The sequence below is a fragment of the Rhinolophus sinicus genome, chromosome 1 (genome assembly GCF_057876585.1).
Source record: "Rhinolophus sinicus isolate RSI-liver-muscle chromosome 1, RSI-T2T, whole genome shotgun sequence".
NCBI classification, from domain to species: domain Eukaryota; kingdom Metazoa; phylum Chordata; class Mammalia; order Chiroptera; family Rhinolophidae; genus Rhinolophus; species Rhinolophus sinicus.
In genome coordinates, this window is record NC_142501.1 from 25,630,520 (window position 1) to 25,684,492 (window position 53,973).

General features: G+C 47.2%; 4 protein-coding genes across 18 annotated transcripts; all 4 read right to left on the minus strand.

Moving 5' to 3' along the window:
- Positions 1 to 1,927: 1,927 nt before the first annotated feature.
- LPAR5 (lysophosphatidic acid receptor 5) lies at positions 1,928 to 5,417 on the minus strand. The gene has a single exon (XM_019754456.3). The coding sequence runs from the start codon at positions 5,415 to 5,417 to the stop codon at positions 4,302 to 4,304; it is 1,116 nt and encodes a 371-aa protein (XP_019610015.2). The 3' UTR covers positions 1,928 to 4,301.
- Positions 5,418 to 14,872: 9,455 nt separating this feature from the next.
- Positions 14,873 to 23,031, minus strand: ACRBP (acrosin binding protein). The gene is made up of 10 exons (XM_088797595.1): positions 22,362 to 23,031; positions 21,846 to 22,064; positions 21,577 to 21,671; positions 20,962 to 21,079; positions 19,883 to 20,327; positions 19,265 to 19,397; positions 17,071 to 17,250; positions 16,760 to 16,927; positions 15,609 to 15,692; positions 14,873 to 15,009 (listed from the first exon to the last, which is right to left on the minus strand). The coding sequence occupies exons 1-10, from the start codon at positions 22,402 to 22,404 to the stop codon at positions 14,887 to 14,889; spliced, it is 1,608 nt and encodes a 535-aa protein (XP_088653721.1). The 5' UTR covers positions 22,405 to 23,031; the 3' UTR covers positions 14,873 to 14,886.
- Positions 23,032 to 23,320: 289 nt separating this feature from the next.
- Positions 23,321 to 30,135, minus strand: ING4 (inhibitor of growth family member 4). Of its 5 annotated transcripts, none has more exons than XM_019754460.3 (8): positions 30,012 to 30,135; positions 27,213 to 27,284; positions 25,361 to 25,527; positions 25,079 to 25,184; positions 24,796 to 24,904; positions 24,416 to 24,563; positions 24,092 to 24,153; positions 23,321 to 23,977 (listed from the first exon to the last, which is right to left on the minus strand). In XM_019754460.3, exons 1-8 carry the CDS (start codon positions 30,046 to 30,048, stop codon positions 23,938 to 23,940), a joined length of 741 nt encoding a protein of 246 aa, XP_019610019.1. In that variant the 5' UTR covers positions 30,049 to 30,135; the 3' UTR covers positions 23,321 to 23,937. The 5 variants fall into 5 exon arrangements, with proteins under 5 accessions (XP_019610019.1, XP_019610017.1, XP_019610020.1 ...); XM_019754458.3 differs by having other exon boundaries at positions 25,070 to 25,184; XM_019754461.3 differs by having other exon boundaries at positions 24,796 to 24,901; positions 30,012 to 30,134.
- A 2,074-nt stretch (positions 30,136 to 32,209) lies between these two features.
- On the minus strand, positions 32,210 to 51,771 carry ZNF384 (zinc finger protein 384). Of its 11 annotated transcripts, XM_074326137.2 has the most exons (13): positions 51,577 to 51,771; positions 51,319 to 51,368; positions 50,386 to 50,445; positions 44,799 to 44,869; positions 43,955 to 44,192; positions 43,672 to 43,719; positions 43,137 to 43,470; positions 42,190 to 42,282; positions 38,108 to 38,332; positions 37,233 to 37,415; positions 35,630 to 35,708; positions 34,463 to 34,621; positions 32,210 to 33,868 (listed from the first exon to the last, which is right to left on the minus strand). In XM_074326137.2, the coding sequence occupies exons 4-13, from the start codon at positions 44,862 to 44,864 to the stop codon at positions 33,452 to 33,454; spliced, it is 1,842 nt and encodes a 613-aa protein (XP_074182238.2). In that variant the 5' UTR covers positions 44,865 to 44,869; positions 50,386 to 50,445; positions 51,319 to 51,368; positions 51,577 to 51,771; the 3' UTR covers positions 32,210 to 33,451. The 11 variants fall into 11 exon arrangements, with proteins under 11 accessions (XP_074182238.2, XP_074182240.2, XP_074182232.2 ...); XM_074326139.2 differs by lacking the exon at positions 51,319 to 51,368 and having other exon boundaries at positions 51,577 to 51,755; XM_074326131.2 differs by lacking the exons at positions 51,319 to 51,368; positions 51,577 to 51,771 and adding an exon at positions 50,927 to 51,107.
- Positions 51,772 to 53,973: the final 2,202 nt, after the last annotated feature.

Here is a 53,973-nt window from a genome sequence, read left to right on the forward strand (position 1 = left end):
GCAGCTACCCTTGTCTCCAGGGTCTCCCAAAAGAATGGAGAAAGAAGGCCCAGTGTGAGATTAACCTCTCCTCTTCATTTCTTCCATAGGACCCCACGTAGCAACCTGCGAGGATTTTCCTCAAGATTGTTCAGGGCTAACAGAAAAGCATCTCTGCCCCTTTGGGATTCCTTACCTCTGACCTGGTTCTCCTGAATTTATTTCAAGACCAATGATTGTTACTCTTCCCCCAACTCATCTCACCGTGTGGCGGGACCATCCTACAGAGGAGACAGACTTTGAGGAGAACCCAGGGGAGATCTCCTCTTCAGTTCAGTTGGTGGACAATCAATAGTGCTGCTTGGAGATGTTGGGTATATCCCCGCTGGGGGAGGGGAGTCTTGGCCAACTGCAAAGGCTGAACCATCCTACCTGTGTGTGCCACAGCCACACCGTGTTCTGCACAAGGGCCTGAGGCAAAGTGGAGAGGGAAGGGACAGGTGTGCTATAGAGTTGAGTGGGTTAGAGTACAGAGGAAGAACTGGGAAAAGGGGCAGAGATGGTACAGCAGATCTAAGGTGAGAGGGGCAGTGGAGAGAGCTGACATACATAAGGAGGGAAGGAGTAGAAAAGAAAGCAGGGATGGGGAGGATGGGATGAGAAGTTGGGAAGTACATGGAAGGGGAGATACAGTACAATGTACTGCAAATAGCAGGAGTTTGGAAGCCAAAGAGACACTGTGCTACTTCCTGGTTTTGTGACCTTAAGACCTCAGCTTCTCCAGGGTGTTTCATCTGTAACATGGAGATAATACTCATTGCTAACTCGGAGGGTTATTGTGATAAATAAGATAATGCATTTTAAGCACTAAACTCAGATCCTGGCATACATTTATTTTAAAGAAATGTTAATGCTCCTCTTTCTCCACCTATGATTTTCTCATTTTCCTCCTTTGGATTTTCCTAAACCTCAACTGGGGTAACTCCAGAGCATGGGTTGGGGAGCTCTGGATTCTCCACATTTTTCATCCATCTTATTACCCACTCAGTAATTGGGGAATCCTGTGAAAATCCCATGCCCCCTCTCCTCTCGCTTTCACGCACTTTCCACCTACTCCTCTGTCTGTGAAAAAAGCAGGGGCTACAGGTTTTCTTAACCTTCCCCAGCCAATTGCTTGTCAGGGTCTGTTCATTCCTCCTTTGCCTGCTATGTCTCCTTAACACGTTGCGTACGGCGGGGTTTAAATCCCTCGTGAAGATTCTCGTGATCCGTACGCAACGTGTTAATCTATTCTTGCCTCTCTATTCTCAAAGTGGAAACCCTTGGGATATACTGAATGTGGGGAAACAGTCCACCAGAGCTTAAATACCAGAGATTTCACACTGGATTCCATCCACCTCCACAGGCGACAGTCACACTTCTCCTGGACTCTTTTAATAGATCCCCGATCAGTACTTTTTTCCCTTTAGACTCTCCCCACCTGATTCGCTGCAGTTTATCCACTGACAGTATGTCAGGATGAGCAAAACCTAACTCAGGAACTTTCAGAGGCCGGCCCAGTGGCTCAGGCATTTGGAGCTCTGTGCTCCTAACGCCGAAGGCTGCTGGTTCGACTCCCGCAAGGGATGGTGGGCTGCGCCCCCTGCAACCTACAACAGTGACTGGACCTGGAGCTGAGCTACTCCCTCCACAACTACGATTGAAAGGACAACAACTTGACTTGGAAAAAATCCTGAAAGTATACACTGTTCCCCAATAAAGTCCTGTTCCCCTTCCCCAATAAAATCTTTTTTAAAAAAAGAACTTTTAGGAGCTTCCCATTGCCCACTCAATTAATTGCCAACACCTTACCCTGCATTCTTGCATCTTGTCTTGAATGGTAGTAATTATTGTTGACTTGTTCTATGGTCCCCACTAGAGAGTAAACTGCTGCACAGCAAGATCCAACTGTTCATCATTCAACAAATATTTATTGAGCACTTCTTTTGTGACAAGTGCCATTCTAGATGCTGTGGATACATCAGAGAGCCAACCAAATGAAAATCCTTGCCCCAGGGAGCTTACATTCTACCTGGGGGCGGGGGAGGGGGGAGACAGACAATAAACTATAAAAATCATAATAAATAAATAAATTATATAGTATGTAGGATATACTTGCTATGTGAGTTTTAATTACTTTGGAATTCATTCACAGGTGTGCAATATAAAAACACTCAAGTAATTTTTAAAAATTGCATTCAGTTCAGTTTGGATAGGGCAAAGTACTGAGACTTTAAACTAGGAGGATGTCTAATGTCCCCAGGGCTGGAAGGGTACCGGTCTTGAACCCTTAGGAAGAAGCAGGATGGAGCAGGTGCTAACCACCAGGCCTCTTCTAGAGCAGCAGGAGGTAAGGGCCTGGCCCAGGGCTCTAACCTCCAGCCAGGTGGTGGAAGGCCAGACTTCAAGGCTATCGCTGAAGAATTTGGGTCAGTTCTCTGGTTTGGCCACCAGGGGTCATTTTACCACTGTAAATCACCATCTGGACCGATCGCAGGGAGGCACACACAAAAGGCTTGCTCCAAACTAAAACTCACACACAGGAAAACTCTCTCTCTCTCTCTCTCTCTCTCTCTCTCTCTCTCTCTCTCTCTCTCTCTCTCTCACACACACACACACACACACACACACACACAGAAACATACAGCATTGAGAGACATAGGGACAGAAATACACACAGGATATATGCATGGCAACACCTCCCTCACTAATGTGAGGGTCTCAAGATGTCATAGTGCCAACTCTGCAATCCTTCCCAGCCCCAGATTCCAGTAAAGAGGGAAAGAAACATTAGTGGCCCCTAAACCAGTCTTCCACTTCCCTTGCCTCCAGCTTGACGAGAACAGCCAGCCTATCTATTCTTGTCCTCCCATCACTCTCAAACGTCCCTGTAAACTCTTCTTCCTGGGCTGTGGCACAGTTTAGTTCCTTTTCCCTCCCAGAGAAGCCCCACCCTCGCCTCCTGTGTGTGTGACTAGTTCCACCCCCACCTTAGGGCTGCTGCTCCAGGAAGCCTAAAGCAGTGCTCATTTGGTGTGCAGCTCTTACTGCCTCCCCACCCCCCACCCCACCCCCCAAAAAAAGACTCCAAGCCTTCAAGACTACAATTAGCAATTGATTTCTTGAGCATTGCTCTCTCCCACAGTACTAAAAAACAATGTACATAATGCCCTGGGAAGAAGTTACACACGAATTCTAAAATGGTTCTCAAAGTGTGATCTGGGGACCCACTCTGAGGAGTCCACCAGGTCAAAACAATTTTCATAGTAATACTACTAAGATGTCTTTTGTCCTTTTCCCTCTCATCCTCTCACACATATATGGTGGATTTTTCCAGAGGCGTCATGAAATGTGTTACCATTGCTCTCACAGCTAATAGAATGTGTGCTTATGTATTTCTGTTTTAAAAACTTAGTTTTAATTTCTAATATGGTAAGAACTAAAAGAACAAAGTATAAGCAAAAGCTCTTTGGAATCCTCAGTTTTTAAGAGTGTAAAAGAAGGGTCTGAGACCAAAAAGTTTGAGAACTGCTACTTTAGTACAAAGAATCTTTTCCTTATTGTAGATGAAGGGGGCGTGCGGGGGAGCTAGGATTTAGGACCTGGAATGGAGGAGGTCTTGAAAGGAGTTTGGATGGAAGGAGAAGAAAAGACCTAAAAAGGGGAACAGAGACAAAGATTTTTTGGGGAAAAAAACTAATTCACTGTTTTGCCCAGCCCCCAAACACCCCATGCTGGGTGTCAGGTCTAAATTGTTACAAGTCTCTAATCGAGAAGGAAACCAGTTCTGCTTGTATCCAATAAACTTTTGTATCATGCCTCAATGCTGGGCAGGGGAAGCCCAGGTAGAAATGAAAGCAGGTGACATCTATGGCCTTAAGACTAAATCCAGGACACCCATTTTTCCGCTCCATCTACCAGCTCTCCGCAGTGTTTCAACTCCTCCTGCCCTTGCCGAGAGCATTTCATCCAGTCCTCTGCCTCTACACTGGCAGGCTCACAGCAGCACTTCCTATGGATTAGGGAAGGGGTCATCCCTATGCTTACCATCACTACCAATTTAAAGAAAACATTTCCACCAGCACTCTTCCTTCCCTGTATCCCTTGCTCCCACACTTTGTTCTTTTCTGCATTTATGAGCTGGAGTCGCCACCCAAAAGTCCAAGTGTCCCATCCACCTAATTCATGTGTGCCCCCTGAAAGTCTGCAAGTGAGAAGCGAGGGGACGGGGGTGGGGGTGGGGGGGTGGAGGTGATCCAGCTAGGGCCTTATGTGCCTGCGGTTCAGATGGCAGAGTCCTCGGAGCACTGGGTGAAGGGTGTCCTGGGATCGGAGTGCCTGAGCAGCTCCCGGCTGGCAGCTGCCGTCGTGGTGTTACGGGTGCTCTCAGCTAGCCTTTGGGAGAGGGCCTCCCCATCCCTGTCGGTGGTCAAGGTCCTGGGCCAGAGCGGAGAGCCCAGGCGGCGCAAGGTGTTGCGGAAGCCCTCTGCGCTGAAATAGTACACAAGCGGGTCCAGCACACAGTTGGCGCCTGCCAGGAGCACCATCACCATCAGCACCCCGCGCACCTTATCGCGGGCCTCGTGGCTCGCCACCACCAAGTTGCCCCGCAGCAGCCCGTAGACCGCTAGCGTGGCGTTGTAGGGTACGAAGCACAGCAGGAAGATGACCAGGTTGACCAGCAGGAGCCGCACCGTCTTCCGCCGCCGCTGGCTCTGCGTGGCGTCGGGCCGCGCCAGAGTCCAGAAGACCCGGCCGGACGAGTAGAGCACGGCCACCAGGGGCAGCAGGAAGCCCAGCGCCTCCGCCAGCAGCACCAGCGGCAGCAGCCTGCCTTTCCACAGCTCGTCGCTGAAGCTCTCGAAGCACAGGCGCACCTGGAGGCCGCGGTAACTGCAGGGCGAGGGCCTGTGCACGAGCATGGTGGGCACGGCGAACATCAGGATGAGCGCCCACACGCCCAGGCAGAGCAGTCGTGCCACACGGGGCCGCCGCAGGTGACGCAGCCGCAGCGGGTGCACGACGGCGGCGTAGCGGTCCAAGTTGATGAGGGTGAGGAAGATGCAGCTTCCATACATATTCATCTGGAAGATGGCTCCGGCCGTCTGGCACAGGAGGTCCGGGAAGGGCCAATAGTGCAGCGAGTAGTAGGAGAGGCGCACGGGCAAAGACAGGGTGAAGAGCAGGTCGCTGGCCGCCAGGTTGCACATGTACACGCTGACTACCGAGTGCGCGCGCAGCGCACGCAGGAAGACCCAAAGGGCCAGCCCGTTGAGCGGGAGCCCTGTGGCCAGCACGAGGCTGTAGACCACCATGTGCAGGTGGTGGGTATTCCGGTAGTCGGGGCACGGGAGAGCAGAGCTGTTGGCAGAAGTGTTGACGGAGGAGTTGGCTAACATTGTGCCAAAGTGTGTGGAGTAACTAGGCTGGGGGCATCATGGGGCATACCAGGGTCCTGGCATCGCGTTCATCTCCAGGGCAGGGCCTGGAGGCTGCACCGACAGTCTGAAAGCAAGCAGAGGCAGGGCATGGGATTGTGGGCTATGGCTGCAGGGCAGATGGCTGCCTGGAGTGGATGCTTTTGGTCATAGCTTCATCATCTGGAGACCTGGAATAGAAAGGCAAGCCAAAAGTCAAGATTATGCAAGGACAGGGCTGAAGACACAAATGTTTATCTAGCTAAACTGGCTGCCTTCTTGAATCTTTTCTCAGCTTCAAGTATTTTCCCCACCTTCCGACCCACCAGAATAGCTTTCTGCAGCAGGGCTAGATAGCACAGTGTAAGACTGCCTAGGTTTAAATCCTGGCTTTGCCAAGTTGCCTAGCTTTCATCCTCAGAAGAGCGACTTAATCTCTCTGACCCTCATTTTCCCTTACCTGGGGGAAAAAAAGGAGGGGCGTTTCTTACTTCATGAGTTTGTTAAATGAGATATGTAAAGTGTTTAGGCTGCCATTATTATCTAATAATCTCTCTTCCTTTCTTCTACAAATGCTTACTGAGCCTTTAGAAGGTTCCAGGCATGTTCACAATAGTAAACAAAACAAAGGTCTTGCCCCCACCTACTTTCATTTCATTGGAGGGAGACAGGTAATAAAGTACAAGTAAACAGGTATGTCAGGTGGTGATGCGTGCTATGGAGCACCTCCCGGGAACAGGTGCTCTGCTGGCCCCCCATTATCTAAAGAATAAAGTTCAAGGGCCCAAGTACAGTACAAAATCCCAGCCTCACTCATCACATCCACTGTTGCTTCTGTGTGGGCTGGGTTCCTGCTCAGACCACCCAGGGTTCAACTTGATTGTTTGACCTCTCCAACTCTATTTCTTCATCTGTAAAGTAGGGATAATAATATAATGGGGCTCTTATAGGCTGACTGCATACCACCACAGTCCTGCCTGTGGGTTAAGCTTTTCCAGGTGCTCCCCTGGAGGGTCTGACTAGGGAGCTTCCCAAACGGGGTTCTGGGATAGAAGGGAGATGGTGGTTTGGTAGTGAAGGCTCGAAGGGAACCCTAAGCTCAGGGAGCAGGGTGGTGAGGTGAGGAAGTTCATGGGTGCTGATGAGGCTGCTAGAGAGAGTAGACCACAGCAGCTGCAGTCCTCAGGCAACAACTGGCAGACAAGGATATGGCTAGGAGGTAGAGGAGCCAGAGGATCCCACCTTCCTTAATGCCACAAGGCCACACAAGCTAACCAGATGGCATCTACGAGGTCGGACAATGAAGTTTGTGAACTCATCCTAGAAAAACTGCTACATACCTCATTGCTGAATATCACTACAGTCACCTTTGAAGTACTCCCCTTGGGAAGCTATTCACCAATGCCAGCGCCTAGTCCACCCTTCAAAGCAATTTTGGAACTTTCTCTGGAATGGCCTCAGAGCCATTTTCATATTACCCTTGATGTCCTGAATGTCATCAAAATGTCTTCCTTTCAATATTTCCTTTATCTTTAGGTAAAGAAAGAAGTCATTGGGGGCCAGATCAGGTGAGTAGGGAGGGTGTTCCAATAGTTATTTGTTTACTGGCTAAAAACTCCCTCGCAGAGAGTGCCATGTGAGCTGGTGCACTGTTGTGATGCAAGAGCCATGAATTGTTGGTGAAAAGTTCAGGTCATCTAACTTTTTCACGCAGCCTTTTCAGCACTTCCAAATAGTAAACTTGGTTAACTGTTTGTCCAGTTGGTACAAATTCACAATGAATCATCCCTCTGATATCAAAAAAGGTTAGCACAGCATTGCAACAAGTTCACGAACTTAATTGTCATACCTTGTATTTTGTGTATGTGTAGTAAAATATGCATAACTTGATATTTATAATTTTAACCATCTTCAGGTGTACAATTTAGTGGCATTAAATACATTCACAATGTTGTGTAACCATCATCACTATTTCCAGAACTTTGTCAGCATCCTAAACAACTCTATACACATTAAACAACAACTGCCCATCACACCTCCACCACCACTCCTGTCCTCCAGCCACTGGTAACCTCTATTCTACTTTCTGTCTCTGTGAATTTGCCTATTCCAGATACCTCAGATGAGTGGAGTCATATAATATCCGTCCTTTTGTGTCTGGCTTATTTCACTTAGCATAAAGTTTTTAAGGTCCATCTATGTTGTAGCATGAATCAGAACTGCATTCTTTTTTTATGGCTGAATAATATATTCCAATATATATATATATATATATATATATATATATATATATATATATATATATATATTACATTTTTCTTTATACGTTCACCTGTCGATGGCTCCATGGGTTTTTCCACCTTTTGGCTCTGGTGAATAGTGCCGTGAACATGCCATGCACTTGCCGTCATGGGCAGAGAAGTTGTCCGGAGACCCTGAGCAATTATCCTAAGATACTGGAATTGCTCCTTTCAATAGGAACCGCTTAAATTCGTACATGGAACCAAGTTGTAAACCTGACTAAACAAGTTTTCTTGTGGAGTTTTTGTTTGTTTGTTCTCCCTCCAACCACAACTACCAGCCGTTTAACACTTGGGAGAGATATAGTGGAACAGTTAAAGGGAGTAAAGAAACATTTTCTCAACAACAATACAGAATAGGGCTTAAACATGCTGAAAAGCAAACAAAACCAGGTGTTTTTCCTGACATGTGCTTCACCTCCCATGCTCCTTTGCTCTGGTCACACCAAACTAATACTTTTGCACATACCTTATGTTTTCAGGGCTCTGCCTTTGCACATACTGGTTCAGCAGCTTGGAATGGACTTCCTCCCATTCTCCAACGGGCAAACTCAGTTGTGTCTTAGGACTCTCTGAAGCCTTTCCTGACTGCCTCCCTCCCCACAGAGAGATGTGGTCCCCTCACTTTGTGCACAGGTTTGCCATAGCTGTTCCTCTCTGTACTTAGTCATTAGTTGATCTTGGTTTGCACCTCCCACTAGACTGTGAGCTCCTTGAGGGAGGGGCTGTGGACTGTGAGTTATTCATCTTTGTATCCCCAGCACCAAGGTCAATAAATGTTGAGTGAAATAGCTGTTGTTTACTGATCATTCACCATATCCCAGGATATTTTATATGCACAATCTCTAATTCTCCCAACAGTCTTTTGAGGTTGATGTTTATGCTCATTTTTACAGGAAAGGAAACAGAAGCTCAAAAGCTCAGTCAGTAAGGAGTGAAGTCAGGATTCAAACCCAGGACCACCCAGCTCCAAAGTCCAAGTTGTCTGGCATTGTTTCCCACAGGAATGGATGGTTGGAGACGAGGATGGATGGTGCACAGAGCACCTGGTCTTTTACAGCTGCCCATATGAAATCTGTGCCCATAGGTAAATTGTTTTACCTCCTCGTTTGTCAGATTGCAATATATACTTTTTAATAACCCACTTCTTTCGTTCTCTCACTGCAAACCCTGGTAACACAGGCTCGTCTCTCTTCCCCTCCTTATGCCCCTCCTTATGGTTTCCCCTTACCTACTTCAGCACTTAGCTTGCTGCTCTGAATTCCTCAGTTGTTTCATGCCTATTCCCTTTCCCCAACTAGATGGTAAGGCCCTGGGGTGGGGACCACGTCGTCCACTGCTTTTGTTCCCAAGCTCACTCATACTCCAGTCTCTCTACCTAGCAGGCTTGGTAGGATATCTGCCCCCACCCACCATGTACACCCATCCTGTAATTCTGCTACAACATCTCTTGTATTCATCTAGTCACACTCCTGACTAGCTTGCCCACATCTATAACTCATTTAGTAAAAGACCGTGTCTCTTAAAAGGCCTGTTTGGAAACAGCTTGCATTAAAATTTCAATAACAGTTTACACTCACAGTAACACTTTATCATTCTTAACCATTACTTGGAAAATCAATAGCCCCTTACAACTAGCAATCACGTACTAGACACTGAATAGTGAATGAATAATTATTTTCCAAGAATTCCAAGTCTTTCTGTCAACAAAGTTACAATGTTAAACAGACCAAAATGTATTTGGTGAACTGCTACTTCAAGGTAAAGTTAAGAATCCTTTAGTAAAGCAGATGACAATGCTCTCATTCCAAAAGAAAGAAGTCCTTGGTTTCTCCATAATGGAGCCTATTTGTAATAAATAACTAAGGTAAGTCCCCCCTTTCTGACAGACTCACAGAATGGCCTGGCGTTGAGAGCTGCCAGACCCCTGCGCTTGTCCCCACCCCATCTGCCTGCTTCCCTGGGGTTTCTGTCAGTGGAACTGAATGGGCACAGTGCCAGGCCAGATGGCAAAGATGAGAAAAACTGCCAAAAAGGAGGCAAACAGGAAATGGAAGGAAGGTTTTAGACGTGGGGAAGGGCCAGCCCAGCCCTCTCCTCAATCCTGCCTGGAGGAAGATGTCAGGTCATGTGGGAAATGTAGGAAGTACAGAAACAGCAGCCACCCAGGAAAGGACGGCCATCCACCAGGGAGAAGGTGGGACATAACATGGAGGCCCGCATAGGCTTAGTCACCTCCACACACACAGATGTGGTAATACAAGCATACCACAACACCAGGACACACAGCGGTATACACTAAGAGACGTGCACACAGGATTCCCAGTAACAAAGCGATCAGCACCTCTCCACCCCTGTAACACATAAGGATGTGTACGCACGGAGCTATGGACAAGTGGCCCCAGGAGGAAGCCTCTGCCTTCGGGTCCATGTCCTTACACATACCGACATAGTCTGGCAGCATCAGGAGCACGTACCCATGCAGAGACGTACACAAACAGAGATACCAGCCCCCAGGCGCTGAGGAGCAAAGAAAGCACCAAACACACGAAGGCAGCAGGGACTGCACCAGCGCACATCACCTGCCTGTCACACCACTCACATATCAGAGCACGTGCAGCCATTTTCCTCCTCCCTGCACCTCTGCCCACGTGCACATCAGGTCCAGTTCCTTACGGCCTCAGGGCCTCTCACACCTGTCCCATTGCCCTCTGAGCTGGGCTGGGCACCGCTATTTGCTGAGATAAGCTAGAGGGACAGGGCTATTTTCTGCCACAGGCAGGAAGTAAGAATGAGTGAGTAAAAGTGTGCAGGAAGCTAGATTATGATCATACTTTTTCTCTGCTCCACACAACCTGCCCACAGTATCCACCCTTCTGGCATCTGACCAGCAGGGTAGATGGGAGCTGAAGATAAAGGAATACACGATTTGGGACCGTGTTGGGGGCAGGAGGGGAGACATATACCTCCTCCGTGTCCAGCTTTCCCATCTGCCACCCTCCTCAGGCACATCCTCTCTTTCCCCTTCCACATATTCACCAAATACCTTGCTCTCTCGTCACCTCCTCTTTTTAGTAATTCATATCTTTCAGAAGTTTAAAAAGAAGGAATCTCATATCTCCCCATGCCCCAGAAGATCAGCTCCAGAATAGCCCCAACTTCATTTTATTTTGTTTATATATACATATATGAAGTGGTGAAAGAACAGTTTATTAGAAGCGATAATACACTCCAAAGAAATAGGAGCAGACCCAAGAAGCAGAGAATGGCTCAAGGGCTCATTATTAAAAGACAAAGTATACTCCAAAGGGTTTGGAGTGGTCCCTGAGCAAAAGCAAGGCTCAAAAGGCTCAAAGGGCTTGGACTGGTGAGCACTTGGAGTTTTTATTCTTTTTTTCTCTAGAATGGGCTGTTCCCTTCCGGACATGGGACCACTTGATTGACACCCAACTTCATTTTAGATTCTGGAGTTGCGGCCAATTCCACGTCCCACCGCCCCACTGTGTGCACTCCGTGCCTTCTTTGTTAGCTAAGCCCATTTCCTCTGCTGCTGTGTTCAGGCCACACAGGGACATGTACCCTGTACACACAGATGGGCTTAATTATAAAGACCTCTTGATATCTGTATATTCAGACTCCCAAACAGATCCAAACTGTGCTGAGCCTCCAGTAAAAATTTAACGCAGTTTAAAGATTTGGTGAAAAGCTCTGTCCCAGAGCTGCTTTGGGGACACAGATGAATCCTGCTCATTAGCTTGTCCAGAATCTGAGGGCTCTGTGGTGTGGAGATAGTGCAAGGTCACCAAGGTCAGTGGACGCCTTCCTCCTGCCCCAGGGACCATGTTCTTCCCGAGGAGAGGCACCTGTCTGGTGCAAGCTCCAGGAGGTCGTTGTGTTCTATCTCGTCCTACCTCCTCCCTCCTCCCTGGTCCAGGCCTGCTCTGCTTGCCCCAGGCAAAATTCCTGCTCCAGCCTCTTCTCCTCTCCCCATCTGAGCCTGTTTCCTCCTGCCTTTCCAACATCACCCTTAGTCAGGTCTCCCACCGCGGGTATTCTGATCTCCTCTCTTACATGTTTTTCTGGGTAAAGGCAGAAAGAAAAAGTGGCCTACAGCTCAATAATTAGTTTCCCCAATGTGGGGATGTCACCTCCCCACTTGCACATCTCCCTCCACCCTACTTCAAGAGCTGGAAAAACAGGAAATAAAGTCCCAAATCAGGAGAAGTCATTCAGATGAGATCAGCTGCACCAAGTTGGTTGGCCGGCCGGCATGCATCTTGCCCTGCTTTGGTGCCTGGCTGGGGCCCGCCTCTGAGCCTCCTGCTTTTCACCCCATTGACCTAGCCCTGAAATCTGGCAGCACTGTGTGCACACCACTGGCTCCTCCTTTCTGACTTTTCCCTCCCCATGGGCCTGGGCACACACGGTTTCTGTGTTGGGATATCCGCTAGGGGCGGCAGGGTGGGGACAGCTGATGGCATCAGAGGCAGACGGACCTGAGCTCTAGAGTCTCTGAGCAGCGAGGAGGTGAGGCTTCAAGGTATACATTTCTATTTTCCCCTCAATTCTTGCCTCCATCTCCCCTCAGGGCCACGATTCCAGCTCACATTAAAAGGAGCTGGAGATACAATTTAGTGGGAGATCCCTTCTTGTCAGAGAGGCCCCTGTAAACATAGGTAATAGGTAGGCAGCTGCCCTCATTGACATGATACAAAGGTATAAAAAGGCCTTGCCCACCCTCAAATATTTCCCCCACCTGTGCTCAATATCTGAAATTTCACCCACTTCATGTCACTCATGAGCCATATTCTATCAGAGCTATAGAGACATTAAAGACCATCTTGGTCTAATCCTCTTATACAGATGAGTGCACTGGGTTAAGGCAGTGTTTCTCGAAGGTCCTATTAGAATATCCCTTGGTTAGCTGGGAAAGGTAACAATAAAAACACATTTGTGTCAGTGAACCCATTCATTGAATTTAATCAGATAAGTTCATTGTCATCTAGCAGAGGGCCTGGCCCGGGGAGGTGAGCAGGTATGGGGAGTTAAGTCTTAACTGAGAGCGGGAAAAGTTTGGAAATTGTCCCCAGAGGACCCTGCTTGGTGGCCTTAGGAAGCCCAGGGTTCAGTATGACAGTAGGGCCTAAAGCGTGAAGGGGAGAACACAGCCTCCCCAAGAGGTCCAAGTGTGGGCTTTAAGTTTCAGGGGGCACTCCAGGGTGTGTTCTGTCTGACAAGGTCTTTATGCCTTAGGCAGACCCTTTTAGCTTTTTACGTGATTCAGAAAGGTTTCCCAGGGCCCAGGGCCCACACTCACCTCCATCCCACCCAGGTGTTCCAATTACTAAAGGAGGGTGCTGCCCCTTACCCCCCCATGAGGTTCAAACCCACCTGGGACCCCCCTCCCCATACCTGTGTTCCCTGTGGAGCTCTGCCGTTGCCCGAAGCTGACTTCCTCTGCCTGCTCTGGGCTGGGTTGGGTTGGGCTGGAAGGACCTGCTCCTGGGGCTGGTGGGGACACACCCACCTGGGCAGATCTCAGCAGATTCCAGCTTCCTGCACTCACCCAACCCCACACACGCAGGGAGAGAGAGAGAGGAAGCTGTGTTTTCAGCTGTCTTCACAGACTGGCCGGAGAAGCAACTCCAACAGATAATGGCACTTCATTCAGCTCCAACTCTGCCAACTAATGACTCCCCCACCCACCACGCACACCCTCCCCACAGTTTCCGGGAAGCCTAACTGGTACACACACCCACTGATGTGATGACTAACCTACCAGCCTCTCGCCGTTCTCACCAGTTCCCTTGGGTGTTTCTTTCTCTTTTGGATCCCCGCAGGTGGTTTTGCTCTTGCCACTCGTGGCTTATACCTCACCCTGTCCAGGGCTCCTCTGCGTGCCAGCTGCAGCTGCTAGACCAACTCTCACTGCAGAGCGCACATCGCCCCTCCGTCCCAGCAGTTCCCGGGCTGGGTGGTTCCTCCTTGCTTCTGTCTCTTTCCTAGGCTGTGAGCTGGGCCAGGGGGCTGGGCAGAACTCAGATGACAGCCCCTCTTCTCTGTACCCTCAGGCCAAGCCCCTTGCTTTCTGTATCAATAGGAGTGAGCAAGTCGTCCCATCTCAATACACAAAAACAACTTCAAGTTTTTGAGTGGTAGGTGAAAAAGGATATTATGGTCAAATGAGTTTGGGAAACACTGGCTTAAACAGGCTTCTCTATTATTAACATGCCATTAAAAGACTGACCACGTGTTGATAATCCAAGCTGGGTGAAGGGTACATGCGGATGTGTTATACTATTCTATTTTTGTGCATTTGAACTTTTCCATCATTTTTTTTACTATTGTTAATCACTGAACCTATAGAAGAGAGGGAGAGACTATACAGTTTCCCAAACATGTGTGTCTTCAGGACACATTCTGGGAGATCCCAAGTAATTAAAGGCCAATGTTGGAATCACATCTCAATGCATGTTGCCAAGACGCAACCACCTCAACATTCAGACCATTTGGCCCATTACTGGATGTCAACTCAACGGTTTCCTGAGCTCCAGGCCCCAGCTGTTTCCACCCTTCTGATAAAATCCAAGTCCTGCCCTCCTTCCCTGGAGGGGGGTCCCTACCCCTCCCCTACATGATCTCGGTCAGGCTCTGGCCTTCGTCCTCCAAAGGGACAATTCTACACTCACATCTGAGCTCCTGAGGCCCAGTGCTTTTCAGGTGAGGACACACACACCCTCATGGCCCACAGGACCCCTTAGCCCCCGCTGTGGCCTTCTGCAATCCAACTTCTCGATTTTTTAGAGCTTCTTCTCCTGGCAGGTGGCTGCTTCCCTGAGCACAATTACCAGCAGATGGATCCACAAGCCTCGAGGGGTGGAGGGTTATTCCCACGGGGCACTGTGCTGAGGATGGCATCATAACCAAAATAGGCCACACAGGTTGAAAATAAACACTTTATGCAAAAACGTCCTTTAAGTTCCCATCATGGACCTCTCTGGGACTGCTGCCCCAACCCACGGACAACGTAAGTAGGGGCCAGGTTGAAAAACCCAAAAGGGGCAGCCTGGAAGCAAATTGACAAATGGAGTCTGAAAACAATGGAGAATGTGGAAAGGTCAGGCTGGGGTGGGGACAGGACGAACCCCAGCTCATCCAGCTTGGCTCAGAGTCGACGTGCTAAACTCCTGGCTCCATCGAAGCACAAGTTCCTCGCTTTTGGCTGGGGACAAGATACTGTAAGTCTCGTTCTGCAGACATCTCATACGGGACACCTACATGGGGATTGGGTACACACAGTCTGGGTCACAGAGCTAGGAGCCAGAGGTATAGAGGTGGGGAGGTGTCAGGAGTCCCCAAAGAACCAGAGGCAGGTGAGCATGGGCACAGGGCAGTAGAGAGAAGGAGAAAACTCAGATGTGGATTTTTCAAGCTGCCAGAGACACCAAGAGGCCCAGTCCCGTTTTTAGAAATGAGGCTGAGGCTGGGGGAAGAAGTGACTTACCCCAGACTACTTGCTGAGTAAGAGCAGGAGTTGAGGGTGACACCTCAACAATAATTCTCAACCCAGCTGGGGATCTTCCTGTGCTGCCTTCAGAACCCTCATCTCTCATAGGCAGCCTCCCTCCCAGACCCTTCCAGCCTAGGGGGACCTTGCTTACACCAAGGCTAGAAGAGTGGAGGAGAGGAAGCATTTTGATGGAGGCCTCTGCCCTGAGAGGCAAGGAAGGGAACTGCTTTCCACATCCCTGCGGCTGGGAGCTGGGGGGTGGAGTGGGGGGTGAGGGGATGGGGGTTGGCTCAGAACAGACCCAACCAAGGTGACCGATTGAGGGGCTGATGGGAGAAGGAGGGGGCAGGGTGAGGGGCTCACCTTCCTATCCCGGTTTCTCATCAGACACTGTTGGCTTTTGAAGGAACAGTAGTTTGGGTACTGCACATAGTCTGTGTCACAAATCTAAGCCAAGAGCCAGAGAAGGGGCAGTGGGGACATATCAGAAGCCTTACAAAACCCCAGCTCTCTAGAGTGTTCACAGTACCAGCACTAGGGTCAGGAATGTGGCCCTTCAGAACCAGACCTTCTATACTTAGGGTGCCCTCTCTCTGAGGAATAGGCCTTTGTCCCCTCTGCCTTTCCCGTCCCACTCTCAGTCATAGTTCAGTTAGTGGGAAGAAGCCAGGAGCCAGAGAGTGGCAAGTGGCTGTTCTGCCAGTCAGCTTGCTGAGAAAATGGTTGAGGAAGGGGGAACTGAGAAGGGGGGCACCAAGGGTGCAGAACATGGGAAGGGGGCCCAATTGGTGGTCCAATCTCAGGGAGCCTTCTAATGATGGGTAAATGAGGGAGAGGGTAGAACAATCTCTAATGTGTGGTCTTGGGTGAATCACTTCCCTCTGTGGACCTCACCTTCCCACCTATAAATCCAGGGGAGCAGCAGAGATGATCTCTGAGATCCCTTCCAGATAGGGTCCCAGGGATTGGATCTGGGCAGGCGTCCCTCTGCTAAACCACAGAAGGGAGTGGCCTGGTCTCAGGCACAACAGATAGTTCCAAACGGGAGGTAGCTTTGGGGAAGTAAACAGCAAAGTTGATGCAATAAGGAAAGCACAGGAAGAGTCCAAGAAAGAAACTGTCAAACTGAGACAGTGAAATACTGGGTCACGGTATTTGGTGGCCCCTCAGGCATCACCTAGTCATTTGTTACAGGGATGAATATAACTTTGGCCTAGAGTGGGAAGTGACTCTACCAAAGCCCCTCAGCAGGTAACTGGCAGAACTGGGACCAGAACCTCTGTCTCCTGCCTCCCAGTCCCCCGCGCCACCACCCCTCCTAATTCCTACTCCTTTGTCAAATGCACTCCTGCTCTACTGTGTGTGTAGGGTCTATTGAAGAAAGGCAGGAGGCTCAGTGAGGACTGGTTCTCAGAAGCCAGGGGCCCAAGCCCCAGAATGGGCTGCCTAGAGCAAGTAGCCAGAAAGAACTGGGGTGAGTGGGGTTGGGCTGAACTTTGGGAAAAGGTGCTGACCTTGGTAGGAAAATCCCCATCCTGGAAGCTAAGGAACTCAGTCTGGAGCCAGCTGGCAACTCGATTATCTTCACAGCCCTTTGTGGCTAGCCGGGTACACCAAAAGTCCATGCGGAGACCGCCGTAAAAATCCATCCCATAAAAGCGGCCCGATTGTACAGTCCCTATCTGTGGCACATGGGACAGGGACAGGGGAGGCATGCACGTTCCTGGCCCCTGCAGGCCTCCCTTCCCACTGCCCAGATCTGCCTGGAGACTGAGCACCCCGCTGCCACCCCCCGCCACTGCAGGCTGCCCAGCTAGTTACGTACCTGAATACCAACGGACAAGCTCTGAGATGTAAGCAAGGGGCTCAGGAAGGACGTTTTGTGGGAGTTGTCACACTGCTGCCGCTGTAGGTTGGCCTCTGAGTGGCACTGCTCCAGCTTCAGGGAGCAGAAGTCACAGAGGGGACAGGTAGCTATATGCTGCCGTCCAAGGCTGTCACAGACCTGGGGCAAGAGTGTGGCTAAGAGGCTGAGGCTGAGACTTTCCAGTCCTCAGCCCTCCAGAGCCATCCCCACAAAGTCTTCGCATTTAGGTTCTTCAGAAAGCTTCTCTGGCTTTTCTGCCTCCCCCACCCTCCCCAAGGGTTCCTCAAGGACCTCGCCTCCGCTCTCTATTTGTTCACCCTCCTCCTGGATGATTTATCTACTCCCAGGTAATCGTCATCTCTCTGCAAGTGACACCCAGATCTTTAGCATCAGCTCTGATCTCTTTCCCAAACTCCAAATCCTCAATTGCCAAGTGCCTGACAAATGTCTACCATCGTGTGACCTACACTCACACCTAACTTATCTGAATAGGACTCCTAACCATCTCTCTCTCCTTCTCTGCCCCCTCCCCAATGATAATGCTATTTACAAAGAGTTGACACAGGGCTAGGCACCATGGCTCTAAACCCTATCATCTCATTAGCCCTCACAGGAACGCTACACTAGCACAGGTACTAATAATGTCTCCATTGTCATGAGGAAACAGGCTCAGTGAGGCTAACTTGCTCAAAACCACACGTCTCAGAAAGGGTGGAAATGGGACAAAGATTCACAGCCTTTCTAACTTCAAGACCTATACTCTAAGCACCTAGGTTCAAAACCTCCAAGTTCTTGGAAGACATTCTTCAGAGGGGAGCTACTCACCTCCTAGCTGGACTCTCCACCCTGAGCCCCTCCAAATTCCCAGGAGGATCTCCAGTCAATGCGTCCTCCTCCTCCTGCACCCATGGGTACCGCACGCCACAGTGACAAAATCTCCCACATCACCTTGTTTACTCTGCACAACAGCTCATAGGGAGGCATGGTCATGTCCCTGACCAAAAATGCTTACTAAATTCCTCTTTCCTACCAAATTAAAAACAAATGCTTCAGACTACCATTCGAGGTTTTCCACATTGTAACCCTTACTATTATCTCTGACTCCTACTGCTTTGCTCCCGGCAAAATGGGCTCCTTACTGTTCCCTTAACCAAAACCCTGAAATCCAGTGGGCTCTCCATGACTCCTGAACTTGCCACACTTAAAACACTCTCTCAACACCTACCACACCCTTTCGTAATGCTGCTGAATCTCTCCTGGGCTCTAGGCCCTTTAAGGGCAGGAGCAATATGCTCATTCTTAGTTCCTCATGAAATCTCTTCTCTTTCTTGCACATAAGTACTATTCCCTCTAGCAGGAACCTTCTACTGAGCTCCTTCTTTTGCCTGGTTAACGTCTTTCCTCCTCAGGTTTCAGTTTAAACATTAGTTCCTCTAAGACGCATTCTCCGATCCTCCCGCAGACAGTCGTGCTCCCCTTCCGCTCTCTCTGCACTTTGTACTTATCTATCACAGCGTTTATCCCAGCACGCTGTTCTGCCTGTTTCCTTGTCTGTCTCTCCCACTAGACTCCAGAGCTCCAAGACAGTTGGATCTACTGTATTCATTGCCAACATCTCAAATACCTAGCACAGAGTTGGAGCCCAATCAATAGTTGTTGCACAAATGGATGAATGGATGGCATACCAGCTCTCAACAAATGTTTGCTAACTTGTATTATTTGAAAACCTAAAGGATATTTTTCTGGGAGTAGGACTGGCTGGGTGCTGAGGACACATTGACACTGAAATCTCTCTACAGATCCTTGGAATGGGTTCTATGACCCCTGTGGAAAGGAGAGCTGCACCTGAGGCAAAGCCAAGTATTGAAGATGGTGAACTGGATCAGGAGATGACTCAAACCTAACAACTCAGAGAGCTGAAGAATGAATTTTGGATTGGAATAGATTCCAGACTAGGTCTTGAGCCTTCCTCCTTTAAGCTGAGCTGGAGATGTCCTTGCAGAGAAGGATTCCCACTTGAAGAGAACCTCTCCAGTGATGCCTCATGTTTGCTGTTTCCCTGCTCATCCCACCATTCCCATGGCCTAGTCCACTGCCAGGCCCAGAGGATGCCCAGTGAGCATGTATCCATTAAACAGCATGGTGGGCATACCGTCTTCCCGAAACCAAGGATCTCATCCTCCAAGTGCCGCCAGGCCCTGGCTGTAGGGGTCATGGTGCAACTGTTCTCCATAATGGAATAGCACATCACCAGCAAGGCCTCCACGTGGGGCAGCTGCAGGAGGCTGCAAGGAGACAGCACTGACTGGTGGGGGTGGGCCAGAGGGCTGGGGCAGAAAGCCACATCCACTCTCTTCCCCTCCCCTCAGCCTCTGTTCTTGGGTCACACACATTCAGTGAGCTCGATGGAGCCTCAGAGGCATCTGGACCAACTACCTCCTTTTAAAAATGAGGAACTGAGATCCAGAAAGGGGAAGGAGCTTTCTCAAAGTTGCGATGTTAATTAAGACCAGAGACAAGACCGGAACTCAAGTCTAGTAGCTCCAGGTACAGGGCTCATTCCATTACACCGTATAGAAAACAGGCACTCGAGGGCGGTGCTTAAACCAATGATGGCCAAGAACAGGTGAGGTAGGTAATTGCTACGTGCGCCTGAAGCCCAACCAAGTCTGAGTGGGTCTGGAAGTTGAAGCTGGGAAAGTCGGCTTCTCATGGCCAAAGAAGGCAGCAGGAAGGGTAGGGCTGGTGGGGGAGTCAGAATTTCCTATACCTGCCAGAGTTTTGGCTTTTCCACGTGGAGTCCTCATCATATACATCATTTCTTTCATCCATTTCCTGGGCAGATCGAATGAGCTCCTGAATATTCTCCATCATCATAGGTGTAGTGTCCACTTCCCGCACCCGGGGAGTGAAGGAGAAAGGGTTGGGAGATAAAACTTCAGCCTGGAACTTGGGCTGTGGGTCTGTCTGCAGCCCAGATATGGCCTCCAGTCCCTCCTCTGTCCCCTCTCCTTCCTCCTGCTTCCCCTCCTCCTCCTGCTCCTCCTCCTCCTGCTCGTCTTGCTCCTGCCCTTCCTCCTGCTCGTGTTCCTGCCCTGGATTTTGCTTGTGATCTGGCCCTGGCTCCTGGCCTCCCAGGGACAGGGAGGACTGCAGCAGCTCTTCGACATTGCTCTTGAGCCGCTCGGGCCAGGCCTGCTGCTCTGTGGCTGCAGCTGGGTTTGGGAGGGACCAAGAAAGAGAAGGAAGGGAATGGTTAGCTTTCTGGACGCCCGAGTGCCTTTGTTCACAAAGAGACACACACATAAACACCAAGACAGAAGAAAGCAGCCTAAATCATACTTATTCACACAGCCAAGTATAAAAGACACAGAAAGAGTATGAATATCAAAACAGATTACCATGGTGATTGTGGTGTTGGTTGTTATGTCACCTTTCTGCCTCTCTCACAAGTGCTTCTCTTCCTTAACTCCCACCTCAAATACCACCTGTTGTCATTTTCACTTAGGAAACACCAATACTCTGAATAGCTAATCCTTTCCAGACTGAAGATGTTAGCTTATAAAAGTCCCAGAGGACATCCAAACACGGGAATGTTTTTGAGCATTAGGAAAAATGGATTCAGGGCAGACTTGTGGTAAGTAATGTCAGAAGATATTCTGGAATAGGAAAGCTCTAACTTGTATTCATAAAAAGCAGGCTCTCCCATATGTAAAGAGAGGCCTTTCCCCATCTCCCACCCTCACTCAGCTTTCTTCCCATTTCCCTACCACTGATGCCTTAAATCCTGGGCTCTGGGATTTGTGGAAGGAGTTGCTGGTAGTCTTCCAGGTGCTGGGAGGGTCTCACCTGTGAAGTGTGATGACATGGGGGAGGTCATGGTGGTGGGTGGGATTTCAGCAGAAGAGTCTATCCTCTTGGGAGTGTTAGGTGAGAGAACTGAGACTGGCTGGGAGCATCGGACTCTCTGCAAGAAGAGAAGGAATGTGGGAATGCCTTTCCCAAAGGGTGGACTTCTACTCCAGCTTACTCTTCAGTCCCTTTTCTAGCATGCCTTCTGTCTCACAGTTCCTGGGTAGGGATGAAGGGACATGGTCCCTGGTAGAACCCTCCAGACCGGAGAAAGGGTTCCCCTGCAAGGTAAAATCCCATGTCTAGGCCACACCCCTGCCTTCAGTCTCTTGTGTTTGACTTGAATGAAATCACTGCCCATTAGAAGAAATGGAAGGGCTTATCTCTTTGCCTCTTCCCATCCCTCTCTCCTCCTTTTCTTGCAGTAACAGGAGTGACAGTCTGAACGCCCAACGTGAGGCTGTATTCGTACACAATCTGGGTGAATAATAGGCAAAGTAGCATGAGGGAGAATCTAAGGATGGCCCTGCTAGAGCCCTCCCTCAGCTCCTTACTGCCATTGCCTCTCCCTCAGTCCTGCAACACCAGATTTACCTTTGTCCCGGGCCTCACCTTGGCATAGAAGACGTGGTTGGAGCAACGGTACTGAGTAAACTGGCAGAAGGACTCAAACCAGGAGGCATAAGGGAGGTCGGAGCAAACAGCGCCTGAGAAGGGGCAGGGATGGAGAAAGTGAACGCACCAGGGGGAGCTCCCTCCTGGATGGGGCAGTGGGCATGTTGGGCCTGGAGAGTGGAGAATATGGGCATAGGGTCAGAGGCCAGCCATACCACTTCCTCTGTCTCGTGAGCACAGGGCTGCCCCACTAGTTGGGCCCTCACCATCAGGCACCAAGCCATGATTCTCATATTGGTCCAACTGGACGAGGGTGGGATTCCGGCAGCCGTGGGTTGCACGGAGACGGCAGGTAGTCTCTGCTTTCCAGGTAGGGGTCAGCAGTGCGAAGAAGCGTTCATATTCGGTGGGAGAGAGAGGGCTGCCTGGAGTGGAGGCTGAATTTGAATCCTGGGCTGGGGTAGTTGATGGAGGCAGGAGCACCACTGCGAGGCGGGAACAGACTGATGGCTGGATGGAACTCCAAAACCCCCTCCAGGCCTGGGACAGACCCTGCCTGGCCAGCGGGGCCCGTGCAAATTAGGAACCGGGGATGTCTGCCGGGTAGTGATGCCAGGGGCAGAGACAAAGGAGAGCCCGGGGGGGGGGGGGGGGGGGTAGATCGAGGAGGACATTCAACGCAACCTCCCTGAGAGAGGTGTCAGAAACAGTAAAGGAAGGGCTCTCCGGAGGGAGAAGACCGAGCCCGGGGAGGAAGAGACCGAGTAGATGGGAATTCTCACCCTTCAGGAGTGAGAGAAGGAAGCCAGCGGCGAGCTTCCTCATGGCCCCAGACAATCCCCACGCGTTTCCTAGACCGAAGCGGGCCTCTAACCCGCCAAGCCAGAGCCGGCAGGAGCGGGCTTTCGGACGTCACAAAGGGCCGGGGGCGGGGCCTCAGAAACTGACGGGTGTTGGGGGTATGGGTCCTCCCGTGTCATATATTCCAGCTGGATAGGATGACGGCGCAGTTATCATTGACGCAGTACCTTTGATGGAGTAAGTTCTGTGTTGTTCTTTATGTGCCTCCCCTTCTTCCATTAACAAGGTAATACATTAGGGTGGATACTTTCATCCCTATTTTACAGATGATGAAACCAGGACTTGAAGAAACAGTTTGCCCAGTAGCCAGTGAGGCTTCCTGTGAGTACAGTACAGACAGGGTTCTGGGGCGGCACAACAGAATGTACAAAACAAAGTCAGGGCCTACCTGGGTAGGTACCAGAGAGGAAGCCTCCAGGTAGGAAATGGGGAACAAGCCAAAAGGGGAAACAAGCAGGGTTCAGGTGAGGGGGAGCTCAGGTGTAAGAATGGCTCAGCCTACAGAAGTGTTTTCCCAGTGGGAGGTGAGCAAGACAATTGGAAGGGGAGAAAACATTTTTGTTTTGTGTTTAAAATAAGAAATTAAGCTAATATTTCATATAATAGTATATGTATAAAACGCAAATACACATTTATTGGAAATTAAGTGAAAGAGATGTTTTATGGAAGTTTTGGAAACCCTGGGTGTGAGGTACCCCCCCGCCAGTTTTGTCCTTCCCCAGGTGAGAACTTGTGCATTCTGGGGTACTTCTGGTTCCATGTCCTGTCCTACTTCTGGCATGTCATCGCCCTGCCTCTTAGCAAACCCAGAGAATGCAGAACACACAAAAAAAATGCTTAGCACATGTACTAAAATGTCTCTACAAAAAACACAGCAGGCCAACAGGTACAGCTTTTATTCCCCTACCAAATTCCTTCACATGTGTCTTATCTGCATTCCACCTTGTCCCCTCTCCCATTCACAGGGCCAGGGAGACTCCTCTTGGCACAGAGGAAGGGGTGCCCCTTTAACTAGGGCCACAGCCCAGATAAACTGGGGGACCCCCCCACCATGGAAAAAGCAGGAAGAGAATGATGGACGTTTATTACACCATGGCTCCCCCCCCCACGGGGGGTAGGGAATTAGGAGGGCTGGGGGAGTGCCCCCATGCTACTGCCCAAGTCCTTAAATACAAAGCACGGGGAGTAAAGAGGACCATCCCTCAGAAATACAGCACCAACCTCAGCATGGAGGCAAAAGGAGAGTGGGCAAGACCACTTCCCTCTGAAGGGGTGGGCTGAATGAGAGCACACATCCTCAGTGGCTACGGCACCCCTCCCTACCAGGATTTGGATGCAGCCTCAGCACCAGGAGTAGGGAGAGGGGAGGAGAAGGGATGCTAACACTGCACCATCCACTTCTCCCTGAAGGCCCTGGCCCCAGCACAGGCATTCCTCTCCCCACTAGCCTGGGTCCGGGGATGTGGAAGAGACTCTGTTGGAATCCAAGGCCCTTATCTATTTCTTCTTCCGTTCTTGGGAGCAGCGTGGGCAAAACCTAAAAAGGAATGAACGGAAAGATAGAGAAGGGGAGGTAGAAAGTGAGTGAGGGAGAATGCCCTCTGTTACACCGTTTAGGAGCAGCTCAGCTCTTGCCGTAACTCTCACTCACCATTTCCCCCGAGGCTTCGTTGTCAGCCCCACACAGGCAAAGTGGAACCACTCTATGGAACACTAGAAAAGGAACAGGATGGAAGAAGCAAAAGTCGGACCAGGGTGGGGCAGAGGAAAGCAAAGAAGTCCCCACCCCTAGATTCATTCCTTAGTATTCCCCTATCCCATCCCTTTGGAGAATTCTTAGAGGTCCCAAGGCCAAACAACTCCAACCGCCTTCTTCCTATTCTGGAGTCCCACTATTCAACTATTTTCCCTCCTCTAGTGCCCACTCTCTTTATGTCCCCAAGGATCCCCCGTTCTGAGGCAAAACGGTTCTCACATCAGGGTTGTCACAGCCAATCATCTCTCCATAGGAGACCTGGTGACAAAGGCAATAGGTGGGTTCGTTGGGATCCACAGGCATATCCAACACATCAGAGGGATGGACACTGCCAAAGGTCACTGAGGGCATCCCATACTCAGGACTTCTGCATGCCAAGAGGAAGAGAAAGTGTCATCTGTATGCCAAAGGTAACTACAACTTGAGACCTTGGTGGGGCAAGTGATTTGGGGCTTCTCTGTCCAGCAAACAGCAAAATGATAAGGAGAGGAGATACTGGCACAGAAGATAGAGAAAGTGGCAAGGGGCAGGGTGGGGTGGGAGTGGGGGGTGGGAGAGAAGAGCATGTCATCTGACAAAGTGCTCCCTGATACACTCACGTGCGCACAAGTTTTAACTTTTTCTGGGCAGCCTTGGGGGCTTCTTCATCTGAGTTTTTCCCTTTGGAACGAGCACGGGCAGCTTTCTTCTCCTTTTGAGTCCGGCCTTCTAGGAAAGAGGGGGAAAGCCAGAAGGCAGGGAGACAGAAAGATGGGTTAAGCCCTCTTTCTTCTCCTTCTTTCCAACCTGATGCCCCTCCCTCATAGCTGGAGAGCTGGCTTCTTCTCCCTCTGCATCCTCACCCCGCCGCTCACAGCCCACCCCCCTCCTCACTCTTTTTGCCTTTGCTGGAAGAGCTGTCATAGTCACTTGACTCAATCTGTTTCTCCTTCAAGTCAGCCTCAAAACGAGCCAGGTCTGTGTCCAGTCGCCGAATGTGTTTGTCCACCTGGATGGGAAGGGAGAAGAAGGAGGTACAAGTCTGGTTCCAGTAAAAGAAAACAGGCTAAGACAGATTCTATGGATCTCTCAGACCCAAAACGGATCCCGACATAGCTGAAGGAGGGGTCTAGGACCCCAAGGAATAGATAGGAGGTAGGTGGGGAGCCATGAACAGGGCCATACCATCTCATAGGTCTGCATGGCAAGCTGCACCTTGTCGTCACCAAATTCCTTGCATTTGCCATAGGCTTCCTGGATCTGTTTGAGAAGAGCCAGTTTTTCCTCGGAGCTCAGGTTGCGGGCGCTACTCATATACTCAGTGGCCAACTTGTCAATCTCAGCCTTCAGGTCTACAATAGAGAGAGGCCTGGTCACAATGGCCCGAGCGGCTAGGTGAAGCACACTTCTTTCTCTTGTTCCTTGGACCTTTGCCATTGACCATGATAACCTTCGAGCTAAAATGCACTGCAAGTTCACAGGTACTGTGCCATGTACTCAAGTAATACAACATACTGACAATATTTGTTTAAGGGTGACTTCAGGTGCTGAAAACATTGCTATCAGTAGAAACAAATTATTGAAACATAATGATGGATCCTTTGCACATTGCACTAATATGAAGTATATTTTTGTTGAGGTCTGAAGATGCTTCTTTGCAGGGCTTCTGCTGCTTCTTGAACCGTGAATTCTGTCTCAAAAACCACCTGGCTTCTTGTCTCAAAAATATCCCACAACAGTTCTGAGTACTGTAAGCCAGGCTGGGTCATCCACTGCTCCTGGCTTCTAGTCTGTGCATCCATTTAAAATGAAGCCCTAGTTCATTAATGTAACAGTTCTTCTACTTACTGCCACCTTATTTCGCTCATCATTTGCAACTTGTTAATATTTCCCCTCACTTCTTTTCTGTTTGCTATCTTCAATATTGCTCCAAACATTTTAATATTGGAAGGCAGGTGATGTCCCGAGACATGGAGACTGTAGAGTCTACTACCTAACATTTGGTAGGACTCATAAATAATGTCAATGAAGAGACAGAAGCATGACTGTAACAGTATGCAGCAACAGACAACGGGAAGTGTGCAGTCTATACTTATGCCCCATTTGTTTGAGGTCTTTGGAGGAAGCTGAAAAAGAAAGTAGTTCAATTATCTCCAACCGGTCTTTCTGTGCATCAACTCAAGAGTTGGAACTGTACTACGAAGCAAGCAAGCAAGCTGGTTCTCAGAATTCGGCAGGCAGTTCTCAGGGGCCTACATCCAGGATTTTAGATGCTGTTCACCTTTTCATGAGTAAAGTTACCCAGAGTAACTTAAATCACAGTTTTAGGTATTCTAACACCAGCTTGTTACATCCTTGAGCATGGCTACATAAGGATGGAAGATAAGACCTATATATCCTTCAGCACATATGGGGGATAGCTCCAACAAACATCTTTGACCTTGAAAAGACCAACCTGACCATTCCAAGTATTCACTTGAGGCATTCACACTTCAAATGGATGCCTTAATGCAGCCAAACTTGCTCAACGTCCAAGGCCACAGGTGGTATCTAGTGCTTCTGTAAGGTTGAATACATAGTAGAGATCCTGATGTTAATTGCTGTTTTTCCTCTCGAAGAACTTCTCATACAGCAAAGCTCCTGTCTACATGAGTTGCAGTCCAAAGCCACACTGAATTTTGTGACAGTAAAATTAACAATCCAGTAGAGCAGAAAGAGTCTAGCCTTCCCATAAATATATTGAACATGGTGAACAGAAATGATTCTAGAGTTGACTGTGGTTTGTTGAATTCTTCTTGAGGAAGCTATGAAGAACGTAGCATCTCTGAATTCTTCAGGCATTGTCCCAATATTCCATTTGCTATGGAAAAGCTGATACACATGTGCAGATCATCACTCTCCTTTTAAGAAATGCAAGAGTGAGAAAGAGAGAAACCACAGTCCTCCAGATCAGACCAAACGATATGGTACCACCGAACAGAAAAAGAAAGGATCACACACACTCAGTATACACATGGACTCCTTACTCTCTACGTACCCTCTGTTCTTTGGTCCAGGTCCCTCATGAGCTGAAAATTTCTCTGTAGTTCAAAGGGGAGGTTTTCAATACCTAGGGTGAAGAGGAGAAACAGAATCACTGGACTTCACAGTCCTTATAGCTGCTTTTAAAGTACAGGTCTAAAACAGGACTCAGTTTTCCCTCCTTTGAACCCTTGGATGTATCTGTGATGGCATTCATCATTCCTTTCTCAGAAGAGGCGGTGTCTGCCTCTGCACAACTAACCTCTCCATCTCTGCACAGCTTTCCCACACTTTCTCTCTTCAGTGACCTTACTCTACAAATGAGCCCTTGCTCCTCATTTTCAGTCTCTGACTCCAAACTTCTTGCCCTCAACTCACAAATACTCTCATGGTATCCTCCACCACTCATCACATACACACAACCTGCTCTCTATATAGTAGCCAGAATATTCTTTGAAAAAATGAAAATCTGATCAAGCCACTCTACGGCTTATAAGCCTCCAGTAACTTGCTATAGTACTATTCCTTGTCCTATTCTGCACTTTCTGGCCCTGGCTTACCTCACACCAGCCTGCACTCCTGTCAGTCTCCCTTTGTGCTCTCTCTGCTCAGATCATACTGGCCTCCTCTGAGTATCTGGAACTTACGAGCATTCTTCCTGCCACTTGGCTTTCCACATGCTGCCCTCTCTGCCTGGAATGCACCGCCCGGTCCTCCTGATCCCACTTCCACCATACCTCTTGGCCTACTAAATTCTGTTCAGGCTTCAAGCTCCGCTCAACCTTGACTTCCCTCGACTCCAACAAGTGTCTTGGATTATACTGTCAAGTTTTTCTATCTCTACCTTGCTTGGCACATATCCAACTATAATTAAGTAATTAATTGTGTAATTTCCTAGGCTTTTTTTGTTTTGGGGTATCTGTGTCCCTAACTTTCTAGAACGGCTGGGCATGCCTGTCTTGTGTTCCCCTAGAAACAGAACTGTGTTAGAACATATAGAACTATGACTTGCATACAGAGGGACCTCAATAAATACTTGAATAAATGCATGAATATTTATGTCTCTCCCACAAAAGATCTCTTTGCATCATTCCACTTCAAACTTTTAAAATGCCTCCACTGCTTTAACCTATAACCTCAGATCTGCCACCACCAGTTTACTGAGATTACTTTAAGTCACTAATGACTTATCAGAGCAAGTGACCTATTGTTAGTCCTATTCTAACATATACGTCTGAAACATCTTTTCTCCTTTGAGTAACTTTCTTCCTCTTAGGATTCCAAATCTCATCATATACTTACTGGTAATTCCAACATTGACATTTCCATAGCCTGTCCCTTAAATGTTAATGTTTTCTTGAGATTACACTTTAATCCTCTCACTTTCTCACTTGTTTTTCCATCATCTTGAGCTCATTCATTCTCATGGATACAATTACCATTCCTATGCTTAATTCTAAATTAAAGTAAATTAAGTTAAATATATTGCTTTTACTCCTGAATTTCCTATTTTGTTGATGATATACTGTCTACCTCACATCCGAAGCAGGAATTCAAGAAGTCACCTTAGATCCTCCCTTCTCTCTCAACCACTGAGTCATCAATCAGTCCTGTCATAATTAACTTCTAAATACTTCTGTCACTCCTTGAGATCAGATCTTCATCTCTGACCCAGACTGTTATCACTAATTGATGTCCCTACTACCAATGTTATGCTCCAGTTTATCATACATACAGTTACTTTGCTTTATAAAAATCACTCTATTTAAAAAATCTGTTGGTTCCTCACTATTTAAAGTGCAAGCTTCTTAGCGTGGCTTTAAAAGAGCTTGCACACTGTAACCCCAGCCTCTTTCTCCAGTGTCACTTCCCAGTCTTTCACCTAGAGTCCTATATATCAAACACTCTAACCTCACTTTTCCCTGACCTTGCCACAAACCCATTAAGACTCCACCTTCAAGACTATTCAAACATCACATCCTCTGTAAAGCTTTAACTCCATCCCCAGGTAATTAGTCTCTCTCCAGTGTTATCAAGTGTCCTTTCAATGTATTTCTAGTATTTCACTTGCAACACTATTTTATACGTATTAGCAGAATCCTACAAGAGACCATGAGCACTTGAGGGCAGGGGTTATGTCTTACTTATTTTTGTATATCCTCAGCACCTGCCATTATGTCTGATCCATAACAAGCCTTCAATGAACGAATGAATGAATGAATGAATGACTCCCAACATGAAGACAAATGTAAGCGCATAGGGTGACATACTTTGTGCAGGGGTGGGTTACATAAACGGCATAAACATAACACTAGATTTCTATTTGATGGGAATTGGATCTTTACTCCAACAAGAGAAGCGTTCCAGTTCATCATCTGACAGTGGTCACTCACAACCCACATACCCATGAGAAGCCACTTCTGAGAAAGAACTTAGCGGAGGAGCCGCGAGGTCTTTGTCGCTGCTCCAAATGGCAGTGGGTGATATACTAAAACGACCGATTCTGAGAAAAAAATATACCGAGGCTGGAGACACTGAAGATGGGGACAGCAAAAATCTTTCCGGCTATGCACATTAGCCCTTCAAAAGATATCAGCCCCGCCGCGCAGCCCCTCCCTCATCTACACCCCAAATCGAAGCCTAGACTCTGCTGCCCCGCCCCCTCTTTCTTCACATCCTCCAATATTTCTCTCCCGGAACCCCTTCACAATTGTGACCTTCTAACCACCGGGACTTCGGGGCCATAGATCTTCTCAGCCCTGATCCCCGCCACCACTCTGTTGACCCCTGACCCCCTCCTCCAGCCTGCTCTTACTGTCCAGATAATGTTCCAAATACATCCCCGCAGCCATCTTGAAGCAAAACAAAGCAACTTCCGATCCTCCCCGGAAGTAACTGAAACACGATAAGCGCTGAAGCTATTATTCTTGGGTTAGGGCCTTTCCGCCCTTAAAAGGAGAACTTCCGCCCTTAGTAACTTATCCGCTGGGACACATCCGCCCGTTGTTGACACTTGTCCTTTTGCGTAAGTAGCCAGGACCGCCCGTAATGAGGCGTCTTGAAGCGACTTGAACCTGCTTCCGCCCTTACTCAGTCCCGGTGCGCGACCAACCGTGGCAGGCATGACGTCACTGGAGATCGCCATTTTGCATTCTCTATCAAACTTTTCTTCCCTCCAAAACGGGAAAGCGCGGTAATGAAGTAAAAAAAACCCAAAACACCTTGTCTCTTTAGGATTGTATTGCATAAACACCCCTTTTCAGTAACTGGGGAATCTTTCCCTTTTGCAGAATATGAATCTGGTGACTAGAGCAGGTCTTGCCTGAATCAAGATTTTGTTAATGAAGTTGCGGAGGCTAATCCGTGTTGAGATTTAAACCTTGGCATTGCTTTTCACGCACACGAATACCAACTCCCTAGGATTATTTTTTTAACATGGAGAAAGGTTATTACTTATAAACTCGGTTTATAAGTACAAAGAACTCACACAATAAAGCTATAATTATTTTTGTCTTGAAATATTCCTGTTCATTTACACTCGAATACATTCTCACACAAAATGATGTAGTACTTCGGGCCTTGCCCTCGTTTCTGTCTCCCTTTTTATTTGAATTTATACGTGATGTTAACTAGCATCATGACTGAAAGAAATGGGGCATGGATCTCAGTCACAACTGAGCCAGTTAGATGCCAGCTATTACCCTAGTCAGCTGCAATACAATGAAAACTGCTGTTCAAGATGGAAAGCAATCAAGTGCATGACAGGGTACCAGCACAAGCCCATAACGTAAAACTGGTGTTAGCATGACAGTGGAGATCATTGTCACCCCTCAGACATTCTTAATAATCATCAATGGCACATGGTAACTTTTTAATGATTTTTCATCCATATAATTTAGACCAAATATGTGAAGAGTAAGGTGAAACCCCAAGTTTACTACTGAGCAGGTGGTAAGATACAGCAATAGAATCTAGAAGACTTCATTCCAAGTATCATGCCCCCGGGTAATTTAAGCTCTGTGCCTATTCTCTGTAAAATGAGAATAACAGCACCTATTTCATTGCCATGAGTGAGCATATCCTTAAAAAAAGTAGATTCTGGTTCTAATACCTGGGATGTCAGGGTCTTATCAACAGTTGGTTAGAGCAGGAGGGGAAAATGTGGTATTCAGAAGTTAACAAACATTGGCATATTTGGTCGTGTAATACATTCATTAGTGTCACACCACAGGTGGAGACTAGCTTGGATACCCACACAAGAGAATGAACTCTAAATTAAGTGGGCATTATTTCACTGACTATCCACACTCTACTGGGTAAAGAACATCGTTGCCCAGCAGTCCCACAGATAGCCATGTTATCAGACATGAGAGCTTTGTCACTTTTTCTGTGCTTAAAGGTCTTTTAATTTTCAAAAAGGAATCTCGGAGGTGATCTAGCCCAATCCCTTCATTTAACAACTGAAGAAGCATCTTGGCCAACACTGGTTGATAGCAGGGCCAGGGCTGACGTCCAGGTTTTTTGACCATGCTCTGTTCCTCAGCACAACTGTCCTGCATTGTTATTCAATCCTGGTTATGATTTCCACCACTGGAAACCTCTGGTTTGAAGTGCCACAGGATAATGAATTATGTATGTACATACATGCCAACTGGAATTAGCACTGAGCCCACTGATGCTCAGGCAGGACTGCAGATCCTTTCAAGAGACCATGCTTGCATTTCTTTGATAAGGAGCTTAACAGTTTTAACATGACTAAAACCTTGCTCTCACATATTTAGACAATGCAGTCTTCATGACAAGATTTGTATGTAGCAATTCTCATCAAGATTTCATTTCAGAAATATCAAAGCTGTACCCTTCTAGGGCTGGGGATACACACAGAATCTCGTCACACAGCATTCGTTCTTCACATATACACACTCTAGTGTAAACCCTTAGTACTGGCCTTGAACATGTCCCCAAATAGCTTTTTCCCATGCTCACTCACATCAGTAGCTCCACTGCCTCTGATCCTTTTACACGAATTTATTTCTATACAAGGTTCTAAAAACACCCCTTGGTTTGTACATAAGTTTTTTCTTCATTTTAAATTGCTTTATAACAACTGGTTTCCTGATTTTTTTTTTTTTTTCATTTTCTCTTTTCTCTGAAATCGGCCATGATTTGGGGGGGGACAAAAAAAAAAAAAGACAAAAGGAAATAAAAATGTCATTGGCCAGAAGACAGCGTGGGGGAAAAAAAAGGACAAAAATAAAACATCAAATATGAAAATTCTCAGAGATAATGCATTTATAAACGCAGAAATGGTTACAACAAAGATGGTCGTGATGAGTGGGTATATATATATTTATATATATATATATATATATATTTATATATAAATCCGTGTCCGGCAACTGACCGTGGCACCTAGAGAGCTAAGTCCAGTCCTTGTGTTTGCCCTGAACTCTTCCTTCTCTGCAACACCCCTTGCTTTGGGATTTTATAAAGAAAACAAAGCTCCCACAGCTCCTTAGATTTGGGGATGGGGAGACAGAAAAAGTACAGGGCCTTGGTTGGCAGAGAAGAGGAGGCTCCAAGGAAAACCATAACCCACACTTCTAAGCAACCCTCGACCATTTTGGGGATCATTGGCCCCTTGGGGACCACATCTCAGCCCATGCCCCTTTACAAATAAAGGGGGTCTAACCCCCACCCACATCTCCTTCCTCCAGCATTATGTAAGAACTGAAGTGAGACCACGAGGGAAAGAAAATAGCTCCCAGGGATCGGGGCAATGGAGAAACATGTTCTTTCACAGGCAAGATTAGAACAGGAGGCTGGTTGCATTTAGGGCTCCCTTCTCTCTGGTGTCTGGGAGGGCTACCCTCTAGTCTTCTATCAGCCTGAACTTTGAGGATTATGAGGGTAAGGAGAGAGTTAAGTGCCCACACTGGAAAAGTTTCTATGAGGTCATAGCAAATCCCTCCCTTGAGCACCAACCCCCAATTTGTAAGCTATGCTTGGGAGGGGAGGCTGCTGGATTGTACTACCAGCTCAGTTTTCCTCTGCCAATCAGGAGGGCTGATGTTCCTTTTGAAGAGGAGTTGAAAATAAGGATGGCATCCTGTGAAGGCAGGCCATGCCTGAGGCCCAAGGAGATGGAGCCAAGGCCTGTCAAGGAAGAAGAGGACTTTTCCCACCAAGAGGAGTTGGAGAAAGACAGGACCAGAACTTCTTTCCCCTCTTCCCAGTGGGTGGCAGCACAGGTTTCTACGAGCTGGCCAGGTGCTCCACCTGGATGGTGCTGGTGGTGACAGTGAGGCAGATGTCCTTATGATGCTCCGCCGTCTTATACGGGGTCAGGTCAAAGGAACACTGGGGTGGAGGGTTGGGGTTACTGTCCCCACCACCCCCACCCTGGGGGGCTGCCCCAGGGGACTGGAAGTGTGGTGGCTGTGGCTGCTGCTGCTGCTGCTGCGATGCCTGGGAAGCCTGGGCTTGGGCCTGGGCCTGGGCTTGGGCTTGGGCTTGGGCTTGAGCTTGGGCTTGAGCTTGGGCCTGAGCCTGGGCCTGAGCCTGAGCTTGAGCTTGGGCCTGGGCCGCCGCTGCTGCTGCTGCCGCTGCCTGTACTTGTTGCTGGAGATCAGGAGGGTTGTGTTTGCGCATATGTTTCATAAGGTACGTTTCCTGAGGGAGATGATAAGGAGTTGAGGAAGGAAAGAGAGGGAAAGAGATTATCTGTAACTAGCACCCTGGGCTCTAACTTTGCTTTAAATAGAGCAATATTTATACAGAGATATTCTAGAGCCATGGGCAAGTTTTCTCCATGAGCCACTTTTGGGACTCACTGTTGGATAGAAAGGAGTTGGGGACCTTTAGAGTCACCATGGGCATTCTATTGGCACAGAGAAAGTTGTCATTTTCTCAAAGATCTTTGAATGGAACAACTTTACAGCCTTTTTCTGGAGTCTAATGGAAAATGTCTAACTGAAATCTTTCTCCTCCCAAACTTGCAAGTTGCTTTATTTTGCCTCATCTTCAAAATGACGAATCATTGCATAGCAATCTCCATAGGCTTAAGGGATCATGCATCACCTAAATTCCTCAGCTATGGGTCTATTTAGTTTCTCTTCTCCTTTCTGATTCTGTAAGTTGGCGCTAGGGAGGCAGCAGATTCACTGCAACAGATCTTTATCCAGAAAGATGGGGGAAGTGAATTGTTGTCCTACTGGCCTATGGGGAAGAAGGGAGGGGAGGAGAGGGAAGGCACTGAGCACTCACCGACGTATATGCCCGACTACAGATAGTGCAGGTGTACACCTTGGCATGCTTCACCGTGTGCGTCGATAGGTGCACCTCTAGTGAGGCTGCGTCTGTATACGCCCGATGACAGTTGTGGCACTTGAAGGGTTTATCTTTGTTGTGCTGCCGTCTGTGGGACTGAGAAAATTGGGAGAAATCAAGATGAGTGCATTGGACTCTTCCCTCCTGCCTCCTTGACCTTAATGGAAAGCCCTGAAAAGAGTGTCAGGCCTCCTAGGTTCTTTCCATCTGAAGGAAGTAGAAACTGCTTCAAATGAAATTTCAGGAGCCACAGGCTAAGGGAAGAAGCATACCTCATGCAGCACACATACCAGGATCCTGAAAGTTAGAACGATGGCTATGCCTGGTCCCACTAGTCCACTAGTTTTCCAAGTGAGGCATGGGGATCGCTAGGGAATACTAAGACCTTCTCAGGGGGCCCACAGGGTCAAAACTACTTTCATAATAAGACAATCTTTGCCTTTTCACTTTTTCATGATTGTACAGAGATTACATGATGTATAATATTGCAAAAGACTGAACGCAACAGACACCAGAATCTAGCCATCTTCTGGGAAGCCATACACTAAAGAAACGTGCAAAAATGTAAAACAATGCCACCCTTCTCACTAAATTTTTTTTTGGGGGGTGTGTGTCTGAAAATAAACACGCAATGGGTTTATTTTTAAACAAATTACTAAATATTTTTCCCAGTTTTTTAGTTTCATAATATCTACACAGATACCGTGTTTCCCCGAAAGTAAGACCTAGCCGGACAATCAGCTCTAATGCGTCTTTTGGAGCACAAATTAATATAAGACCCAGTATTATATTATATTATATTATATTATATTATATTATATTATATTATATTATATTATACCCGGTCTTAAAGTAAAATAAGACCGGGTCTTATATTAATTTTGGCTCCAAGACTCATTAGAGCTGATTGTCCGGCGAGGTCTTATTTTCGGGGAAACACGGTAGATGTTACCCATATCAACAAAAGCTCTTCGGGTTCCTCAATAATTATTAAGTGTGTGAGGGGCCCTGAAAAAGTCCGAGAATTACTGTACTCGTCAAATGGCACTTTGACCCCACATCTTAGAATTAACACCTGATGTGGACCGAGGACCATTTATTTACCTGCAGATTGGAGAGCTGTGTGAAGGCTTTCTCACAGCCGGGGTGTGCACATTTGTATGGTCTATCACCGGTGTGGATTCTGTACGGGATGAGAAAACAAGAAAGGGAAAGGATGTCAGTATGGACACCTGGGGATTGGCTCAACAAGCCTCCTCAAGGCCACTCGTGCCCTCCCACGGGAGTAGGAGTATGAGGTGGATGTCCAGGCTTCAGCTCCTCTGACACAGATCCAGCTGTAATGCCTGATTTCTGCGCAATGCCTGCATCACTCAGCTCAAGCTGGGCTCCTTGCTGCCGGGGGAAAAAGGACTGATGGCTCAGCAGCCACGGGACAAGCAGACTATCATTTGGTATACAAGTCAGCTCCTACCGTAACTGTCCCTGATGAACACTCAGAAACATAAGGCAAACACAATGGTAAAGAGAAAAAAAAACATATAACACTTCTTCCTTGGCCCCCACCATAGGGCCAGAAACTATCCCCTCAGCCTTGAAAAACACTCCCAGAGAAAGTTCTAGTGTCAAAGAAAAGCAGTTATGCTAATTGTGGAAAGTAGCAGTGACATGAATACTTATGGAAACTCCTTGGGGCTTTTTCCAGTGCAGCCCCCTAATGGCAGGAAATGCCTAGGTTAGTACCAATTTAACCTCTTTCCCAAACACTACAGGGCCCTCCACTGAGATAGCCAAGCACTGGAGGGCGCGCGGACACCTGCGCCTCATCAGGGACTTGAGAATCATCTTTGTGACAGGGTGCTTTTCTGGACCTCTAGTATAAAACCTTGAAAACATCACAGGACACGTCTCCTCGTGAGGAAAGCCCGACTCCTCCTCTTCACAAAGCACAATGTCTGACCACGTTAAGGGGGTCACCACATCCAGAAGCAGCAGGGTGAGGAGGCCCATGGCCAGTAAGTCTAGACTCCAGTTCAACTTGAGATACCACGGAAGGACATCAATTCTTCTAGTTAGTAGATTCACTTCCTCCTAGCCACTCCAGATTCACGGCACAAACAGTGGGAATCCTTACGAAGTATGAGCTTTTTCAATTTGTTTGCAGTTCTCTGCAAAGATTCAGGATGTCTGGTTTTGTTCTCCACTCCTGGCATCCTTTGGAGTCTTGCTTGTTGCTGTAGGTGTCACCAGGCTGATACCCAGCTGAAGTCTGATTATATCTCCATTCATAAGTGGTGTGCCCTAAGGGCTAAAGGTATCTTCTTCTTCCATCACATGCCCCGGCTTTGGCATCAAGGAGAAAATCTTGCAAGACGTGTGTGTGGGTGTTTTCAGGGAGGAAAATGAGGGGAAAAGAAGTTGTCTCTGTTCCAGGTTAAGTCTCTTCCTCCCATGCATACAGGAACATGAGTCATTGCATCTCCCCAATGTAGCTTTTGCCCCAGAAAGACTCTTAAGTATCCACTTGTTTCTCCAGTGTTGTCCTTTGTTCTTTCTTCCAGATGCCAGTCGTGTTCCTCCAGCCAGGTCTCTCCTCCAGTCAGGTCTCTCCCCCGCCCCCCGCATGCGGGTTGTTGTGTGTGTCCGGGGCGGGGGTGGGGAGGGCATGCCAGCGGGGCGGGGGCAGTAGCCCGCCACTCTCCCTTACCGTGTGTGCTGCTGGAGGTGGGAGAGCTGGCGGAAGGCCTTCTGGCAGTAGGAACAGTTGTAGGGCTTGGCCCCCGAATGGATACGGAGGTGCTGGGCCAGGTAGGAGGTGTTGGCGAAGGTCTTGGAGCAGTGCGGGCACTTGTGGGGCTTGATGGTCTCCGTATGCATCTTGGAGTGGATCCTGCCGGAGAGGAGAGGAGGGAAGGGGGGAGGAGGAAGCAGTTCGACACCACGGGCTCAGCTCTCTGCTGGGTGAAATGATGTTGCTTGACGGATGAGAGCACCCCCTCCTCCCTCCTCCCAAACATACTCCGGCCTGGATTGGCTAATAAAGAGGACACCCAGATCTAGGTTGTTGCTGATCTGAAGTCGGTGGCTAGAATGGCAGTGAGATGATGAACAGCTGCAACCCCTGGCTCCTGGTAACTTTAAAAATTTCAGTCTCGTCAACCCTCCGCTTCGTTCTAAGGTTACACACTCACCACAGATACCCTGCTTCCAAACAGTAATTTGAACAAAGACCAATACCGCCTGTTCCCCATGGACCTGAAGTTGAATGCACACCTTGGCTCTGAACTGAAGCATATAGTAAAAGCAGGGCCTGCTCTGCAGAAGATTTCCAAACACAGACACAGAGAGAAACCACAAACATCATCCCAGACTTTGGGATTGGAGACCACAATTGTCCAGGCCCCCCCAAAGTGCTAGGACATAGAATTTATTTTTCATTGACAGTAATGAGAGAGAATTGAGGCTCCCAAAGGGCAAAGTCGAAAAAGAAAACATGTGGCAAGAAGAGTAGGCACAGGCAACGTAGCCTTGGGGTGAGGGGTTCGTGGCCAGGTAGCAGGAGAAAACCAAGAGCAGCCTTACCGGGTGTGCTGCTGGAGATGAGAGAGCTGGCGAAAGGATTTCTCACAGAAGTTACAACTGTAGGGCTTGGCCCCTGAGTGGATACGGATGTGCTGGGCCAGGTAGGAGCTGTTGGCGAAGGTCTTGGAACAATGTGGGCACTTGTGGGGCTTGGTCTCGGTGTGTGACTTGGAGTGGATCTGCATCTCCGACTTTGAGTAGAATGTCAGTGAGCACATCCGGCACCTGGGCCAAGCGAGGGCAGCGGTTAGAACCCTTCCCACCAAGAGGGCACTGTTGAACCCTCCCCTCCACTGCCAAAGAAGCCAACCTCTATGCTCTCCTGTTCCAACTACACTGTAAGGCCTGTGAGAGAAGGAGCTCTATTTTATTTCTCTTTATAGCGGAAGCTTCTAACACAGCCCAGCACAATATACTCAATACACGTTTGCTGAATAATTGAACTCCCTGTGCACAAAAACGAAGACTTCAACCAGGTAAGACAGGAAAATATTATGGGCTCTGGGCCGATGTGAATTTCACTGGGCCAGGATTATCAGCTACCTTGTTTTCCTTCTGCCTATAACTTAATTTCAAACTTCTAAAGAGCTCCTTTTCCCAATTTCCTATGTGCATCCCTCAGGTATTCCTCACGCTCCTGAGACGATAATGAGGACAAACTGACTAGATTACCCAGGACTTCTCTCCTGTCTCCTCAATTTGCCTTCTCTCAGATTTTCTCTTACTTCATTTTTGCCAGGGATTCCTAGAGGAATGGGGGTGGGGAAGTATCAGAATGACAGTATTTGGAAGGGCTTTTCCAAACCATGTATGTCTGGCCTCCCCCAACCCCAGCTCCTTGGCAATCAAAGGAGAACTACTTTTGCAATGCCAAGGTAACTGCTGGGAGTGGGTTGTATTCCTCAGATATTGGGAGAAAAAGATTTGCAAAACACTGAGCTTCCATGCTAACTAAACCTTTCCTCTTTCCTCACACATGGAGCCAATGTCAGCACTTTGGGGGACATCAGTGCCATCTGAATACTTTCACTCATCAACTGAGTTGGTAATTCTTCTTCCTGCTCTGACACTATCAAATAAGGAGGCCTCTGAGCAGGACAAGCCATAACTATTCAGACTTTCCTGGGTAAAAGCTATCCATACATATGTGAAGTAGAACCCTAGCATTCCTAAACACATCACCAGCACGCAACGTGGGCTGGTACAAAGGGCAATAGCCTGGAAGCCAAGTAACTGGGGCAAATCCCTATTCTTTGGATCCTCCCAACTTATCTTTGTAAGAGGGGCTTGTTACAAGGGATAATTTCTGCTTTTTTATGATCCCAGAAAAATGTTTAGAAAATAACGGAGATCAAGAACTCTGAGTTCCTCAGAGAAAGATACATCATTGTTAGCTGGGGGTGTGGTCCCTATATTAATGCTTCTATTAAAATTTCAATCATTAAGGCCAATTTCTATTTCTCTAGTTACCTGACAACTGAAGGAAACCCAATGATCAGTTTACCAATCCCTGACTATTGTCTTGGACGCCCAACCATCGTATGGGAGGTGGAGAGGTTCTATTGATAGGTAGTACAGTCCGAAGGACACAGCCACTGGAAGACAGCCAGTGGAAGTCTAGACACCTGGGCTCTATTCAGGGTTCAGTCACAGGCTTGCTGATCAATCTAGACCTCAATTTTCTGGTCTGTAAAATGGAGAGATAAATATCTGGCCCTAGAAAGGCCAGCAAACACCCAGGACAGTCAAGGTAAGCCACGTGCTCTCTAATAATAAAATTGTATTAATGTAAATTAACAGCACCAGTGCTGATGGATGAGCTCACACTACTATGTTTCACTAAGACCGAGGTTAGAAACTCAACCTAGTGTCACTTGGACAGGAACTGGACTAAAGTTACAAAATAATTTCTCTTCTAAAATTTCTCAGATAGATGGAACAACACATTCACTTTAACTCAAACAGAATTTCATTTAGTTTGTGAGTGTTGAAAAGACAACTGTACCCTTAATATGAAATTAATTATGAAGAAACAATAACCCTCTTCATTAATGTTTTCAACTAGTGAAGACTGTGCAAAAATTATATTCATCAATAGTGGACAGGCAACAAAACAAGCCGGTCTCAAAAAGTACCTGGCATAATGATTATGATAATATAATGATAATGATAATAATAATAGTTGCCATTTGTTGTTGTGCCTGATACTGCCTGCCAAGCACCAGCGTTGGGCTCTTTAAACACCCAGTTTTCACCCCTCACAACAATCTGCCAAATATCATCCCTGTTTTACAGAAAGGAATACAAAGGCTCAGAAAGGTTAAGTAACTGGCCAAAGGGCAGTTATTTACTACAAAGCCATCATTCTAGCCTAATTTAAGATTCTTCACACTAGAGATATTGAAAGAGAGGCTTGACAATCATCTGCCAGGAATGTTTAGAAGACTAAAACTATAGAGAAGGGACTGCTTTAGGAGACCATTAAAGTATTTCCACCTCTGAAATCCTACGAAGGCAAATAAAAGAGTCCAAGTCTTTTAATACAAGGTACTGAGTGGTCAGAAAGAAATCTGATTTAGGAGAGGTGTGGCAGAGGGCAATTAGCACGGAATAGAAAAGCCAGCACTGCATACACAGCACCCCTGGGTACACAACTCCAGGGGGTACCATTCACATCCAACACAAGAATGGTGCCTCTTTGGAGGCATGCAATGCAATGGTCTTGCTTACAATAACTACTTTGAATTATTATCCCCGTTTTTCCTAACATGCTCAAAAATAATTTCAAATACTACTCTGATTTTTCCCTCAAAACATTTCCACAAGATAGATGAGGGTCACGATTGATCTTCCCATTTTACAGATGGGAACAAAGAGCTAGAAATAAGTTGACTTGCCCAGGGTAACAGAACCTAATTCCCGCAATACACAGTCAAATGCCACTGGCCACAGGAATGGATGTGGTTGCATGCATCAAAACACATGCATCAAAAGAGGGATTCTTTGTGATTAAAAAGATTCCTCAAGGGGCGGAAGGATAGCTCAGTTGGTTAGAGCACGGTGCTCGTAACAACAAGGTTGCTGGTTCGATCCCCACATGGGCCACTGTGAGCTGCACCCTCCGCAACTAGATTGAAACAACTACTTGACTTGGAGCTGATGGGTCCTGGAAAAACACACTTAAATAAAAGGGAAAAAAAAAAAGAAGATTCCTATGGAACTCCAGAGTTCTGAGTTTCTGAAGAAATTCCAGTCACCTAGAATATAATTAATCGCCCTTAAATTTCAGAGTTCTCTTTAGTCACCTGGGCATGGGGCCTGCCAAGAATTCCGAAAACACTGAAGGTGTGGAAAATCCCATCAGGGCTTCCTTCCAATTGTATATTCACATTTCTTCCTATATACAGTTTGGGAAATCCAGAGATAGCTTTAATGTGGGTCCAAAAACCAAACTAACCAAACACCCTTGGCAGAATCAGAGGACTGATCCACGAGAAGGGCTCCGCAGGGTGTCAGAACACTTCCACTACTCCTACCACAGCAAATTTTGATAGGTGTCTCTCTACGTCACAATGACCTCACTTTAACCAAATACATAAAAATCCAGGTTTCTATAAAATATATTTAAGAGGGATTTTCATTTTATGAAACGACATATAAAAGAATGCCTTTAAATGAATCAAACTTGTCAGGTACCTTTATAATATGATATGATGTAAACACTTTCCAGGAACACTTTTATTGTATAAAGTGGGGTACACCTGTAATAATAAAGCTGCAATGAACTTTTGGATTATAAACTGGAATTCTGAAGTGCCCAATACTTTCTACATAGCAACACTCCCCTCCTTTTCACTTACAAAGAGGGATTTAAATGCTCTGTAGTCGTAGCTACTCTCCACAGTAGACGTGCACAACACAAGTAATAAATGCTAAATGATGACTATTTCGTATCTCTTTTGAAGCTCCCAACATTTCACATCTTATCTGATATATACTCCCAACAAATGGGAGACAGAAACAGAATTCTCCCCATTTTACAGATGAGGAAACTGAGGCCCAGAGAGGGGGAAAGGACTTGCCCAGGGTCACACAGCAAGTTCGTGGTGGAGCCGGGAACTGAATCCATGAGCCCAAGGCTCTGTCCATTTCCTGTGCCGCAGTTCCCTTCGCTCCTAAAATGGGAACAACATTGCCCATCTCGGTACACTAAGGACAGACCCAGTCTCCCAGCCATGCACACCTGCCCCTGTCTGCATCAAAGCTGTGACAGTGGTTATCCCACTCTGTACACTGGGTCCAAACTCCCCAAACCCACTAGGGCCCTTGATAGTTCTCAAGGGGATTAAAAGATTTCCAACTTTCAAAGGGCAGGCAAGTTTACTTATGTAATTATTTTTGTAGAGCACCACATGCAAATATAATGCTTTTTGACAATGGACACTTAAAGGCAGTGAAGAACCAAAATGATTTCCGTGAATTAGAAAGTGAGCAAACAGTCATTTTATAAGCATGTATTCTAGGGCGGGGGAAGGGAGGCATCCTATTCCTCCCACCTTTTTATGTAGACCTCTCCCATCATCCCAACCATGCAGGGTCAGGCAGACTCAATGCTCAAATATGGTCCAAGAACCGGTGGATAGTACACTGGTGGGGGGCTTACCAGAAAGGTTTCTTGGAAAAACAGGAATGGAAAATGTAGAAAGCAAAAAGGAGCTAGAGACAGAGTCTCAAACCCATTCTAAAGCCTCATTACAAGAAAGAAACTCTGTTACGCTACTCAAAAATAAGTCAGTGCTGAGGACCCCAAAAAGGAAGGGGTGAAATGGGTCTGTATCCTGGGGGAAGAGGCACCAGAGAAGTACCAGAAGCTCTACCCTCCTGCCCCACGACAGAACAGCTGACATGCACATGGATCTGAGGTGGAAAGCTGGCGGAGCAGACAGCCTGACTCGGGGCAGGACACAGACACGGTAGGGAAGCTGAGACAGGGATCCTCACCCCATCCTGCCCCAGCTCTGACTCATACCTATAGGTCTTTCCATCTTTCTGATGGTCATCATCATCCTCAGGGGACAGGACATAAGGGTCATTCATTTCGGGCAGCCCTGATTCCAGCATCCGTTTCTTCTTTCGCCCCCGGGGGGGCTTAGGAGGCACACTGCCACCTCCACCACCACCTCCGCCTCCTTCCTCCGTTAGGGCTGTTGATACCTTCTTGGAGAGGTCAGGGACCACCTGCAGGGCTTGTGAGCCAGGGGGAAGAGCTGAGACAATCATGGGAGCCGAAATGGGGAAGGTCTGAGCGGATGAGGCTGTGGTCACAAGGGAGCCTGAGGGGGACGTGATTACCAAACCAGGACCTAGGATTGGGAGAAAAAGGAGATGGTGTCATGTTGTCCAGTCCTGATCCGAATCCTATTTAATTTACCCCAGATCATTGTCTAATTAACCCCTCACCACCGCCCCCAGCCCACAGTACATAGGAAATCCCAAACCCTGTAGAAAAATAATGGTCTCCTAACCCCTGTCCCCACCCCACCCCCGGTAACAGTGAGATTTACCCCTTGATTGACTCCCTTCTCTTCTCCACCTCTGAGAACAGGAGACTCCTTGATTCAGAGAAGGAAAGAATGTCACCTCCTCAAAGGCAGGGACCGCATCTTCTACTTCTTTGTATCCCCCACAATGCCTAGTGCATTGCTAGGCATACAGTAGGCACTTAATAAAAATCCGATTGAGTAATCAAACACATTTCCCACTCCCCATGTCCCTGAAGCCCTCCAGCCTGGGGTCCTGATCACGGGAGATCAACACCTCAGATTGGAGAAGAGCAGAGTTGCTCACCAGCAGTCATCAGTCCTGTAGACGGCACAGGGACCACTGTGATATTCTGGGTAACGGACGCCTGGCTATGCGGGGTCAGCTGGTCTGACTTGGACTCTGTGTCCATACTGATGCCCGAGGGCAGGGACACTGAGGCAGGCACTGTCAGCAGGGTGGGGTAGTGGGGCGGAGCCAGCCCACAGCCCTTCTCTGGCAGCAGCTGGTCCTTCATCTTGTTGATGAACATCGTGTTCTCAATCTAAAGGAAACAGGAGAGGCAGACAACACACTGATGGTGGCTAGATGGGAGGCGGTGAGGGGACGGGCGAAAACGGGAGGGGGACTAACAAGTACAAACTGCCCGTTATATAAAGAGTCACGAAGATGTAGAGTACAGCATGGGGAATATAGTCAATAATACCATAAGAACTATATACGATGCCAGGTGGGCATGAGACACCATGATGTTCATTTTATAACGTATATAAGTGGCTAATCTCTATGATGTACACCTGAAACTAGTATAATATTCTTTGCCAACAATAAATAAATAAATAAATAAATAAATACAAAAAATAAATGTAAAGGAAGGGGGAGGGGAGTGGCTTCTTCAGGGAGAGTCTGGTTTTGTCTGCTCCCTAAGCACTTTGCATTGTCTGTCATCCTCCTTGGAGATCACGAAAGAGCAGTTAATATCTTTGTGCTTTCAAAGAGAAGCCAAGACAGAAACACTATATAATTCTCAGTGATGGGGACCCAGGGAGAAAGCGCATGGTTTATCTTGCTTCAGTCTCCACAGTAATAGAACTTACTGAGTTGAAAAAAGCACACAATGGAGGAGCAAAAAAAAACAAACCCCACCTACCTGTCCTGAGACTGTGGGGATAGAAGGCCAGAAGTACGGGTTAGAATTGAAGTGAGATTCTTCCATTCTACCTGAAGAAAGAAAGAGAGACCACATTACACTCAGGAATAAATTGGAAGAAACTTAGCAATGCAGAAGAAGAGTTAAGGAGATCCTGGTCTCTTCTTTGGCTCCTAAGCACATGGCTGGGAACTAGCTTGTAGTGAAGACCTTAGGATCTAGCATATTAGTCCCATTGGTCAGACCCACTCAGAGGCCATCCTAGCTAAGATGCTGGTGAAAGAACTCACACTCGTACACATCTCATTTACCCACAGAATGTTTCCCATATCCCAAAGAACAGAATGAGTATTACTTTCCTTTGTGGACAGACGAGAAATTGAAGTTATGAGAGAGGAAGGGCTATCCCACAAAGCAAAGTCTCACAAAGCAAACTACTAATTGACTTCAAACAGTAGGGTACCTATCAGTGTTCCTCTTTTCCTTTATCCCTCAAATCCACCTTCCTTGAAATAAAAAATTTCAAGAGATCCAATGGAGACATCTATCATTCTATGTAGCTCGAACAGGTTCTAAGCCAGAACACAAACTGCCTAGGAAAATTAAAGAATGAAATTGGCAGGAATCGAAATAAAGATATTTTTTGAGTACCAGATGATATCTGGGGCCACGCCCTACTGATCCCACCAAGGTCTAAGAACATCCATGGTACTGCGCTGGGCACCACACACTCTGGGCTGAGCAGTGAGAACCTAGAGATTACTAGTTTAAAAAAGGGCTGTAGCCCGAGCACCCCAGATTGCCACCTAAAGGGATTCAGAATAGAGACAACAGTGGGCCAGAATACATACACATTACTAGACTCCTCCTAGTTCTCAAACACTAGGCTTCTAAGAGTTCAAGTTCTGCTCTGTAGATGATAATTAAGCTTAAAACTTTGAGAGTGAAGAATAAGCAAGAAAAGTAATCCCTCAATCACACTGCAAGTCACAGATGGGTACAGAATCCAGGCATCCCACCCACTCACACTCATTTTCACACTCTGATCACTTCTCCTAAAAATGCTTAACTGGCAGTATGTTGGTCAAAAGTAGCTTCCCAAAATGCTGGACCAGGTAAGATCCAGCCCAGCAGAAAGCAGGTGAAGAGGGAGTATGAGACTGGTGGAATGGGGAAATGAAGAACAGCAGGAAATAAACATCATCACCATGCTGCTACTCTCAGCCAAGAGCAACCAATTCGCGGGGGGTGGCGGGTATAGGAAGAAGGACCTGTGACTTACAACCACAGGTCCCACTGACAATATGCTGGTGGCAGATACCAGGGATACTAAAAGCTGGAGGGTAGACTGGGCACAGAAACTAGGTTCCAAGTAGTGACTAAGAAAACTAGGAAAGATCTTCAACAAAGGACAGCAGAAAGGACATCCCTCTAAACATAACCCTGTTTCTTATCATCCTTCTCCAAAACTCTCACCACATTTTTTGCTCTATTAAACAGCACCTTCAATTTTCATAGATCCTATAAGGGAAACAGAACTGAATTTCAGCCTACTTTTTCCTAACAAGTAGCAAAGGAAAGGGGAATAATGCACCAAATCTTACTACAACTGCTTCACACAAATAAGGCTCAATATTAAATGACAGAGGATTGACCACAGGCAAATCCTGCCCCAAGTTATAAAATACCAGACAGTCCCCGAAATAAGTGCTAACCTTTTCCTTCCACCATCAGCTTTATAAAGGGGCCTCAGGTCCTCCTCAGGCCAAGAGAAATCAAGAAATAATCAGATCACAGTTTAAGAGGATCCAATCTTGCCAAGCTTTCCAGGAAGCACGGATCTTCCCCACAGTCTCTAACATAGGACTCATCACCCAGTAAGCAACTCCATATTTAATGAACTGAACAACAGTGGACTCCACACATACAGATTTTGAAAATATTGCTAGGGGCTCAAACCTTATCCCATGACCTCAGTTTGTCTAATCTTTTAGCCAAGAGAAATGAAACAGGTAAGAGTGGTGATGTATGGTAGAAATGAAGTAAAGAATTAGGCTGGAGAGTAAAAGCAAGGAGTGTTTAATATATAATTTCCCCTAAAGAGTCAAGGAAGTAAACACATTACGGATGTGAAAATTTAGGAGGAACTGAGAGCCTGAAAATAAGAATGTCCTCAGATAGGATTCCTGTGACGAGGCCCCTCCCTCCCAAAAAAGATTGTATCTATTCATATTGTCCTACAAGTGGTTCAGGTGAAGCAGTTTCTGAGGAAAATATGGCCTATAGGTTCCTATAAAGAAAGCCTACAAAACAATGGGTGGACAATATCACCATTAACATTTATTAAGTGCTTACTGTGTTCGATATACTGTTCTAAGCACTTTACAACTATCACATCGTTTAATCTCCACCATGATTCTATGAAGTAGGGTACTGTAATCTCCATTTTTCAAAGAGGAAATCGGAGGCAAACAGTAAACAGCAGAGCAAGTTAGGGAAGGGGTTCTATAAGAGACCAAGACCATACAACTGAAGTATGTACTTCCTGATGTTGTGGCTTAATTCATGGATTAAAATTTAGAGTATTTCCAGGAGTAGACTATACATTTTTCAGACAGTTCTCAATACTGTTTGCAGAAATGAAGTTCTGATGACAGCAAAATGCAGTTAAAGATTATATTCTCTGTCCACATCCTGTGGAACCTTTCTTGGCCACCAAGATAACTGATTTTGGAATGATGGAATCGGAGTAAAAAGGCCAGAGTGTCCAGAGTGGGTAAACTCAATGAAAGGCCACTTCCATGGATTCCCAGTCTATCACTCTGCTTTGGTTCTTAAGAGAATAAAACTGAAGATCAGAACCACAGCTGATCCTAAGACGAAATGATAAATGTACTTTGTGGGCTTCTGACAAATATGTCAGTCCAAATGGGGGTACGTGGAGAGAGACTACTGCTTGGACAACTAGAAGCGATGTTTGCTTGCAAAATGATACCTGAGAAATGCTATACTACAGTTCTGATGAGGCCAACTTAAATCTCTGTATCCCTGAAATGAAATCAAACTGAGAGCTAAGAAGGCAGGCTCTTGCCAGAAGACATACAAATGGTGTCCCTGGAGTTGTGTAACAGGGTGCCCCCGGGACCAGGTCACTCAAATATTTGTTTACTGTCCATTTTACCATTTATCCTCTTAACTATCCTTCGTGGAGGAACTCTCACCAAACCATCCTGACATCCAAGCAGACATGTACCAACATTCCTAAACCCGAAGAACCCAATGATATTCCAGGGAAATTTCATCTCTACACAGAGCACCAGTTTTGATGATTATGCCAATATATTAAAAACAACAAACTGGTTTACCCTCAACTGGGAATGAAGTGGAAGGCTTCTATCATAGCCCCAAAGAACAGAAAAAGAAGAAGAAACATAATAAATGGAAAGAAGTATACTAGCAGATTGAAAATCTGGGTTCTAATTTCAACTTTACTACTGTACTGAAGCTCCACTGTTTTGTTAATAAAAAGAGAGATTTACTATAATTAAGTTGGACAGTACTTTTCTTTCAAGAAGTTCAAGGAACTATATATATTTCTTTCCAATCTCAAAAGAAATCTTGGAAACACCAAGAAAATGAAGAAAAAAGACAATATTAAGTAACATGTATGAAACACACAGTAAAACCTGAACTCTTTCACCAGAGCTTTGTCCTGTTGCCCATCTTTCCACAGTACTACCAGCCATCCAGGAATAAAGATGGCACTGCCCCCCCAGCATGTGGTTTTGGTAGACATGGTGAAGACCACCACCGCTTTCCTGATACTGTAATTTTTTTGTTGTTTTTCAAATAAACCCTTGTTTTCTTTTCTCAGGAAAATGACATTCTCTTAACACAACCAACCTTTAGAAAAATCACAAAATACTTGCAACCAACCAAGTTCAGTAGCTAGGGAATGGACCTAAGAATGAAGACTTACGGAATCCAATTCTAGGTCCTACATCAGTGAATAAGTGAATAACTTACTACTCTACTAAGTGTCTATTTGGGTAAAGGATGGAGAATAAACCCCTTAAAGCAAATTCATAAGGCATATGGTAATGGGATGAAGGCAGCAAAGAGCAACATGTTCGAAGTGCTCCTGAAAGGAAGAGAAATACTTCCACGTGATGAGGACTATTAGTGAAAATTACATGAAGACCACATAATTACAAAGGACCTACCCAAAAGTATCAGTTCTACAGCCTCCAGCTTAGTAATCACCAACTAGAAGCACTTACAAGAAACAGAGATGCAAAGAACAATCAATTCAAATTCAACTACAGAAAGAACTTGATCCATGGATGTCAGACACTCTATTGAGCAAAACTGTCCCAAAATGCACAACTACAGAAAGGTTGCAATATTAGTTAAGGACTTGAAGTAAAGAAACAGAAAACTATTTTTTTCTCAGTAAGGAAACAAATTTTTCTCAGGTCCTGGGTTCAAGAAGGATATTCAAAAAGGGCCATCCCAATAGGATTTGGGGCCTTCTTACTATCTGTAAACTCTCCCAAGTACAAAATAACTCAGAACAGGTTTATCCCAATTCTACTGGGAAAGATCCTCACACCATGCCAAACAGAACAACAGGATCACTACCACCACACAGCTGGCAATCTGGGCCAGCACCTCTTCCCTGGGCACCACTAGACTATCACACCCTGTATGTACCCTGTGGGAAGAATACAGTAGTTCCCCTTGCCCTGCCCATTCCACTACAAATGATGGATCTGGGCAATGTGTGGCAAAAAAGAAAAAAAAAGGCTGGAGAAGAGGTGATATGCAACTAATATCTAATCATCACCTTGGCTGAAAAACCAATGGGGAATACATTTTATAAAGTAGCCTGGAACTGGGTCTTAGGAGACACCTCTAGGATTATAAGCTCTGAACTCAAAATCTTTTGGATCATACATTGGCTTTTTCAGGCTACCTAAAACTCTTATCACCATCAAGCCTCATATTTTGAATTCTTCCAGACCTACTTCTGGAGTCTACACCACACAGTTTTATCCACTTTACTTCAAACTACTTATGAACCAGAAAACTTCACCCTGCCACATCAAATTCAGATAACCCTGTGTGAGATTCTAATTGCTCAACAGATAACACTCCAAACACTCCGCTGTAGTAGTAAGGATATGAATCCCACTCTAAACTCAACTCTACTTGTTCCAAATACAGGAAAGCAATTCCATAAGCTATGCCATAAGGACTGTACTGACAACTAGGGCCCATTTGTCCCCAAAGTAGAATTTCTCATCTGGACACAATGCAACACTACTTAGTGATTTCACTTGAGCATTTCACAACTCATTCCTGATGCATATTGGTGGAAATGAAAGGTGATGGGGTACAGAGCCACCTTTTTTACACAAAAACTTCCTAGGCACCAGCAAGAAATACTAGGAAAAGGCTGATTTTTCTCCCACAGCAATTGCTATTACTTGAAGAATTCTGTCATCTTGTCCCCATAAAAACCCATTTTATTATGACCCCCTTTTCCCCCAAAACCAGAAAAGCCATTAACCCCAAATTTTCTTACCCTCTCTCTCTCTTCCTCCTGTCGTTTTATTCTTTCTCCTTTCCAGGGCTCCTGAACTTTCTGTAAACAAATTGTCTGGGTTACAGGGGCCAGTGAGGGTGCAGCCACCAGAGAACTGTGGAGGACCTCAGGAATTCTCTGACTGTCAGCAGTCAGTCGGGAAGGCAGGCAGACCCCCAACCAATAATCCAAAGGTGCAAATATATAACAACAGGAGTGTAGTGCCACCCCCTATGTGGATACAAGGGAAATAAATCCAATTCCCAGAAACTAAGATGAACTCTATCAACCAGGGTTTGGGTTCAACTCCTGGGCTCAGACACTGGTTCTTCTTCCTTCCCCAGGGCCACAGGTAACCAGAGGTCAGAGAACAGAAGAGTTGGAAGAGAAGGGTCCCTGCCCCCTGAGAATTGGCACAAAAGGCAAAGCTGAGTACTGGGGGGATGCACAAGCCCTTGTGTCAGGCACAGTGCCAGTTCAGGCCCAGCCACTTCCTCTGGTCTCCCCCCCACACTTCTGCGAGGACTTCGCCCCTGCCTACCCAAGGCCTTAGGCCAAGAAGTACCTCCGTCAGCCTGCACAGTGGTTTATCTATTGGAGACCCCGGCTGTCCCCAAAAAACCCTCGCTCCCCTGAGTCAGCCCCTGAGAGCCTTCTCCTGATGTCTCCCCCAACCCCTTCCTCAAAGACCCTTCTTTGGGACGTCCCTCCTTCTCCTCCAGGGAGCTGAACTCTGCCACCCACCAGACAGACACCCGCCCCCTAAGCCCCCCCATTCCTCCTCATCGCCCGCTCCTCAACCACTTCCGGTTCCGGGACGGACACACATACAGTCACATCGTGGACCCCCCCTTCCCCGCCCCCCCAGGGAAAAGGGGAGGGGGGAGGAGCAGAGAGCTTGGAGCGCGCCGGCTGCAGCGGCGCGAGACTCACCCGGCGGCGACGGCTGCGGCGGCGCCAGAGCGCGGGAGGGGCGGCGTTGGCTGGGAAAGGAGGGAGCCGAGTGGGGTGGGAGGACCCAGAGGGGGCGAGGGGAGGAGGAGCGCGCGGCGGAGCGCGCGAGCACGCACTTTAGGCGCGAGACAGACCTACACACTCACACTCACGGAATGCGCGCGAGACACCCGCAGGGCGGGGGCGCCAGGCAGTGGGTGGCCCCCTCCCTCCCGCCCTACCTCCCCTAACACTCACCCGGAAGTGGTGCTGCCGCTTGTGCTCCCGAGAACCCCAAGTCCTCCACGCCCCCTCCCTCCCTCCCTCCCCCCACTGCCTCCGAGTTGAGCCGCCGCGGAGAGAAGGCGGGAGCGCCGGAAACGAAAAGGGGGGGAGGGAGGGAAATAGCAATGTAGGGGGAGCGGCAGTGAGGAAGGGGGGAAATGCAAAGGTCGAGTCACTTCCGGGAGCGGTAGAGCACATCCGGCGCCGCTAGCGCTCCAGGATACTCAGGGCAGAAGTTACGCCAGGGAGGGGCGGAAGTGGCTTCTGCCCAGGGACGCTGTGGACCCCTCTGTGGATGTGACGCCACAACGGAAGTGAAGGCAGGTTCTGCTAAGGGCAGAAGCTGAACCTTTGGAACTGCGGCCCCAGGCTTCCGGAAGGGACTTTTGGGGAAGTGGGAGGGTGGCAACGTGACAGGTTCATGAATTATGTATCAAGGTACATGCGGAGGTATGGATTCTTAAAGACTGAGGTTCTGGCTCCCTTCCCGGCGGCGGGGAGCGGGCAGACTGGCGGGAGGAATAGGCTGGTGTTGGAAGTTAACCGTTCTTTTTTCTTATACTGTACTCTCAAGAATGTCTCAATGCTTTGAATATGCGGAAAGGTACAGGATGTGTCCGTAGTTTTCTGAGGTCCCTGCTTAGGCCCAAAGAGTAATCTCTCTTGGCCATCAATATCCGACCCTTCCCTGACCACTCCCCTTTATTCTTTTTGCTTTTTGGTCACTAAGCTCTTATTGCCCTCGTCCACATCGCTGTCTCCTCACCCTGCTTCACTTAATTTAAATACGGCATTCATCACTACCCGATACTATATTGTTTCCTGACCACCTCTTCCCACTAGAATGTCGGCTCCATGAGGACAAGGACTTTGAATTGTTTGCTACTGTATCCTCAGCCAGGCACTTAGCAAGTGGTGGGCAAGTGTTGCATAAATGAGCACTTAATATGAATTCTTTCAGGAAGCCTTCCCTGATTGCTCCAACCCATAATGGCCCCTTTCTCTGAATTCCCACAGCGTTTGGTCTGTACCTTTTGTTGATGTTTTAACTATTTCATATGTATGGCTCTTCAGTAAGGTTGTTAGTTCTCCAGGGAAGAAACTGTCTCATACATAGTATCCTTCCCACTGCTTTGCTCAGTACATGCCGTGTTTCCCGGAAAATAAGACCTAGCCAGACCATCAGCTCTAATGCGTCTTTTGGAGCAAAAATTAATATAAGACCCAGTCTTATTTTAATATTATGTAAGACCGGGTCTTATACAGTTTAATATAATGTAAGACTGGGTATAATGTAATACCGGGTCTTATATAATATAAGACCGGGTCTTATATTGATTTTTGCTCCAAAAGACGTATTTGAGCTGATGGTCTGGTTAGGTCTTATTTTCGGGGAAACATGGTAGTAGATACTGAATAACTGACTATACAGTAATACCCTCTTAACTGTAGTTTCGCTTTCCGTGGTTTCTGTTACCTTTGGTCAACCATGGTCCAAAAATATTAAATGGAAAATTCCAGAAATAAACTATTCATAAATTTTAGATTATGTTCTGTTCTGAATAGCGTGATGAAATCTCACACCATCTTGCTCTGCCTGGGATGTGACTCCCTCTTTGTTCAGCATCTCCAAGATGTATGTGCTCCCTGCCCATTAGTTACTTAGTAGCTGATCCCCACCCAATAGTTAACTTAGTAGCCATCTCTGTTATCAGATTGATTGTCCAAGAATCTCAGTGCTTGTGTGCAAGTAACCCTCTTACACTTGATGGCCCCAAAGCGCAAGAATAGTGATGCTGGCAATTCAGATATGGCACTGCAAAAGCCATGAAGTGCTTCTTTTAAGTGAAAAGGTATGTATGTGTAGGAAAAAAACAGTATACGTAGGGTTCAGTACTATCTGAGGTTTCAAGCATCCATTAGGGGTCTTAGAACATATTCCGTGTGGGTAAGGGGAACTATACTGTATGTTATTTGAGTAAATGAATGCTGCCACTGGCCTGCACCCTACTCTGGCCAGAATGCCTCTGGACTCAGCTTTGTACTGGCTAAAGCATCCTTGAAGTCCGTCCTATTAACAGTAACAGCCGCTTGCTTAGAGAGCAAAATCACCTTAACAGAAATAACTATAATGCCCATTTTACAGATAATTAATATAAGGGTGAAGATTTACATGATTTTTTCCCAAGGTCACAGTAAGAAAGTAGCGAAGAACACCTAAAAATAAACATTTAAATTAAATGTTTAAATAGAAGATAGGTATCTTTGGCTTGTAATTGTATCTTTTTTATTTTTATTTTTTTGTTCATGTTTTTTAAAGTATCTACTCTTTTTATCACATTTTTGGGCTCTGCAGTTAGTCTTTGTTAA

Excerpts from the sequence above, each read along its gene's own strand:
- LPAR5 (XM_019754456.3), bottom strand. The coding sequence starts at position 5,417 with ATGTTAGCCAACTCCTCCGTCAACACTTCTGCCAACAGCTCTGCTCTC.
- ING4 (XM_019754458.3), bottom strand. The coding sequence starts at position 30,048 with ATGGCTGCGGGGATGTATTTGGAACATTATCTGGACA. Across the intron at positions 27,285-30,011 it reads TTTGGAACATTATCTGGACA|GTATTGAAAACCTCCCCTTT; the intron begins GTAAGAGCAGGC and ends TCTTCACCCTAG. Across the intron at positions 24,905-25,069 it reads TTCCAGCAAAGGCAAAAAGA|AAGGCCGGACTCAAAAGGAG; the intron begins GTGAGGAGGGGG and ends CCTCTTTCCTAG.
- ACRBP (XM_088797595.1), bottom strand. The coding sequence starts at position 22,404 with ATGAGGAAGCTCGCCGCTGGCTTCCTTCTCTCACTCCTGAAGG. Across the intron at positions 20,328-20,961 it reads CATGTCATCACACTTCACAG|CTGCAGCCACAGAGCAGCAG; the intron begins GTGAGACCCTCC and ends TCCCAAACCCAG. Across the intron at positions 16,928-17,070 it reads GCTTGTCCGTTGGTATTCAG|ATAGGGACTGTACAATCGGG; the intron begins GTACGTAACTAG and ends CATGTGCCACAG.
- ZNF384 (XM_074326137.2), bottom strand. The coding sequence starts at position 44,864 with ATGGAAGAATCTCACTTCAATTCTAACCCGTACTTCTGGCCTTCTATC. Across the intron at positions 44,193-44,798 it reads TCCCCACAGTCTCAGGACAG|ATTGAGAACACGATGTTCAT; the intron begins GTAGGTGGGGTT and ends TGTTTCCTTTAG. Across the intron at positions 38,333-42,189 it reads AACTTGCTGTGTGACCCTGG|GTGCCGGATGTGCTCACTGA; the intron begins GCAAGTCCTTTC and ends CGCTTGGCCCAG.